The following is a 72,089-nucleotide window of genomic DNA, read 5'->3' as shown; positions in this document are numbered from 1 at the left end:
ATCCCAGGCACCTTCTTCGACTGCCTAAAAAACAAACTCGTTAACTCTCGCAATGTTTCACACAAAAACGCTTCGGTTTCATCTCCTTCTCTCTGCTACCTTACATAGATCTATCGTTAAATCAGAAACCAAAGAAAAAAAACAAGCATCGATCATCAATCAATACCAAATAACAATAACCTCGATTTGAAATTTCACCAACGATTTTACCGACCAAACAAAGTCCGGCAGCAAAGACAATGAGAAAGTGTACCGATTTGAAGCTTTGGCCTATCCAGATTCCGACGATCCTTCAAGAAGATCCTTATGTGATTCACGGTAAACGCTGACACTCCCTTGCGATTCGCCTTTCTTTTAGCTTGAATCTTCTTCTGATTTCGGTGTTTGATGATGGCTCAGGTCGTGGGTGCTCACCGAGGGTTTCAGTCCGACTACCTCAGAGTTTCGGCGAGAAACTCTGAATAGTTTTTTGTGATTTGGACTTTGAGGAATTCAGGTAATGATTTTCGGCAGAGTAACAGTAGGGGGTCCTTTTTTCAGTGGATTTCACTCCCTTCTTATAGAGAGGTGGTACGAGGTTCATGTGATGGTGTGAGTTGGCGGATCCAGCAAATCATTCCGTTAGCATGCAATCTTTTCTTTAGATTTTGGTGGGGACCAAATATTCCTGATTTTTTTAAGAGCAACCCTGTTTTCGTCTGTAGTGAGTGAGCGTTTTTCTGGGAGTCATGTGGTCCCATAAATCTGGTGTTATCCCAAGGAGTTCTTACTGCGGTAAAAAGGTGAATTGATCCTTTGTAGGACTTTGAGCACCATTGTGAAATTTAGACTTAATTAATGTATACATGTAATCCTTCTGGTTCTCCTTCTGGTGTAATAGTTGTTGTAGCCTTGTTTTCTCCGTTAAGCCTTGTTTTGCAACTATGGATTATGGTTCTCATGGTCTGATGGATGAAGCTTTTTATGCAGGTCTTAGGTCATGGCTTAGGTGGTTAGTAACTTGATTGTACTGATTGATGTTTCAGGATGTGTGGACCTTTTGAGTACTTTTGATCAAGGCTTTAAGTGAAGTTCAACTCGTGTCCAGATTATTGCATTATCCGTGGCCTTACAACTTTCGTGCAATGAGTTTTTTTCTTGGCAAGTCTACAGAGATTGCAGCACCAGGCTTATGTCACATATGCCATTATGCTGGTATGCATATTTGGACTGAGGTTTTGCAACATGAAGCTTGCCTTGACATGGTTCCTGCTTCCATTCGCCATTGTGCCTTTGTTAGTTCACATCAGTTGGTATGGCCTGCTTTGACTCGTTTTCACTTCGAAGAGTTGTGCCTGCTATAACCATCTTCCTGCTTGAACATCACCTTGGCATTGATGACATTGCATCCAATTGAGGGTGACAAAGCTCTTTGATCCAAAAACCTGTGCCGATGCGTCTGGTTTTGGCTTTGTTTCGTCAACCATTGTAGCACTCACTGTAAGCTTTCTCACTACCAATTCTTGTTTTATTAGGTAAAGGAGCACGGATAACACACTTCTGTGTTGGTTCTAGCATTTCTCAATATGGTTCGTGTGATGTGATCTTTTGATTGTGCAGGTTTGTGTCTGCTGGACAAAGCAAAGTACGGCATGATGGCTGAATTGATGTGGCTCGTGTATTCGAAGCACAACTCTGTTGTTGCAGGAAAATCAGTTTTGAATACCATGACATTGTAATAACCATGTACATTTTTTAAGCTTTGTCTTCAACTGTAGGTTCAGTCTAGGTGTATGCTTCGCTCCATTCATGATGATTTTAGTGTTCTTGGCTTTTGTTTCACTTATGTGATAGGCTTTTGGATCGTGCAGGTTACGGTATGCTTGCAAATTCTTGGAATTACATGAAGTAGAGAGTGCAATGAGTTGTATTGCTTGGCTGCCATGCTATTCCAATGCTTGAATAATTTCTCTTCTAATGCCAACATGTCCTTAGATCATAGGCTAGGACTTTTGTAAACCATAAAGTTTATCAATACAATTGTAAATTTATGCCTTTATCAATAGAACTTGCGAATCTATTCCAATTTTCACATTCAATTCTTGATCCATCACTTTATGAAGGGGCTGAACATGTTTCAAACACAATTGGTCTGGATAACTCCATTTAATCCATTTCTGTTCAATTCTTTCCAAATAAGCCAATGTATATAAGCAAACATGGAATTAGTTTCTGCACAACCGGACCATAGCAGGTTTGATGTACCAAATAACATTGCCTCATATACGTCCAACAAGCATTGCCTTGCATATGTTTGATTGAACCCAGCCCTGGCAAGCCATCGAGTAAACCGACATCCATAAACATCCCGCACCAGCAAGGCGAGATTTGTTATGAGCATATAACAGCATCCATGAAAACCTAACCCACTTCATCAAAACAACCATGACCTTACATTCACTTCTTCATTTTTTGTCTTCTTCTTTGCACCTAAAACTTGATCCTGATGAAACCTCTCCATTCACGACCCAAAATGACGATTATAAATGACAATCCATGAACTCACCTTAAGTCACTCACCACTTGCTTGTTGACCTTGATTTACTAAGGTGAAAAAGATGCAAATTTAATGCAAGAATTGTTCTACACAAGACGTAGTGTTATTATGGTCCATCTGATATACAAACGAGTCTAGCTTATAACAAACCAAGTTCATGGCTAAGCTTACGGATTCATCGACATGATGCTTGCATGACAAGACTCACCCATGACCTTGATCCAAACTAGTATTCCAACTTAGATAGTATCCTTTCATTATGTCCTTTTCCTCGTATTCGTGTAATAAACCATACTTTCAGACGAAAGTGAAATCATGAAATGCATGTTTCCAGGTAGTACAGAAATGATACAATAGTGATATGAAACTAAGGTGAGGTATTCTTGTGATGAAGTGTATGTCATGCTATGCATATGATGCAAAATAAAAATGAAACAAATTCCATGAAAATTTAAATATGCTCGGACAAAATTGGGGTATGACACATAGGAAAGGGAGGAATGAGCTTGGTCCGAAGAATTGTGTTGCTTTGGAACCTTACACCTCTTGGGTAAAGAGGAGAGCTCTTGAGTATCGCATGTCGTACGAATATCCGAGACCTACCCCTGTGGTTATGGTTGGGCCTTTAACCCTCCCTAATCAGGAGTGGAGGATTTGAAAGACGAAGACCGGTCGCGTGCATGGGTTCGTGAGCATGAGGAACTTCTTCAGCAACTTAAAGATAAGGATGCAATGATAGAGTTTATAGAGCATCAGGTTATTGATGAGTCCGATGATGTGGTTACTTTTCTTCTTCCTCACTCATCCAGGTTTTGGAAGAGGAAATATGATCAGCTTGCCAAGGAGAAGGCCGATATAAAAGCAGCTTATGAGAGAGAGGTGAAGAGGCTTCGTGCGACATATCTTCCGATCTCGAAGGCTTTGGATGATTTCTTTTAGGGCTCCATAGGATGTTTATTCTCCTTTCCTCTTGTATTGTATTTGGTTACCAAAACTGTACTACTTCTTTGGTGTAAGAAAGTTTCCAAATATTATTGTTATAAGTATTCCATATATGTCTTAAAAGTTCAATATTTTTCAAATATTTGCAAATAGATCTCTATAAAGTTCCTCTGATAAAAACCAAATCATGTGCACAAGCATTGCATGCATCATATGCATAAGCAGGTTTTGTTCCGAGTTCTTAATCAGTGGTCTAACTCTTTGCTCTTCATTTATTTTGAAGACAAGCTGACGCACCGGTATAACACCAGAGCAAATCATCCGAATATAATGGAACATATCGAGCAAGAGAATCGAGACCTGAAGGAAGAGATTGATAGACTGACTGCCATGATGGAGTCAGTTCTGGCCACGCAAAGTCAAGCTTCGCCAACTCCTGCAACTCCTCCCGCGAGGACGGTCATCTCTGAGTTAGCTACTTCAACGGTGCCTGCTGCTACCGCCCACTTCGCTCCAACCATGCCAGTTGGGTTCCCTTGGGGAATTCCATCCAATTCATACCCCAATTTTGTCCCTACCCCGATACAATTTTCATCTTATCCATGGCCACACTGCACATGCATGCTTTCATAATTTCATCATCATAATTTCGTTGAACTTTCATAACCAAATACGTATTACATGGACTCAAGGCATGGTGTTTACACCCCAGAAAAACTGGGATTATCCGGTTAAAGATCAAGAAAAGAAATAAGGGAAAAATCAATTCTTGTACTGTGTAATCGATTACCCTAATCATGGTAATCGGTTACACAGACAAGAAATTAATTTCCAGGCAATTTTTGTACTGTGTAATCGATTACCCTAATCATGGTAATAGGTTACACAGACAAGAAATTGATTTCCAGGCAATTTTTGTACTGTGTAATCGATTACCCTAATCATGGTAATCGGTTACACAGACAAGAAATTGATTTCCAGGCCATTTTTGGACTGTGTAATCGATTACCCTAATCATGGTAATCGGTTACACAGACAAGAAATTGATTCCCAAGCCATTTTGGATGGTGTAATCGATTACCCCAATCATGGTAATCGATTACACCTGCGTGGACAGTAGTAGTAGCTCTGTTTTTTACACATAGTACTTTTTGGGTCACCCCCTTTTTCCACCTAATTTCCCTATAAATAGAGGTATTATTTCCCCTTACTTTTCATGCTTCCTAGCCCCAAAAAGTTTTGTCCAGGTACCATATACTCTCCTCTCCAAACCTAGGTCAAAACAAAAAATCTTTCTCACTTAGAAAAGTCACCCCACCAACTTTTTTTGTCCTCTTTCATATTTATTTTTCAAAGCTTCTCACTCTCTAACACTCATAACTTAGCTCCTTCACTAGACTTCCACCATAAACACTTTCATTCTAAACCCCTTGCTTCATATCCAAGTTCAACACCATTTCAACCTACCCTTTTCCAACATTCTTTGGATAATGATTTTAGCTTAAACTTTGTTAACTTTTTGGTTTTGTTTTTGTGTTGAAAATGGTTGTTTATTCTTGGTTGATCTTTTGAGAGGTTTTAGACTCAAGCTTGTAAAAAATGGTTAACTTTGGTTTACACCTTTTTTTTGGGATTTCTTGCTCTTGCTACTCTTATCCACCATCTTTAATCAAACTTAGTATTTTGTTTCATTGGCTATTTATTGTTGACTTGTTTTCACATTTATTTGGTTGATGAGATCTATTAGATCATGGCCATGGTTGTTTAGAGTTGATAAAACCTTCAATGTTTCAAACCTATTAATGATTGATCAATAGATCCTTCATGATACTTTGAGGCATTGATAGGTTGCCTCTATTTCAACCATGTTTGGGTCATTTGATACATAGATGAAACCATTTTCTTTATATTAACTTGTTATTCTATTTGCTTATTGTTATTCTACTAACCTCTAATTACTAACTCCTAACATTTATATTATTACACTTTACTTCCTTGCCATTTATTTTATTGTTCACTTTATTTCAAGTACTTTATGTTTATGTTTATTGTTATCTAACCATATCATTTACATTGTGCTAATCTATTTACTCTCTTACTATCTTGCTAAATAAAAGAGGAGTAAAAAAACAAAAATAAAGAGAACAAATCATAATATTGATAGATGGACTTAGGGTTGCATAACTTTCTTTGTTACAAATCTATTGTTAGTTGATTTTTCAATCATCTTCAACACTTTGCATCAATGATAAGATATCCCTTAATGTGTCACATTTTGAGTCTTTTTGACCTATGAAAAATAGTCCTCAAGATGTTCATTTTGTACACATTACTAACCATTAATTATACTTCACTAACTTTTGTTATTGTGATTTTTGTTACCATTAACTTGTGGTTTATTTTATGTCATTTACATCCATTAACCATTATCATTGTGATATTGTCATTCTTTATCTTGTGATTTACTTTTATGTCATTACCTTGTAATTTACGTTCAAGTACTCATTATCATCATCATTGTACAAACTCATCATGCATGTTTATTTACTTGTTATTTATTTTATTGTCATCATACATTAAAAATAACAAAAACATGATAAAATGGTAAGACCAAAAATATTCACTCCACTCTTAATCAACTTGGACTTAGAGAATTTCATCTTAGGACCTTTGCTTGGAAACCTTCCTTTACTCTTTGTGATACTTTGTAAACACTTGGATTTTCACCCGTAGCTTACATGCACGTTGTAAGAATGGCATCATGGCACCACCTTAGGGGGACATGTTTGTAAGACCATTATCCTTTGTTTAGCTTAGGTCATTTTAGCACACAAAAGCCTTTCTCTTGGGCTACCTTACAATGAGACTCTTTAATTTCTTGTTGGTTACTTTGCATTCACGTTGCATAAGCCAAATTTCATAGGCAATCTCATTTCGAGACCATCTTCATAATTCAATTCATATGCACATATAAATACAAACCTCGGTCAATATCGAGTGCGCCTTTTCCAAATCAGTTCAAAATACTTAATCACAATAAAATATTGTTTCATTTGGAAATAAAAATGGAGATGGCTTTGAGTTTTCAATTCCTCTCCTCGATTATTTGAATACACGAACTCTTATACTCGATTAATCGAACAACCGTCATTTCTAATCCACCTAAGCGCAAATAAGCCAAATTCTATGGGAGATGACTTTGAGTCTTCAATTTTTCTCCTCGTTTATTTAGGTACAAATTCTCTTACTTGCTTAGCCAAATAGTTATCATTCCTCTACAAACCTCCAAACCCCGATTAAATCAAAATATTGTTATAGTAAGCTAAATGAAAAAGGAGCTGACTTTGAGTTTTCAACTTCACTCCTTAATTGGGCGAATACGAGTTCTCTTACTCGGTCAGTCGAACAATTGTCATTTCTCCGCAAACATACAACTTAATCAAATCACTTTCATAACAAATTATACGAAAAGGAAGATGGTCTTGAGCCTTCGATTCCTCTCCTCAAATGCTCGGGTATGAGTTGTTTTACTCATTCATTCAAGTACTTGTCGTTTATTATAAAATATGTTAGCCATCTACAACTTTATTTTCATAAAAAATGCAGATGAAACAGAAAGTGGTCTAGAGTCTTCTATTCCCTTTCCCTATTATTAGGATACGAGTTGTCTTACTCGATTATCTAGTAATCGTCATCCAACCAAAAATATCTTAACCAATCAAAACATCCAGTATATTAATCTAACTTATCACCCTCGTGTGACCAAAACTATTTTCAGAAAGAACATCATTCAATCCTTTCTAATGTGCACAACAAACTAGTGCTTAAGCCTCCGCCGAGAGTAGACAAGCCAACGTTTAGCCTTTAGGATGCGATCTAAACAGATATTCATTAAAAAATACCAACCAACTGTAGTTCCCCGAACTACGAATGCTCTGACTTCCTTATTACACCATAAGGATACGTAGGCAGGAGATTGTTGTATCTTCGCGAGCACACTAATAAAAAACCTCCCCTTTCCCTTTCTGAGGTTCTCATCCATTTCTATTTTTAATAATTTCATAACCTAAAGATAAAAAGCAAACATAAATTAACACTCAAATCGCAAATTAGAACTAAAAGGTTTCCGTTGAGTACAACGGACGTGAGGGGTGCTAATACCTTCCCCTTACGTAATTCACTCCCGAACCCGGATATGGTTGCGACGACCATTATTCCATTTCCTAAATTTTTTATCGATATTTCCCTATTCCTTCATTAGGATAAATAAAGTTCGGTGGCGACTGTGTTCGAACGTAAATTCTTTCTGCGACCATCGCGAGGAATCGTATTTTTCGAGATGCGACACATACCAGAGGGCTTCGCTCCCACTCTTGCTTCTATGCCGACATCTAGCCCGGTCCTGTCTGTGCCACCTCCCGTCGTGCATACTCTCTCGCGAGTAGAAGACACCATTTATCATTCCGAGCCATCTGAGGGCCCGGACGTATATGAGAAAATGGATGAAATGAAAGATCAATTCCTTGAGCTGCGCAAGGAACTAAAGACTTTGAGAGGTAACGACCTCTTTGGTAAGAGTGTTGTTGAGTTGTGCTTGGTGCCCAATGTTAAAATCCCAATCAAATTCAAAGTGCCTGACTTCGAGAAGTACAAGGGAAATACATGTCCATTCAGCCATCTTGTGATGTATACTCGCAAGATGTCAACCCAAACCGACAATGATCAACTGTTGATTCACTACTTTTAGGATAGCCTGACAGGTGCTGCGCTCCGGTGCTATGTGGGGCTGGAGAGTGCAAGCATCCACACCTTCAACGATCTAGGCGAGGCCTTTGTAAAGCAGTACAAACATAATATAGATATGGATCCAGACAGGGACCAATTGAGGGCAATGTCCCAAAAAGACAAGGAGACCTTCAAGGAATACGCTCAGTGTAACACCCTTCTAAAATACCCCAAATTTAAATTAAAAACAACAAAATATAAATCAGAGTAGATATGCAATTAAGGGTGTCACACTTGACACATCACACCATTCACCAAAATAGTTTGTCATGCTCATTTATTAATCAAAATAAAATATTGCACAACTCGCAGCGGATATGCAAACCATGTAACACATTACATGTAAAATTATTTAACAACCAAATGAAAACAAGGTAAAACATCCCGTCCCGATGTTACATATACCAGAGCATGACCCACTAAGGAACTACACTAGACTTCAAGCACTAGCTTCTACTCAATCACTGCTCGTTACCTGAAACATAGTTGTAAGGGTGAGTTCCTCAATCGATATAACAAGCATTATAAAATATCATGTAATGCTAAGTAAATTAACACATTTCATCACCCTAATCATATCACACATTCAGCAACGGCCACATCAAATCATAATCATAATCATACTCACTCCAACACAAAACACACGTATAATATTGGAATACATCCATTCATATTATACGCCATACATACATTATGCAATGAGACTCCATGCATGCGGTACCGACTATTCGTGAACACGTAGTTCAACCTCACCGATCAAACCCAGATACGGCTACCAAGCTCACTAGTCCCACTCATTTGAGACCTAGTGACTCACTCACTAATTCCTCACCATGGGAATTAGCTACCACCATAAAGGCCATGCTATGCACGCTAAATCACCTAGCATGCAAACATCAACAACAATCCACAACAACTAAATCACTAATTCCTCACCATGGGAATTAGCTACCACCATAAAGGTCATGCTATACACGCTAAATCACCTAGCATGCAAACATCAACAACAATCCAAGATAGACATATGCTCACACTCTAAGCCATAAACAGTCCATTCACAATTGCATACATAACAGATACATTCACAGCATTATGCATACCATCATACATCATCAGCGTATTTATCACAGAATCATATCATATCATGCCAAATAATAAATCACAGTATTAGCACACTCTACTAATACCTATACTGCTCAAAACAACGAGAAATGATCCCTATTATATCATACATCAGCTAATTTACATCACTCAGCTGAAACGACTGCCCATACGCGTATGCCTCATGCCCATACGCGTATGGCCCATTTCCTAGCCAACCCATACGCGTATTGCCTGTCTCATACGCGTATCCTACGCGTACCACCTCTCCCATACGCGTACTAACAGAGACAAAACTACGTTAGAATCATCATCTTCTTCATCCATACGCGTATGGCCTCACCCCATACGCGTACCACTCACAGGCTACGCGTAATACACGCGTATGGCGCGTATCAGCGCCAATCTCCTCCCCTCCAAGCCATCTCATACGCGTATGGCCTAGTGTCATACGCGTATGACCAGAACCAAAATTTCAGATCTGCGATGGGTTTTTCTCTGCTACGAGATTTCTCAATCCCAACCTTCCACAGTCCAATTTTTACACAACATTCGTTCATATTATCTAATACAGATCATACCCATTCAATTTCATAATTTCTAACCTCATTACATCTAATTCCTACGAATTTTCTTCAATTATAACCCATATCTCATTCATCCATAAGTTCACCATTTTCAGCATGCATCATCCTAATTAGAGTCGATTCAATGGTTTATTACTACCCATTACATGTTAACCCATAATACCCATTAAACGACGATAAACCCCCCTTACCTGAGTTAATCCGGCAAATCCTTCTTTGACCTTCAACAATCGTGAATTCTCCTCTTGAGCCCTAGCCTCTTCTTCTCCCTTTCTCAGTTTCTTCTCTGTGTTCACGTGTAAAACCTTTTTACCAAATGGGACTCTTTACTGATTCCAACTTTTTATTCCAATAATAATAATCCAATAATATTCCAATTATTTAATTAAATTAATAAATATACTAATAATAATATATATGAAGGGTTTATCTTTTATTTTGAAGAATAATACCCTCTCATTCATATTATCATCATAATATACTATTAAACTTAAATTAAATAATTATCATATTTTATCGGGGTGTTACAACTCTCCCCCACTAAAAGAGTTTTCGTCCTCGAAAACATACCTCAAGTGAAAAACTCCGGATAAGACTCCTTCATCTGACTCTCAAGTTCCCAAGTCACATTGCCACCCGCTGGTCCTCCCCAAACTACCTTTACCAAGGCAATCTCTTTACCCCGCAACTGCTTCAACTCTCGATCCTCGATCCTCATAGGTGATGTTTCAACAGTCAGGTTATCTCTCACCTGTACATCATCTACTTGGACCACATGCGACGGATCAGGAATGTACCTCCTCAACTGAGACACATGAAAAACCTCATGCAAATTCGCAAGTGACGGCGGTAAAGCGATACGATAGGCTACCTCCCATATCCTCTCCAAAATCTAATAAGGACCAATAAATCGAGGTGTCAACTTCTTCGACTTCAAAGCTCGACCAACCCCAGTTATCGGAGTAACACGAAGAAACACATGATCTCCCTCTTGAAACTCAAGTGACTTCCTCCTCTTGTCGTGATAACTCTTCTGACGACTCTGAGCAATCCTCATCTTCTCCTGAATCATCTTAATCTTTTCCGTAGTTTGTTGAACAATCTCCGGTCCAACCACAGCACTCTCACCGGACTCATACCAACATAAAGGTGTCCGACATCTCCTACCATACAAAGCTTCAAACGGTGCCATACCAATGCTCGAATGAAAACTATTGTTGTAGGTAAACTCAATCAAAGGTAAATAACAATCCCAAGCACCTCCCTTTTCCAAAACACAAGCCCTCAAAAGATCCTCCAGTGACTGAATCGTCCTCTCAGTCTGACCATCAGTCTGCGGATGATATGCAGAACTCAATCTCAGCTTAGTTCCCAAAGCCCTCTGCAAACCTTCCCAGAACTTCGATGTAAATCTAGGATCTCTGTCCGAAACAATACTCAACGGAATACCATGCAAACTTACAATTTTCTCAATATACAACTCAGCTAATCTCTCTAACGGATAATCCATTCTGATCGGAATGAAATGAGCCAATTTTGTCAATCTGTCAACAATCACCCAAATAGCTTCAAAATTCTTAATTGTCCTCGGTAAACCAGAAACAAAATCCATACTGATACTATCCCACTTCCACTCTGGAATAGCCAACGGTTGCATTAGCCCAGACGGCTTCTGATGCTCAATCTTTGACTTCTGACAAGTCAAACAAGAATAAACAAAACTCGCAATTTCTCTTTTCATTCCCGGCCACCAAAATAACTTTTTCAAATCATGATACATCTTCGTAGCCCCAGGATGAATACTCAGGCCACTACGATGTCCTTCCTCAAGAATACTCTTCTTAAGTTCGGTAACATCCGGAATACACACCCGATTACCAAATTTCAAAACACCATTCTCATCAACTCTGAATTCACCACCTTGACCTTGATTCACTAGAGTCAACTTATCAACCAAAAGCACATCGGATTTCTGACCCTCTCTAATCTCATCCAGAATACCACTGGTTAACTTCAACATTCCCAATTTAACACTATTGTGAGTACTCTCACACACCAAACTCAAGTCTCTAAACTGCTCAATTAAATCCAATTCCTTAACCATTAACATAGACATATGCAATGATTTCCGACTCAATGCATCAGCCACTACGTTTGCTTTACCCGGATGGTAATTCAAACCAAAGTCATAATCCTTCAGAAACTCTAACCATCTCCTCTGTCTCATATTCAGCTCTTTCTGATCAAACAAATACTTTAAACTTTTATGGTCACTGAAAACCTCAAATCTTGACCCGTACAAGTAATGCCTCCATAACTTCAGAACAAATACCACAGCTGCCAACTCTAAATCGTGTGTCGGATAGTTCCTCTCATGAACCTTCAGTTGTCTCGAAGCATAAGCTACAACCTGCTTATTCTGCATCAAAACACCACCCAAACCCAACAATGAAGCATCATAGTAAACCTCAAATAGTTCCGACGGACTTGGTAATATCAGAATAGGAGCAGTAGTTAACCTTCTCTTTAACTCTTGGAAACCTTCTTCACATTTTGAGTCCCAAACAAACGCTTGCCCCTTTCTAGTCAACATCGTCAACGGTAACGCCAACTTAGAAAATCCCTCAATGAATTTTCTATAATAACCAGCAAGTCCAAGAAAACTCCTTATCTCAGAAACTGACTTCGGAGCTTCCCACTTAGATACCGCTTCTATCTTAGAAGGATCAACAGCAATACCACCTCTTGAAACCACATGACCAAGAAAACTAACCTCTTCTAACCAAAATTCACACTTGGACAGTTTAGCAAATAACTTCTTTTCTCGTAGAACTCCTAAAACCACTCTCAAATGTTCAGCATGCTCTTCTTCAGATTTCGAATACACCAAAATATCGTCAATAAACACCACAACAAACTTGTCTAGGTACGGATGGAAAATCCTATTCATATACTCCATAAATACCCCAGGCGCATTAGTCACACCAAAAGGCATTACAGAATACTCATAATGTCCATACCTTGTTCTGAAAGCAGTCTTCTGAATATCCTCAGTTTTCACACGTATCTGATGATACCCCGATCTCAAATCTATTTTGCTGAACACACTCGCACCAACCAACTGATCCATTAAATCATCAATCCTCGGCAAAGGATATCGATTCTTGATCGTCACTTTATTCAGTTGCCTGTAGTCCACACACAACCTCATAGTACCTTCTTTCTTCTTAACCAATAACACTGGTGCGCCCCACGGTGACACACTCGGACGAATAAATTTCTTATCCAACAGATCTTCCAGCTGACTCTTCAATTCAGTTAACTCAACAGCCGACATACGGTACGGAGCCATCGATATTGGTCTAGTACCAGGTACCAAATCAATCGAGAACTCAACTTCACGCTCTGGCGGTAATTCATTCACTTCTTCAGGAAACACATCAGGAAAATCACACACCACGGCTAGATCGCAAATCACCAGTTTATCTTTAGCCTCCAAAGTCGCTAACAGCATAAACAACTCTGCCCCATCTGCTACTGCCTCATTCACCTGCCTTGCTGATAGAAACAAACTCTTTCCTTCCTCAATCTCAGGAAAGATCACACTCTTATCAAAACAGTTGATATAAACTCGGTTAAACACCAACCAGTTCATACCCAGGATAACATCAATCTGCACTAGTGGAAGACACACGAGGTCCATCCCAAAGTCTCTACCAAAAATACTCAAAGGGCAATTTAAACAAACTGAAGTAGTAGTCACTGAACCCTTCGCAGGAGTATCAATCACCATACTCCCATGCATCTCAGATATCTCTAATTTAAGTTTCACCGCACAATCCAAAGATATAAAGGAATGAGTCGCACCTGTGTCAATAATAGCTACAAGAGGAAAGCCATTAATATAACACGTACCTCAGATCAAACGATCATCTGCAGAAGTCTCAGAACCCGATAAAGCAAAGACCTTGCCTCCCGACTGGTTCTCTTTCTTAGGCTTAGGACACTGTGGACTGATATGACCCACCTCTCCACAGTTGAAACAAGTCATAGTCTTCAACCGGCACTCTGCAGCCAGGTGACCACCTTTTCCACACTTGAAACACTTCTTCTCAGTACTGGTACACTCATGGATACGATGTCCAGCCTGACCACATCTGTAACACTTAGCAGGGGCACTGGAGTCTCCCCCACTAGGTCTCTTCATCCCACTCTGTCTCTGGAAACCTTTGCCAGCTGTATACGGTTTCCCACGATCATTCTGATTCTTGCCTTTCCTATCAACCCTCTGCTGATAGCTCTCCGCTCTGGCCTTGGTATCCTGTTCAAAAATCCTGCAACAGTCAACCAAGTCAGAAAACACTCTAATCCGCTGATACCCAATAGCCTGCTTGATCTCGGGACGTAACCCGTTCTCAAACTTCACATATTTTGAAAATTCCCCAGTAGCCTCATTATAGGGAGTGTAATACTTCGACAGCTCTGTGAACTTAGCAGCATACTCAGTAACAGACCGGTTGCCCTACTTCAATTCTAAGAACTCTATCTCTTTCTTTCCTCTGACATCCTCTGGAAAGTACTTCCTCAGGAATCCCTCTCTGAACACCGCCCACGTGATCTCAGCACTCCCAGCAGCTTCCAACTCAGTGCGGGCAGCAACCCACCAATCATCTGCTTCCTCTGACAGCATATGCGTACCGAACCTGACCTTCTGGTTATCGGCACACTCAGTCACTCGGAAGATCCTCTCGATCTCCTTCAACCACTTCTGAGCACCATCTGGATCGTATGCTCCCTTGAACATTGGAGGATTGTTCCTCTGGAACTCACTCAGTTGACGAGCAGCTCCTAATACCACAACATTCGGATTCCCTCCAAGTACTCCAGCTAGCATACCCAGAGCTTCAGCAATCGCAGCATCGTCTCTACCTCTTCCAGCCATCTCTATTTTGAGTTAATCCAACAAGCTAAAATAATAAGTACTGATAGGGTTACACAACACCTATCACATACAGGGAAACAGAATAATTACGACTCGACTCGACCGACTATGCTCTGATACCACTAATGTAACACCCTTCTAAAATACCCCAAATTTAAATTAAAAACAACAAAATATAAATCAGAGTAGATATGCAATTAAGGGTGTCACACTTGACACTTCACACCATTCACCAAAATAGTTTGTCATGCTCATTTATTAATCAAAATAAAATATTGCACAATTCGCAGCGGATATGCAAACCATGTAACACATTACATGTAAAATTATTCAACAACCAAATGAAAACAAGGTAAAACATCCCGTCCCGATGTTACATATACCAGAGCATGACCCACTAAGGAACTACACTAGACTTCAAGCACTAGCTTCTACTCAATCACTGCTCGTTACCTGAAACATAGTTGTAAGGGTGAGTTCCTCAATCGATATAACAAGCATTATAAAATATCATGTAATGCTAAGTAAATTAACACATTTCATCACCCTAATCATATCACACATTCAGCAACGGCCACATCAAATCATAATCATAATCATACTCACTCCAACACAAAACACACGTATAATATTGGAATACATCCATTCATATTATACGCCATACATACATTATACAATGAGACTCCATGCATGCGGTACCGACTATTCGTGAACACGTAGTTCAACCTCACCGATCAAACCCAGATACGGCTACCAAGCTCACTAGTCTCACTCATTTGAGACCTAGTGACTCACTCACTAATTCCTCACCATGGGAATTAGCTACCACCATAAAGGCCATGCTATGCACGCTAAATCACCTAGCATGCAAACATCAACAACAATCCACAACAACTCACTCACTAATTCCTCACCATGGGAATTAGCTACCACCATAAAGGCCATGCTATACACGCTAAATCACCTAGCATGCAAACATCAACAACAATCCAAGATAGACATATGCTCACACTCTAAGCCATAAACAGTCCATTCACAATTGCATACATAACAGATACATTCACAGCATTATGCATACCATCATACATCATCAGCGTATTTATCACAGAATCATATCATATCATGCCAAATAATAAATCACAGTATTAGCACACTCTACTAATACCTATACTGCTCAAAACAACGGGTAATGATCCCTATTATATCATACATCAGCTAATTTACATCACTCAGCTGAAACGACTGCCCATACGCGTATGCCTCATGCCCATAGGCGTATGGCCCATTTCCTAGCCAACCCATACGCGTATTGCCTGTCTCATACGCGTATCCTACGCGTACCACCTCTCCCATACGTGTACTAACAGAGACAAAACTACGTTAGAATCATCATCTTCTTCATCCATACGCGTATGGCCTCACCCCATACGCGTACCACTCACAGGCTACGCGTAATACACGCGTATGGCGCGTATCAGCGCCAATCTCCTCCCCTCCAAGCCATCTCATACGCGTATGGCCTAGTGTCATACGCGTATGACCAGAACCAAAATTTCAGATCTGCGATGGGTTTTTCTCTGCTACGAGATTTCTCAATCCCAACCTTCCACGGTCCAATTTTTACACAACATTCGTTCATATTATCTAATACAGATCATACCCATTCAATTTCATAATTTCTAACCTCATTACATCTAATTCCTACGAATTTTCTTCAATTATAACCCATATCTCATTCATCCATAAGTTCACCATTTTCAGCATGCATCATCCTAATTAGAGTCGATTCAATGGTTTATTACTACCCATTACATGTTAACCCATAATACCCATTAAACGACGATAAACCCCCCTTACCTGAGTTAATCCGGCAAATCCTTCTTTGACCTTCAACAATCGTGAATTCTCCTCTTGAGCCCTAGCCTCTTCTTCTCCCTTTCTCAGTTTCTTCTCTGTGTTCACGTGTAAAACCTTTTTACCAAATGGGACTCTTTACTGATTCCAATTTTTTATTCCAATAATAATAATCCAATAATATTCCAATTATTTAATTAAATTAATAAATATACTAATAATAATATATATGAAGGGTTTATCTTTTATTTTGAAGAATAATACCCTCTCATTCATATTATCATCATAATATACTATTAAACTAAATTAAATAATTATCATATTTTATCGGGGTGTTACACTCAGAGGTGGCGAGAACTGGAAGCTTAGATAGTGCCACCCTTGGAGGAGAAGGAGATGACAAAGATCTTCTTGAAGACTTTGAGCTCTTTCTATTATGAGGGCATGATCGCTAGTGCTCCCTCAGACTTCACCGAAATGGTGAATATGGGGATGAGGCTAGATGAAGGGGTCCATGAAGGACGCTTATCTCGTGATGATGGTTCCTCAGCAAATAAGTATGGAGGATTTTCTAGGAAGAAGGAAGGGGAGACTCATCTTGTATCCTCCCATGTTAAAAGAAAGCCCTCTATGAGGAGAAGAGAGGTTCGACCCACTATCAACCAACACCAGGTGGCTCATATAGCACCTACTTTCAGAGAAGTTCAACAACAACCACAACAACAACATCGTCAACAACAACAGGCTTACCAGCCTCGCAACAATAACAACACCAGCACCAGCAACTACGAGAGGAAGAGGGTGACTTTTGACCTGATTCCGATGATGTATGTTGAACTGTATCCTTCCTTGATTGATAAGAAGCTAATAACTCCTCGTGATCCTCCTGCTGTGCCAGCCAATCCCCAATGGTGGTAAAAGCCCGAACTTCACTGTGTGTATCATTCCGGTGCACCCGGACATGACGTGGAGAATTGTTTTCCTTTGAAGACCAAGGTGCAAGACCTTGTGAGGAGTGGGATACTGTTCTTTGAGGACGTAGGCCCTAATGTGAAGAAGAACCCATTGCCCGAGCATGGGAAAGCAGCTGTTAATATGGTTCAAGGGTGCCCTGGCAAATATAAAGTCCTTTATGTGAATGACATAAGGCAATCCTTGGTAGAGATGCATATGCTATTGTATGAACACAGCCATTATGAGCATGATCATGATAGGTGCCAGGTGTGCACTATCAATGAAAGAGGATGTCGTCAAGTGAGAAAGGACATCCAAGAGATGCTAGATCAAGGGATGATTGAGATACTTCAAAATCGCAATGAGGATGAAGTTGATGTTATCACTCATGTGTTTAAAATTCCTGAGCCTATTGTTATCAAGTATGATGGCAGCAAGAAGAAAGTATCGCCAGCTCTTGTGATTAAGCCAGCGGGTCCGGTCCCGTATGTATCAGAAAAAGCGGTTCCCTACCGTTACAATGCAATCATGCTAGAAGATGGAAAGGAGGTGTCGTTGCCCTCAACCTCTATTGTGAGCATTTCTGACGTCAGTGGAGTGACCCGTAGTGGTCGTGTTTTCTCGGCTCAGCCGAAATCCCACGAAGGTGTTGTGAAGAAAGATGTTGTCAGTCTTGCTAGTCCCGTGGGGACTTCTTCTTCAAATAATTATGTTCCTGTTGTGAAGGGTGTTTACCGTGTTGTTGTGAAAACCAATAATGCTCCTATCCTGGTTGGCCAGTCTGGCATTTTGAAAGAGGATGGTGATAAGATGCTGAGGCTCATCAAGAGGAGTGAGTATAATGTTGTGGATCAGTTGCTACAAACTCCATCAAAGATATCTGTCTTATCTTTGTTGATGAATTCAGAGCCACACCGCGAAGCGTTGCAGAGGGTGTTGGATGTGGCATACGTGGATCACGATGTCACGATTGAGCAGTTTGATAGCATTGTTGCAAATATAACAGCCTGTAACAATTTGAGCTTTTGTGATGCTGATCTTCCCGAGGAGGGAAAATACCACAATTTGGCTTTACATATATCTATGAATTGTAAAGATGATGCCATGTCCAATGTGTTTGTGGACACAGGGTCATCACTTAATGTATTGCCAAAGTCCACTCTTGCCAAACTTTCATATCAGGGGCCTCCCATGAGGCAGAGTGGAGTGGTAGTGAAGGCGTTTGATGGATCGCGTAAAACTGTGATTTGCGAATTAGAACTCTCAATCAAGATTGGACCTAGTGATTTCCAGATCATTTTCCAGGTCATGGATATTCATCCGTCATACAACTGTTTGCTCGGTAGACCATGGATTCACGAGGCAGGCGCCGTGACATCCACCCTAGACCAAAAGTTGAAGTTCGTGAAGAACAAGAAGTTGGTGGTGATAGGGGGAGAGAATGCTCTCTTGGTCAACCATTTATCTTCCTTCTCCTACATTGATGCTGAGGATGAGGTTGGAACGCTGTTCCAAGCCTTGTTTATTGCTGAGCCTTCGAGGAAAGGACTTTCTTCATTTGTCTCCTATAATGATGCGAAGTTGGGCATTGAACATGGTGCAACTACTGGTTTGGGGAAAATGATCAAGTTGGAATATAACAAATCCCGAGCTGGCATAGGGTACTCTTCTGGTGTTTCCAATGATCTTGGGTTGTTCCAGAGTGGAGGTTTCATCCACACCATTGAAGATCAGGAGGTTACTGCCATCGTGGAGGATGATGAATAGGAAGATCTTGACAACTTTGTCATACCTGGAGGAATCTGCAATAATTGGGTCGCTGTTGATGTTCCAACAGTTATCCATAAGTCAACGTAATGCGTTCATTTTGTTTAAAACCCTTCTCCCATGCCAAAAGGAGAAGTGAAGACATTGTTGGCATAATTGATTAATACAATGGTATTCATTCAATAATCGCATGTTAAATGTTTGTTTTTCAAATTATTTTTCATTTTGCTTTTCGCATGAAATTGGTGATCACGATAAAACTCTAAAAAGAAAATAAAATCAGTCTTTTAATTTGCATAATGATTTGCCTTGTTTGAATTCTGAAATCTCTTTTATACTCAAAATCATTATGCAGGTTAATCAAACCCATTGAACATAATGATCCAACACCATCTCCCAACTTTGAGTTCCCTGTATTTGAGTGACGCATTGTGCGAAAAACCGGCGGGAAAACGCAAAAAACAGAGCCGCCACCGTGCGTTATTTATCCCAAAGGAGGGAAAGGAAACGCTCGAAGTAAACCTGGAAAGGAATGGTCTCGCGACCAGAGATGGATGGGTACGGGAGTCGGTTATGCGAAGGGAAGGTATTAGCACCCCTACGCATCCGTCGTACTCGACGGGATCCACGCTCAGAAAGAAAGGATAAGGTTGCTAGAAACTGCTCAACAAACTGCACACACACTGGAAACAAACACAAATGAAAGACGGAAGAAGGTAACTCGACAGGATATCGCATTCTGGTCCTACGTAGTTTGTCACACAAACATTAGAGTCGACGTAGTTCGGGGACTGGGGAAACGTGCTCGCTAGGATGTCGCATCCTATGCATACGTATCTTCTCTAACCAGAGGAAGAATCAGAGCACTCGTAGCTCGGCTAACGCACGCCAAACAAAACACAAATAGGAAACCGACTGCCAATCGTTGGACTTACGTCAGACTCCAGACAAGCAAACACACACAGGAAACCGACTGCCAATCGTTGGACTTATGTCAGACTCCTACACAACACAAAGGGGTTGAAAAAGCAAAAGGGTGCCCAGAGAGGTCAGCTCATCTCCTGCCTACGTACCTCATCTAGTATGAGGATCAGGGCGACGTAGTTCCCCTTAATAGGGAAAAATTTCTAACCTAACCAGAGACAAAGGGAGACACAAACTACTAGGGAGACTACGACTCGAGCCTAGAAGTTGTCATGCATACGATCCCTATGTTGAGGTTTCTATCCTAACTTGCACAGGAAGCAAGCTAGCCTAAACAGCACATCATCAAACACAAGCACAATTAGCACACACTATATGCAAGCAATTGGCTCACACAAGGCTAGGCTTTAGTCAAGGGGTCATGTCAACCTCGACAAACAAGCCAATTGGAATGGGGTGTGGTTAGCTCTTAACCCTAACATTGAGAGTTAGGGTGAAGCAGATGAAATGAGAATGAGGGTAAGACCTCATAGCTCTTATCCCTGGCCTGGGAGAGCTTCAGATAAATGAAAGTGTGGGAGTCCAGAATGTGGGACTCTTCTCCACATGACTGACACAACAAGGATCTTGGGTTTTTGATTCAAAGTGCATCAACACAATGGTGTGAGCAGGATGAATGACTCAACTGAATAGCAGGGGATGGATTGCACATCCCTTGTATCTGCCAATGCCTCTTCACTTAGGAGGTCTTTGTATGTACAAGGCACAAAGATAAACAAACACAAACATTGCCTCTTAAGGAGGGCTTCAGACAGGTGCCTGCCCACATAACAGGACAGGTCTTCCAGACTACATGAAGTCAGAGGTCATTACCTAGGTAGTAAACAAACCACAAGCCAAGCTAAGCAACTCAAGCAATGAGTTAAAGCTACTAAAGTACCTGTATAAACAGTCAACCAATCAGTACACAATTCAAACAAACAGACAACAGTAAATGTCAGACAGGTAGACAAGGCCAATCAAACAACAATGAGCAAGCCATAAACACAAGTGAACCCTCATCAAGTCCTACAAAACACACAAATGTTAGTCCACAACAACCAACAATCAAGCTCAAAGGAAGGAGCATCATCAACCATAGAGATGTATTCTTGAACCTGAAATCACAATTCAAATGATAAGTCCAAACCACTAGGTCAAATCCTAGGGTCAAAAGTGGGTCAAACATCCAAAACAGAACTTGATACTTAACATGAATCATCTTTATTCAATCAAGAACAAGTCTCAAAAAGGCTCACATCAAAATCATTAAGCATATTCATTTTATGGGCAAGACATGGCAAGGCATGCAAAAGCTAGTCACATTGAGACATCAAGAAGAAAAATGCACATCAAATCAAAGATGACTCAAATAATCTTGGCAAAATTCATGAGTAATCCCAACATCTAACATGATCATCACACAAAAAATTGTAAACAGAAGAGATCAATTGGTCTATCAATGGAAATGATCAAATAGGACATCCAATTGTGTGACATGCATTGTCACACCCTATTAACATGAACATAAAACAGGGATGGAACATGAGAAAAATGTCAAACCAAAGCCAAAATGTCCATCAACATGTCTAGAATCTACACACAAAATTTCAGGTTCATTGGATAAGAAACAAGCATTTCACAAAGGGATAAGCAAAGCGAGGTCACAAGTAGACATATGATCCAATCATCATAGAACAAAATATTTTTCAGCCAAGCACAACTTTCCAACTTATACTCATAAAAAACTAGACAACATGAGGAGCATTGTGCAAAAAATTGGAGTGAAATTGATGCATTTTTCTATTTTATATGATTTTTCTAAGTTCATGAAAATAATTGAAATCAAAAATGAACAAGCATTGGAAAATATGGAGGGAAACATGAAAATAGCAAGGCAATTTGAAAAAGAGCATCAGCCAAGGATCGAACTCGGTCCAATTTTGAAAACGCGCGCCAGGCCACATGAAACGCACCGTTTCATTAATACAGGTGGCTAGTCAGCGCTGATGTGGTCAAGTCAAACAAACGTGAGCCTGTGGAAATGCAAAGTAAGCACGCATGTGGACCAATCAGGACGAAGCCCTAGTACAGCATGGACAGAACCAGAAAGCGTTGCTATACAGCAAAAGCGTGGCCTAAGCATGAACATCATCTTCTTCCTCACGAAGAAGATGAACAGTGCATGATGTTCAACAATTTTTCCAGCAAAATCTCCAGAAATCCAAACTAAATACACCAATGTGTAGATCTTTCAATGGAGATTGAAGATCACCTAAAAACTAAGCATGAATCAACATACACAAATAGAATCGAAGGAAATAAGATTGAACATCAAACTTTCAAACATGCATAACTTCATCAATACAGCACCATTTCAATCAATCTTTGTATCAGAATCATCACCAAGCCAAGATCTACACAAATATCCTAATGAATTTCAAAATTAGAGAGATCGAATCATAACCTCTTGAAGAGCAGCAAGCTGAAATCGTGTTATCCAAGGCTTGTGATGATTCCAAACTCCTCTACAATGCTTGTGGAGATTATTACTGGTGAGATTGAAGCTCAATTGCACGTGAATTCAGTAGATTTTGAAAATTCCATGGATGCTTCAAGCTTTGAATCTGGTCCAAACTGGCACGATTTGCTCTAATTCCACGTTCAATCTTGCTCAACAATGCTTCCTCATCATGAATCCAGTACTATAAATGGCTCTTGTGTGAAGAATTGCAAAATATTTTTGAGAGAAAAATTTGGATGATTTTCAAGATTCAGATCTGAAATGAATGTTAATCCTGAAAACAGTTGAGATTATCCTTATATACCTCATGCTAATGATGTTGAAAACTTGTTTAAGCCTAATGCAATTGAGATTAGCAACTTATGAGGTGTATGTGCAAAATGGTATTTTCACCTCATGCACTTCATGCATGCGTGAACAGTGCCTAATTCTGGCCCAAATCCACTTAATCAATGTCCATGCAAGCTTTGGAAATGGTTTTTTATGCCCATGATCATCCAAAATGATTTTATGAAATTTCCTTCACAAAACTTCATGAGTAAGCCAAGGATCATGCAAATGAAATTCATGCCATGTAATGGTACATTTGGAAAGTGCATGTTATGATGAACAAAATGCAAAAAGAACCACTCATTTTGGAGCTTTGGTTCAAAAGTTATGCCCATTTGAATTTTTGAACACACTTTGCCATGATTGGATCATATCTCCTCAACCACACATCATAAATCCATGATCTTGGACTTTTTGGAAATGGGAGAGAAATATCTTCAACTTTCATGTTGGACAAAATTTCGTTTGAAGCTTTCTTGATGATGTAAGATTGAGTTGAAGTTGGTACAAAACCTTTCCATTTTTGGAAAGTTCAAATTACAGGTCACTTGCTATTTTGGGAAAGTCTTGACCTGACTTCAAATTCTTCAGTGTGAGTGTTTGAAATGTCAAATGAGACTTGTTTGAACATGAATGAAGCATCTCTAACCACTTCCCATCTCCAAATCCACAGTTGACTTTGCAGTTGACTTTTGTTGACTTTTATGGGCCTCAGATGAATTGCACATGCACTGATGAGTTCTGAGCCTCCAACACTTGGCCAAATTGTATCAAAATGATCCTTGAGTTATGTAAGCTAAATGGAACCACCCTAGGGCTTTGATCTCATGGAGAATGCTCTTGTTGCCTTGAACAGTTGAATCTCCTGACCAGTCTTGCCTGATGAGATGCAATGGACTATGCAATATGAATGCAATGTTAATGACCTAAAAGTGAAATGAATGTACAAATGGGAGGTGCAAATTTGAGGTGCTACAGCTGCCCCTATTCAATCAACTGGGGACCTGAACGGGTGAGAGCGACGGATGTCAGACATTCAAGGTAAACAGGGATTGAATACCAAAGAACCGTAGAAATTTGCACTCTGCGGGAGATGATACAAAGAAAAGCCAGGCCATTTACCGATGGCGACTTAACTGGGAACTGGATATTTGATATTTACCGATATCAACTTCAGCGAGACCATTTACCGATGGCTGCTGAGGAACAACATTCAAAAGAAGCAGGACCATTTACCGATGGTGGCTTCAGCTGGGAAATTGATATTAAAGGGAAGCAAGACCATTTACCGATGGTGGCTTCAAAGCAACTTGATATTTACCGATATCAACTTCAGCAAGACCATTTACCGATGGATGCTGGGAAACAGATGTTACAGAAAGCGAGGCCATTTACCGATGGCGGCTACACGGGGCATTCAATATTTACCGATATCGAAGCAAGACGAGGCCATTTACCGATGGCATCTCCAACTGGGGAGGAAAAAGATATTTGCAACTGGAACCAGACAAGACGTTTATAGACGACTCTACTGGGATCTTTGATTTTTATCAAAGGAAGGATACATGACCAGACATTTACCGATGACTGGGAAAGGACACAAGATACAACTATACGTCAACGGACGAAATAGGAAAAACTCAGCGTTTATCGACACCAACGGAGAGGTGACTAGGCATCAACGGATGACCTGGAAAGGATACAACTAGACGTCAACGGACGAATAGGAAAAACTCAACGTTTATCGACACCAACGGAGAGGTGACCAGACATCCACGGATGACTGGGAAAGGATACAACTAGACGTCAACGGACGAATAGGAAAAAATCAACGCTTATCGACACCAACGGAGAGGTGACCAGACATCCACTAGGGAAGGAAAAGATGTTACGAACATCGAAAGATGATGTTTACCGACATCAAAAAGGAACAACCAGACATTTACCGATGACTGGGGTGAGACTCGATGTTTACCGACACCGAAACAATGGTGTTTACTGACACCAAGGAAAGAACACACACGAGTGCTGACATGACACTTACCGGTATCACAAAGATGACATCTGCATATGTCGGGCAAGGTTAAACACTTGCCGGGGATCTCACTGGGGAGAATCAAGCTTTCCTTTCACGGACGGGTGAGGAAATAAACCTCTCTGGGGAATTATCAATCCTGAATGCTGTCAGGAGCGACTATAGCAAATATGCCGTACAGATATTGAACAATGATCCGCCTCTGCCGGGGATATGGTCTGATTAGGTTTAACACATGAATGCATATGTTTGAATTTTTCTATGGCGTAATGCTCCATATTGGATGGAAATGCTACACGATTTGAGGATGCAATGATTACTACATGCAAGATGCAAAATGATGAAAACTCCTGCTGGGGAGCAAAAAGTCGCTCTGTTGAGCGCACAACTCTGATTAGATTCTCCAATTTTGTGGGGAGACACACTGCTGGGAGTGCTTTGCTGATCTGATACTCTAGGACGACAGGGGAACCAACTCAACTGGGGAGTCTAGTCTCTGGCTAGGGAACGCACCAACCTCTTACTCATGCTGGAGACTAGCACTGCTGCTGGAGAAAGGATAAATCCCACCGGGGACAACCTTCACTGAATCCAATCCACTCGGGGACTCCGCTAAGGAAACAACCAATGGTGACTTTACTAGGGACAGCTGCCAATCCACGGGTAGGATAAACTCTACTGGGGATAATTTTCACCGAACCCGATCCACTTGGGGACTCGCTGGGGAAAACTATCAACTCTGCTGAGGAAATCTGCTAGGGGAACACATTCACAACCCTGATGGGGAAAGGCATTCACGACCCTGCTGAGGATTACAGTACTTCATACCCGACTGCTGAGGAATAAACTACTCACTGACTCCTCCACTAGGGATACAACAACCTTCCGACTCGGTGGGGATTAACAATCTTCAGACTAGCTGGGGATAAACCCACTTTTAGGCCTGCTACCCAACTGCTGGGGAAGAACAGCTATAATAGCTTTCAGACTTGCTTGGGGAAACATCCTCAATCCTGCTGAGGAATTTCTGATCTTGAATATGCTGAGGAGACAAGTCTCAAACTTGCTTCATCTGCTGGGGAAACATCCCCGTCCTCTCACACTACTAGACAGTGTTGACACGTCTCTGAACAAACCATGGCTTATCTGCTTCAGCCAGGAACCAAAGATGATAACCTGCAATTAACAAGACATACATGCCCCAGGGCTTTGCATGGACAAGATACACTCAAGTGTACTCAACATTCAAAATGATTTTCAAATGTTTTATCTTTCTGCACGTTATTGTCTAGCCTTCAGGTTTTTATATGTAATGTTTATCAAAAATTCGAACGTTTTTTGCAAACAAACAGTAAAATAAAAACAAGAGAGCAATTTATCTGAATAACGACTTTTTATTGATTGAAAATGGGCCTAAAAAGGCGAATACATCGGGAAGCAATTCCTAGAAAGAGGTAATTGCGCACAAAAGGAAAATAAACTATCCTAATGGCAACGTGAACACGGCATCCACTATTTCCCAATTCTGCTATGACTCACAGATCCTCAATTTTTTCCAATTCCTTGCTTTCTGAGAAGAATGACTGGATCGATCACATCTTTCGAGATGGTAGACGATGAAGCGCGATGCAGTACAGATAACTCAGACCGTAGTCTTCGCTTTAATCCCTCTTTTGCCTGGATCGCCCTTCCGGGTTTTCAATCCACCGGGATACCCATTTTTGCCTAAGCCGCCCTTGCGGGTTTTCGACTTACCGGGTGTACAAATTCTTTTCATTTTTATCCCTAACTTTTGCCCGAACCTTTTCTTTTTTCTGGTTCGCCGGGATGCCCTTTTTTTCCTGAACTCTTTTGTTCTTTTTGTCCAGCGGGTCAATTTATGCGAAGTATTTTTTGACTACATCTGAGTTAACAGGGGACGGAAAATCTTCACCATCCATAGTTGTAAGCATCAAGGCTCCACCGGAGAAAACCTTCTTAACAACATATGGACCTTCATAATTAGGAGTCCATTTGCCCCTGTTATCTGTACCGGGAGGAAGGATCCTCTTCAAAACTAAATCACCAGTCTGATAGCTTCGAGGACGCACTTTCTGATCAAAGGCTCTCTTCATCCTTCTCTGATACAACTGCCCATGGCACACAGCTGCTAACCGTCTTTCTTCGATAAGGCTCAACTCATTAAACCTTGTTCGAATCCACTCAGCTTCGTCTAGCTTGACATCCAGCAAGACTCTCAGAGAAGGAATCTCCACTTCTACAGGTAGGACTGCTTCCATACCATACACAAGGGAGTACGGGGTTGCCCCGGTCGACGTACGCACTGAGGTACGGTACCCATGCAAAGCGAAAGGCAGCATCTCATGCCAATCCTTGTACGTCACGACCATCTTCTGCACAATCTTCTTAATATTCTTGTTTGCCGCCTCTACAGCACCATTCATCTTTGGTCTATAAGGAGAAGAATTGTGATGTTCAATCTTGAAATCTCTGCAAAGTTCCTTCATCATCTTGTTATTGAGATTCGAACCATTATCAGTAATGATTCTCTCGGGAACCCCATAACGACAGATGATTTCCTTCTTGATGAACCGGGCAACCACTTGTTTGGTAACATTAGCATAGGAAGCTGCTTCCACCCACTTGGTGAAGTAATCGATCGCAACCAGGATGAAGTGATGTCCATTAGAAGCAGTGGGCTCAATCTTCCCAATCATATCAATGCCCCACATTGCGAACGGCCAAGGCGAATTCATGACATTCAGAGGGCTTGGTGGTACATGCACCTTATCAGCATAAATCTGACATTTATGGCATTTCCGAGCGTATTTGAAACAATCGGATTCCATAGTCATCCAGTAATAACCGGCTCTCATCAATTTCTTGGACATTGCATGACCACCAGCATGGGTACCAAAAGATCCTTCATGCACTTCTTGCATCAACATGTTTGCTTCGTGTCTATCCACGCATCTGAGAAGAACCATGTCAAAGTTCCTCTTGTACAACACATCATCCTGATTCAAATAAAAGCTTCCAGCTAGCCTTCTCAGGGTTTTCTTGTCATTCTTCGACGCTCCTTCAGGATACTCCTGGCTCTTGAGGAAGTTCTTGATGTCATAATACCACGGCTTCTCATCCACAACAGACTCGGCTGCAAACACATACGCAGGCCTCTCGAGTCGATTCACCGCAACATGTGGCACATGATTCCACCAATGAACTTTGATCATAGAAGACAAAGTAGCCAAGGCATCAGCCATCTGATTTTCATCTCAGGGGACATGATACAACTTCACTTTCTTGAAGAAAGTCAGGATCCTTCTGGTGTAATCTCGATAAGGAATCAAATGCGGCTGATTGGTATTCCAATCTCCATTGACTTGATTAATCACTAGAGCGGAATCTCCATATATGTCCAGAGTTTTGATCCTTAGATCGATGGCCTCTTCTATCCCCATGATACAAGCCTCATACTCAGCCTCGTTGTTGGTCACGTCAAAAGTCAGTCTGGCAGAAAAAGGTATATGAGCACCTTTAGGATTGATAAGCACTGCCCCAACACCGTTACCATTCACATTCACAGCCCCATCAAACATCAATGTCCACTTGTCATCAGGATCCGGCCCTTCCTCGACAAGAGGCTCTTCACAATCTTTCATCTTCAGATACATGATGTCTTCATCAAGGAATTCAAACATCATCGGCTGATAATCATCGATTGGTTGCTCGGCAAGGTAATCTGACAGAATACTACCTTTGATGGCCTTCTGCGACGTATACTGGATGTCATATTCTGTTAAAATCATCTGCCAACGGGCAACACGTCCGGTGAGAGCCGGCTTCTCAAAGATGTACTTCACTGGATCCATCTTAGAAATCAATAAGGTAGTATGGTTCAACATATACTGCCTCAGTCGGCGAGCAGCCCGGGCCAAAGAACAGCAAGTTTTCTCAAGCTGTGAATATTTTATTTCACAGTCGGTAAACTTTTTGCTAAGGTAGTATATGGCATGCTCTTTTCGACCAGACTCGCCATGCTGTCCCAATACACACCCCATCGAATTCTCAGTCACTGACAGGTACATTATCAGAGGCCTCCCAGGCACTGGAGGTATGAGGATTGGAGGTTTCTACAAATACTCTTTTATCTTGTCAAAAGCCTTCTGACAATCATCATTCCACCTGATTGCTTGATTTTTCCTTAGCAATTTGAATATCGGTTCACACGTGGCAGTTAGGTGAGATACAAACCGTGCAATGTAGTTCAATCTACCTAAAAACCCACGAACCTGCTTTTCCGTTTTCGGTTCAGGCATTTCTTGAATAGCTTTTACTTTCGCTGGATCAACCTCAATCCCTTTCTCACTGACAATGAAGCCCAACAGCTTCCCGGATCTCACTCTAAACGTACACTTGTTCGGATTCAGCCTCAGTTTGAATTTTCTCAACCGGTCAAACAACTTCTGCAAGTTGACCAGGTGCTCCTCTTCTGTCTGCGACTTCGCAATCATATCATCCACGTACACTTCAATCTCTTTGTGCATCATGTCATGAAAGAGAGTCGTCATAGCCCTCTGATAGGTAGCACCGACATTCTTCAGCCCAAATGGCATCACCTTATAACAGAACGTGCCCCAAGGTGTAATGAATATCGTCTTTTTCATGTCCTCTGCCGCCATCTTAATCTGATTATAACCAGAGAATCCATCCATGAAAGAGAAAACCGAGGATTGAGCAGTATTATCAACCAATACATCAATGTGAGGTAATGGGAAGTCATCTTTCGGACTGGCTCTGTTTAGATCTCGGTAATCGACACACATCCTAACTTTACCGTCCTTCTTCGGCACGGGAACGATGTTGGCCACCCACGGGGGATAAGTAGTAACTGACAGGAAACCCGCATCCAATTGCTTCTGAACCTCTTCCTTGATCTTAACAGCCATATCAGGACTAGTTCTCCGAAGCTTCTGCTTGACTGAAGGACAATCTTCTCTGAGAGGTAGCCTATGCACCACACAATCGGTATCCAACTCAGGCATATCTTGATACGACCAGGCGAATATCTCCACATACTCTCTCAGCATCTCAATCAGCCTTCTCTTGACATCTTCTTTCAAAGCAGCCCCGATCTTGATCTCTCTTCTGGCGTCCTCAGTACCAAGGTTAATAATCTCCAACTCCTCCTGATGAGGTTGGATGACCCTTTCCTCCTGCTTCAACAATCTGACCAATTCTTTAGGGAGTTCACAATCTTCCTCACTCTCCTCTTCAGCTTGGTAGATGGGATTATTGAAATCATACTGAGCCATAACAAAACTGTTCATAGTGGAGTCTGTAAGATCACTTCTGCATGTTTAATGCTTTATTTTAGAAAAAAGTTCAAGAAAGTCACAAAAACAAAAATATTGCCATTTTTATTTTTTTTGAAAAATGAAAATAAAAACCGAAAGACAGGGATCACAAACTTGTTTGCAAAGCGTCCTTTATTAATGATATCATTGAAAAACATGATGAGGCTCTACAATGAACCACTACGCCTTGGGCAGGACGTAGGGTTTTGTGCAAAATGAAAAACAAAAGAAAATTACTCTGTTTGAAGAGTAACTTGGACCACATCTTCAGCCGTCCAATTGTTGATTAACTCCCCTGGAGCGCACGGTCGAACCCAGTTGTTCAAATCACAATCATTGTCACAGTCTTCACTACCGGCCGCAAAGACGTCACCGTGATTCATCAGCCCAGCGCTGGTAAAGGTACTCGGCCCTTTCTGCTCACCCTGCTCTGCCTGCAGAGGTTGATAGCCAATACCAAATTTGTCTTCTTTAACGGGCAGGTCAACTATCTTGCCCCAGCCTTCTGCATTTCCCGAGCTGACAACCTCCAGAGCCTGCTTGTATGACGCAATTGAGGCACTTGGCTTCTTCTGCTCAGCAAAAGCCACCCTCTCAAGAGCAACGATCTCAAATGCTTGGCACAGAGTTTCATGGATCTCACCATCCACCTCCACATACTTGAAAGAGGATAGGTGACTCACCAGAATATCTTCCTCACCACACACAGTCATAATCTGACCGTTCCAGACATACTTCAGTTTCTGATGGAGAGTTGACAAAATTGCCCCAGCCGCGTGTATCCAAGGACGCCCCAATAAACAACTATATGCTGGTTGAATGTCCATCACATAGAAGATAATATCAAAAACCTCCGGGCCAATCTTCACCGGCAACGTGACTTCACCAAAAACAGATCGTTTGGATCCGTCAAATGCACGAACAATCAGATCACTCGGAGTGAGGACAACCCCTTCAACATCAATCTTAGTCAGAATCTTCTTGGGCAACACATTCAACGAAGATCCTGTATCTACCAGCACATGAGACAACACTGCACCTTTACACTCCATGGTGATATGCAGGGCTTTGTTATGGTTGTGACCTTCAGGCGTCAGATCCAAATCTGTGAACCCCAAACCATGCCTGGTACTCACATTCGCAATAACGCCTTCCAACTGGTTGACAGAGATCTCCAGAGGCACGTAAGCCAAATTTAACATCTTCAGCAAGGCATTACGATGTGCCTCAGAGCATAACAGTAATGAGAGGATAGAAATCTTGGACGGAGTCTGATTCAGCTGATCTACAATCTTGTAGTCACTCTTCTTAATTATCTTCATAAACTCCTCCACGTCTTTCTCAAACGAGCCCTCAGGCACCTCCTTCTGCACAGGTTCTTCATCAACCACAGCCTGCTTACCTTTTGCTTTGGCGAGAGCCTCAGTGTTGTTGTCTCTCAAAGGTTGCGGTGCAAACAGACGACCGCTTCTGGTAAACCCTCCAGGTCCCCCTACATTGTCCACAACTGGACCAACAGTCACTGGAGTTCTACTGGGCACACCAATTGTCACCGGAGTCTGATTAGCTGGCCTGATCTGACTTTTAGCCCTTCGGTTATTGCGGTAAGTATTGGCATACTTCCACGGCACAGTCCTACTTTTCTCAACAACCCTTCTGCCCAAAGTAATAGTAGTGGGAGCACTAACAATTACTGGAGCAGAAATAGTAACTGGGGTACCAACAGTTGCAGGTGCATTGACAGTTCTCTGGCCACGTCCCTCGGATGGTTTGAAATAAATGGTGACAGTTGACACCACCCCACGATCTTTCTCGGCCCGACTAAACTGCAGACAGCCCTCGTCAATCAGATTCTAGATACCAACCCTCAACTGGTCACACCCGTTCTCTGAACCTTTACAGTCTACACAGCCCTCAGCACAGCCCGGGAACACTCCCCCATTCAACAGACGTTCCTTCCCAACCAACAGCGCGGTCTGAACATCGTCAACGTCACCTATCAAATCCAAGGACTCTCCTTCTTCCACATTGTTCACTCTATGCGCACCATGCTGAGGCATAGGGTTGTTCACAACATTAGGCACAGGAGCAAAATTGATTGTTTTGGCGTCAATTAAGTCCTGGACCTTATGATGAAAAGCCCGACAGTTTTCAATATGGTGCACCTGAATGGAAGTCGCAACGAACGTTGGCATCATACCCAGGTGGTATTTTTGTCAACGGAGCCATAGTACGCAACTCAACGAACCCCAATCTAAGCAATTCGGGCAGCAATTCAGCGTAGGTCATCGGCAACGGGTCGAAACGTCGATCCGGCATTCTCTGTCTCGGCTGATACGGACGTTGCTGTTGTTGTTGTTGTGGTGGTGGTTGTTGAACTCTTTGTTGTTGCTGTTGTTGACGTTGAGGTGCTGGAATAGTCACAACAGCAACCTGGCGATATTGCCCTCTGTTTACATTTCTTCTGTGTTGCACGACATTAGTTTCACCCTCTCTCCTGCGAGGTGCCCTAGCAAATGGCTTCTTCGAAGATGAGGACCCAACATCCTGGATTTTTCCAGCTTTAATCAGGCTCTCTGTCCTCTCTCCACAAATCACGACGTCAAAAAAACTACCGAATGCGCAACTTCCCATCTGGTCCATGAATACTCCTTGTAAAGTCCCGATAAACATATCGGTCAACTCCCTTTCCAGCATAGGAGGTTGTACTCTTGCGGCTAACTCACGCCATCTCTGGGCGTACTCCTTGAAACTCTCCCCTGACTTCTGACATAGACTCTGCAACTGAGTTCGACTCAAGGCCATGTCCATATTATGTTTGTATTGCCTCAAAAAGGCTTCACCCAAATCCCTCCAACTTCGGATAGATTCTCTTTTCAGCTCCATGTACCAATCCAAGGAAGCTCCAGACAAGCTATCCTGGAAGAAGTACATCCACATTTTCTCATCGTCCGTATAGGCGGAGATTTTCCGGTAGTAAGCCTGCACATGGGTGCGAGGACAAGAAGTACCGTTGTATTTATCAAAAGAAGGCGCTTTGAACTTGTAGGGAATTCTCAACCCTTCCACCAACCCCATATTTGTTACATCGAAACCCAAAGAGTTCTGACACTCCATGGCTCTAATCTTTTCAGCAAGGGCATCAACTTTCCGATCCCTCTCTTCAACTCTTACAACCTCGTCATCTTCACTGAGGAGAGTAAACATGTCTTCCTGCCTGTCAACCAGCGGAGCAGGATGGCGAACGGGAGCCCGGGTCACCCTGGCATTAACAGTCTCTGCAGCAAGAGGTTGTCTGTTGATTCTAATACCCCTCAACTCTTCACCCATAGCGTAGTCATTGACGGGAGCAGCAGCAACAACATTGTCATTAACCGGGACACCCACTGGCGAAGCACGGTTGGACGGCGGAATCACGACTTCTTGTCTCTGGGCTAAGGCACGCAGCTCCTCTTGCCCTTGAACGACCCCTTGCATCATTGTCATGAATTGGGCCATGTTAGCCCTCATCTCAGCCAACTCTGCTTGAACTTGGTCCATGTTCCTCTGTTGATTCAATCTGGTTGCGTAGCGGTGCGGACGTCGATCAACAATCCTGCCTAAAACAGGAACCAGAGTGAGAAGTCTCGATCAAGAACACCTGTAATGCAAAATGATATGTGTATGATGCTTATGATGCGTATGATGCACATGATATGTTCATTTCTCAGGCATTCAAGAGCCTAATTCATCTTTCAAGAAATGGCATCCTGCAACACGGACAACAAAGAAGCAATCTACACAGGATAATGAGCACAAGGTGAACATCAACAGTCTCATCTATAAACATGAGCAACAAGGATCATACAACAATATCCAAGCAAAGATCCAAATGAACAGAGTACCACAATGAATCCCATCCAACAAGCCTGGAGGTGATTCTCAACATAAACAACAGATACAAGCTAGGAAAGATGTCCTCTAGGAATGAGAGTCTTCAGGTACTGACACTGGTCTATCAACAGGTCACATTCTGAACATTCTGGCAGAGGAGTGATCTTCTCCTTCAGTTGTCTTCTGAGCTCTACAACTTCTCCTCCAAGTTGGCTCTCTGATGCATGTCTCAAGTCTACTTCCTTCTTCAACTGGATGTCTTTGTCCCTGAGCTGCTTTTCCAGGTCTCTTATCTTCTTCTGGTAACTAGCTTCAGCTCTCTGCAACCTCAAGCATTCCCGGTGTTCTTCATTCAACAAGGTCTCCATCTCCTCATAGGACCTCTTCTTGCTCTTTAATCTATCAGCATCTTCACCTTGCATACCCCTGAGTTGGTGAACTAGATTCAACTTGTCAGCTTTGGCTCTGTAGAGCTCCATCTGGGTATCTTGTTCCTTTTCTTTCAACCGACGATTCTCCATCAAAGCTTGCTTGTACTGCTCAGCAGGCACATTCTCAGCAAGGACCAAAGGTGGTTGCTCTTGCAATGGCTTCATCCTATCATAGGGAAACAACAAAGTCTCCACTCTCTTCTTGACCCAATCAATGTAATGAGGCATAGCAATGGCAAACTTCTTTTCTAGAACAGCTCCATCCTTGACACCAATGGTCTTCCAAGCTCTTCCTACTTGCTCCAATCTAGCAGGGTCACTCCGCTTCTCAAAATACACACTCTCAGCTATCTCAGCATCAAGTGGTCTTCCATTCATCACAAACCCCAACTGGCGGAGAGAAAGAACTGGGTTGTAATTGATGCAACCCTTAGTCCCTACGAGTGGCACATTACGAAACTCTCCACAACTCATGATGACACTACGCACATCCATCCGGTAAGATTGCCACCTGATATCATAAGATGTAAGAGACATAATCCTCTGAGTCCACTTATGAGTGCTTTAAGTATCCACAAAAGGTCCACTGACTGGTAGGAGAGACAAGAACCATCTGAGCAATAAAGGGAGACAACATCGGATAGCTCCACCCTTACCATGCCTGCTGTGTATAACATAGTAAGTGTCAGCTAACAAAGTAGGAATTGGGTTTCCTCCAAGAAAAATACTGACTGCAGCAAAGTCCACAAAGTTAGGCATACTCGAGAACAACACCACTCCATAGATCAAGATGGCCAACTGAGCATGAAAAGCTTCCCAATTTCCCTTCTTTGCTTCTTCTTTAGCCATCCTCACCAGGAATTTCAAAGGTAAACCCACAACATCCCCACTGGACTTCCAATTGTCACTCACTTCTTTGACACTCAGATGAAGAGCTCTGGCAACGCCTCTGAAATCAACCTCCTTTGGAACGTCCAAGAAAGGAACCTGATATCTGATCGGGACATTCATCAGGATAGAATACTCCTCAAGAGTGGGAGCTAGCTGATAGTCTTGGAAAGTGAAACAACGGAGCTCCGGGTCGTAGAACTGTAGAAGAGTCTGCAACGGCACTGGATCTACCACCATCTTCAACAGTGTCAACAAGTCCCCATACTGATCAGCAAACACCTTTTGATTACCGTCGGTCACAAAGTTGCTCAACTCTATCAAAGATGTCAATGGCTCACGGTGAAAACTGTAGGTGCAAGTCTTCCTCTTCAACTCTGGAACGGTTGCCATCTCTTACAGTGAATAGACCCCTGAATGAACCTGAGAAATGCATGAGGAGATTAGCTTTTTTCTTTCTTTTCTTTTTTTTCAATTTTTTTTTTGCATTATTTTTTTTTTGAAAATAAACATGCTATGATGCAAATGACGCAATGACTGGCTGGCTGTGTATCATGGAGCACAGGATCAAAGCTTCGGCTTGAATTCGGAACCACAAAGTCATCTGAGACCCAAAATCATCTGAGACCCAATCTGCAGAGCCAAGTCACCAACAGGACCAAGAGTCACCAACAAGTCACCAACGGTACCTGTAAAATGATTCATTCCCTCCCCACTCACGGGTATCATCTAGGCCAGGGTAAGGTTAAGAGAAATGCAGGATAAATAACCCTTTCATAGAATATCATCATGTACACACCAGAAGTATGTAACGATAATACCCCATCAGAGTCTGAACTGCTCGTGATATCATGTTCCGCTAAATGGCGCAATACCACCCGCTTCCCATGAATCACTCTATTCCTATGTGTCCTAGATTTCACTCATATCCTGGGTATTGGGCCTTTTACCTCATGTAACTCCCACCACAACAGAGAGACAAATGAAAAGATGATGAATGCAAACATAAATGCAAATATAAATAAATAAATGCAATAAATGAAACAATAAAGCAACCAAACCCTATCCTAGAGAGTGCTAGGAGTGACTCTCTTAGGGAAGATGGACCAGCAAGAGGTCAACTTCTCTGTATTCCCCAGCAGAGTCGCCAGCTGTCGCATTGCGCGAAAAACCGGCGGGAAAACGAAACAATAGAGCCGTCACTGTGCGTTATTTATCCCAAAGGAGGGAAAGGAAACGCTCGAAGTAAACCTGGAAAGGAATGGTCTCGCGACCAGAGATGGATGGGTACGGGAGTCGGTTATGTGAAGGGAAGGTATTAGTACCCCTACGCATCCGTCGTACTCGACGGGATCCACGCTCAGAAAAAAAGGATAAGGTTGCTAGAAACTGCTCAACAAACTGCACACACACTGGAAACAAACATAGATGAATGACGAAAGAAGGTAACTCGACAGGATGTCGCATCCTGGTCCTACGTAGTTTGTCACACAAACATCAGAGTCGACGTAGTTCGGGGACTGGGGAAACGTGCTCGCTAGGATGTCGCATCCTATGCATACGTATCTTCTCTAAACAGAGGAAGAATCAGAGCACTCGTAGCTCGGCTAACGCACGCCAAACAAAACACAAACAGGAAACCGACTGCCAATCGCTGGACTTACGTCAGACTCCAGACAAGCAAACACACACAGGAAACCGACTCCCAATCGTTGGACTTATGTCAGACTCCAACACAACACAAAGGGGTTGAAAAAGCAAAAGGGTGCCCGGAGAGATCAGCTCATCTCCTGCCTACGTACCTCATCTGGTATGAGGATCAGGGCGACGTAGTTCCCCTTAACAGGGAAAAATTTCTAACCTAACCAGAGACAAAGGGAGACACAAACTACTAGGGAGACTACGACTCGAGCCTAGAAGTTGTCATGCATACGATCCCTATGTTGAGGTTTCTATCCTAACTTGCACAGGAAGCAAGCTAGCCTAAACAGCACATCATCAAACACAAGCACAATTAGCACACACTATATGCAAACAATTGGCTCACACAAGGCTAGGCTTTAGTCAAGGGGTCATGTCAACCTCGACAAACAAGCCAACTGGAATGGGGTGTGGTTAGCTCTTAACCCTAACATTGAGAGTTAGGGTGAAGCAGATGAAATGAGAATGAGGGTAAGACCTCATAGCTCTTATCCCTGACCTGGGAGAGCTTCAGATAAATGAAAGTGTGGGAGTCCAGAATGTGGGACTCTTCTCCACATGACTGACACAACAAGGATCTTGGGTTTTTGATTCAAAGTGCATCAACACAATGGTGTGAGCAGGATGAATGACTCAACTGAATAGAAGAGGATGGATTGCACATCCCTTGTATCTGCCAATGCCTCTTCACTTAGGAGGTCTTTGTATGTACAAGGCACAAAGATAAACAAACACAAACATTGCCTCTTAAGGAGGGCTTCAGACAGGTGCCTGCCCACATAACTGGACAGGTCTTCCAGACTACATGAAGTCAGAGGTCATTACCTAGGTGGTAAGCAAACCACAAGCCAAGCTAAGCAACTCAAGCAATGAGTTAAAGCTACTAAAGTACCTGTATAAACAGTCAACCAATCAATACACAATTCAAACAAATAGACAACAGTCAATGTCAGACAGGTAGGCAAGGCCAATCAAACAACAATGAGCAAGCCATAAACACAAGTGAACCCTCATCAAGTCCTACAAAACACACAAATGTTATTCCACAACAACCAATAATCAAGCTCAAAGGAAGGAGCATCATCAACCATAGAGATGTATTCTTGAACCTGAAATCACAATTCAAATGATAAGTCCAAACCACTAGGTCAAAGCCTAGGGTCAAAAGTGGGTCAAACATCCAAAACAGAACTTGATACTTAACATGAATCATCTTTATTCAATCAAGAACAAGTCTCAAAAAGGCTCACATCAAAATCATTAAGCATATTCGTTTTATGGGCAAGACATGGTAAGGCATGCAAAAGCTAGTCACATTGAGACATCAAGAAGAAAAATGCACATCAAATCAAAGATGACTCAAATAATCTTGGCAAAATTCATGAGTAATCCCAACATCTAACATGATCAACACACAAAAAATTGTAAACAGAAGAGATCAATTGGTCTATCAATGGAAATGATCAAATAGGACATCCAATTGTGTGACATGCATTGTCACACCCTATTAACATGAACATAAAACAGGGATGGAACATGATAAAAATGTCAAACCAAAGCCAAAATGTCCATCAACATGTCTAGAATATACACACAAAATTTCAGGTTCATTGGATAAGAAACAAGCATTTCACAAAGGGATAAGCAAAGCGAGGTCACAAGTAGACATATGATCCAATCATCATAGAACAAAATATTTTTCAGCCAAGCACAACTTTCCAACTTATACTCATAAAAAACTAGACAACATGAGGAGCATTGTGCAAAATATTGAAGTGAAATTGATGCATTTTTCTATTTTATATGATTTTTCTAAGTTCATGAAAATAATTGAAATCAAAAATGAACAAGCATTGGAAAATATGGAGGGAAACATGGAAATAGCAAGGCAATTTGAAAAAGAGCATCAGTCAAGGATCGAACTCGGTCCAATTTTGAAAACGCGCGCCAGGCCACATGAAACGCACCGTTTCATTAATACAGGTGGCCAATCAGCGATGATGTGGTCAAGTCAAACAAACGTGAGCCTATGGAAATGCAAAGTAAGCACGCATGTGGACCAATCAGGACGAAGCCCTAGTACAGCATGGACAGAACCAGAAAGCGTTGTTATACAGCAAAAGCGTGGCCTAAGCATGAACATCATCTTCTTCCTCACGAAGAAGATAAACAGTGCATGGTGTTCAACAATTTTTCCAGCAAAATCTCCAGAAATCCAAACTAAATACACCAATGTGTAGATCTTTCAATGGAGATTGAAGATCACCTAAAAACTAAGCATGAATCAACATACACAAATAGAATCGAAGGAAATAAGATTGAACATCAAACTTTCAAACATGCATAACTTCATCAATACAGCACCATTTCAATCAATCTTTGTATCAGAATCATCACCAAGCCAAGATCTACACAAATATCCTAATGAATTTCAAAATTAGAGAGATCGAATCATAACCTCTTGAAGAGCAGCAAGCTGAAATCGTGCTATCCAAGGCTTGTGATGATTCCAAACTCCTCTACAATGCTTGTGGAGATGATTACGGGTGAGATTGAAGCTCAATTGCACGTGAATTCAGTAGATTTTGAAAATTCCATGGATGCTTCAAGCTTTGAATCTGGTCCAAACTGGCACGATTTGCTCTAATTCCACGTTCAATCTTGCTCAACAATGCTTCCTCATCATGAATCCAGTACTATAAATGGCTCTTGTGTGAAGAATTGCAAAATATTTTTGAGAGAAAAATTTGGATGATTTTCAAGATTCAGATCTGAAATGAATGTTAATCCTGAAAACAGTTGAGATTATCCTTATATATCTCATGCTAATGATGCTGAAAACTTGTTTAAGCCTAATGCAATTGAGATTAGCAACTTATGAGGTGTATGTGCAAAATGGTATTTTCACCTCATGCACTTCATGCATGCGTGAACTGTAACACCCCGATAAAATAAGATAATTATTTAATTTAAGTTAATATTATATTTATTAATTTAATTAAATAATTTAGAATATTATTGGATTTTATTATTGGAATATATAAGTTGGAATAAGAAAAAGAGTTTCATTTGGTAAAGAGGGTTTTCACGTGAAAACAGAGAAGCGGCAGAGAAGTGGAGAAAGGGCAAAGAGGAAGAGCAAGAGAACGAAGGTTGGAGAAGAGAAAAGCTTGAAGCTAAAGGATTGCCGGATTAACTCAGGTAAGGGGGGTTTATCGTCGTTTAATGGGTATTATGGGTTAACATGTAATGGGTAGTGATAAGCCGTTGATTTGACCCTAATTGGATTATGAATGTTGAAAAATTGTGATGAATAGATGATGTGAAAACTGTAATTGAATCTGTATTTGGGTTAGTTGTGATTTTCCGAACGTATAGCTTTTTACGGAGTCGAAATCGGAGGTCCGAAAGTCCTCCAACGGTGGAAAATGCGGAGAATTCTGCGTCCGTTTCGCTGTTAGCACAGGGACAGCTTTCTGTCTTGCGTTAACCGGTTAACCCAGGGCGTTAACCGGTTAACACTGTTTTGAATTATGGAAAAAATTGCTGTCTGTCTTGCGTTAACCGGTTAACACTGTTGAGTTTTGCCAGAAAGCGTGTTCTGTCCTGCGTTAACCGGTTAACCCAGGGCGTTAACCGGTTAACACTGTTGAAAAGTGGGAAAATTGGTATTTAAATGTTGTGTACATATTTGATGGTTGGCCTATATCGGTGTGTGATATAGTAGGGATCATTTCCCGTTGTTTTGAGTAGTATAGATATTAGTAGAGGGTGCTAATACTGTGATTGACTTATTTGGCATGACATGATATGATTATGTGATAAATATGCTGATGATGTGTGAAAATATGCATAATGTTGTGAATGTATATATTATGTATGTAATTGTGGATGGACTGTTTTATGGCTTAGAGTGTGAGCATATGTCCATTGTGGATCGTTGTTGATGGTTGTATGCTAGGTGATTTAGCATGCATAGTGTGGCCTTTATGGTGGTAGCTAATTCCCATGGTGAGGAATTAGTGAGTTAGTCATTGTGGACTGTTGTTGATGTTTGCATGCTAGGTGATTTAGCGTGCATAGCATAGCCCTTGGGGTGGTAGCTAATTCCCATGGTGAGGAATTAGTGAGTGAGTCACTAGGTCTCAAATGAGTGGGACTAGTGAGCTTGGTAGCCGTACCTGGATTTGGTCGGTGAGGTTGAACTATGTATTCACGAATAGTCGGTACCGCATGCATGGAGTCTCATTGTATAATGTATGTATGGCGTATAATATGAATGGATGTGTTCCAATATTATACGTGTGTTTTGTGGTTGTGTTGAGTATGAGTATGAGTATGAGTATGATTATGAGTTTATGTTGCCGTTGCTGAATGTGTGATATGATTAGGGTGATGAAATGTGTTAATTTACTTAACATTACATGATATTTTATAATGCTTATTATATCGATTGAGGAACTCACCCTTACAACTATTTTTCAGGTAACGAGCAGTGATTGAGTAGGAGCTAGTACTTGGAGTCTAGTGTAGTTCCTTAGTGGGTCATGCTCTGGTAGATGTAACATCGGGAAGGGATGTTTTAATTGTTTTATTGTTGGTTGTTGAACCAGTTTACATGTAATGTGTTACATGTTTTGCATGATTGATTTGATTTCTATCCGCTGCGAATTATGCAATGTTTATTTTGATTAAATAAAGAGCATGACAGTTATTTTGGTGAATGGTGTGAAGTGATTGTGTGACACCTTTAATTGCATATCTACTCTGATATATATTTGTTGTTTTAATTAAATATTTGGGGTATTTTAGAAGGGTGTTACATTAGTGGTATCAGAGCATAGTCGGTCGAGTCGAGTCGTAATTATTCTGTTTCCCCTGTACGTGATAGGTGTTGTGTAACCCTATCAGTACTTATTGTTTTATCTTGTTGGGTTCTCAGAATAGAGATGGCTGGAAGAGGTAGAGACGATGCTGCGATTGCTGAGGCTCTGGGTATGCTAGCTGGAGTACTTGGAGGGAATCCGAATGTTGTGGGAATGGGAGCTGCTCGTCAACTGAGTGAGTTCCAGAAGAACAATCCTCCAATGTTCAAGGGAGCATACGATCCAGATGGTGCTCAGAAGTGGTTGAAGGAAATCGAGAGGATCTTCCGAGTGACTGAGTGTGCCGATAACCAGAAGGTCAGGTTCGGTACGCATATGCTGTCAGAGGAAGCAGATGATTGGTGGGTTGCTACCCGCTCTGAGTTGGAAGCTGCTAGGGATGCTGAGATCACTTGGGCTGTGTTCAGAGAGAGATTCCTGAGGAAGTACTTTCCAGAAGATGTCAGAGGAAAGAAAGAGATAGAGTTCTTAGAATTGAAGCAGGGTAACAGGTCTGTTACTGAGCATGCTGCTAAGTTCACAGAGCTGTCGAAATATTACACTCCCTATGATGAGGCTACTGGGGAATTTTCGAAATGTGTGAAGTTTGAGAACGGGTTACGTCCCGAGATCAAGCAGGCTATTGGGTATCAGCGGATCAGAGTGTTCTCTGACTTGGTTGACTGTTGCAGGATTTTCGAACAGGATACCAAGGCCAGAGCGGAGAGCTATCAGCAGAGGGTTGATAGGAAAGGCAAGAATCAGAATGATCGTGGAAAACCGTATGCAGCTGGCAAAGGTTTCCAGAGGCAGAGTGGAATGAAGAGGCCTAGTGGGGGAGACTCCAGTGCTCCTGCTAAGTGTTACAGGTGTGGTCAGGCTGGACATCGTATCCATGAGTGTACCAGTATTGAGAAGAAGTGTTTCAAGTGTGGAAAAGGTGGTCACTTGGCTGCAGAGTGCCGGTTGAAGACTGTGACTTGTTTCAACTGTGGAGAGGTGGGTCATATCAGTCCACAGTGTCCTAAGCTGAAGAGAGAGAACCAGTCGGAGGCAAGGTCTTTGCTTTATCGGGTTCTGAGACTTATGCAGATGATCGTTTGATCCGAGGTACGTGTTATATTAATGGCTTTCCTCTTGTAGCTATTATTGACACCGGTGCGACTCATTCCTTTATATCTTTGGATTGTGCTGTGAAACTTAAATTAGAGATATCTGAGATGCATGGAAGTATGGTGATTGATACTCCTGCGAAGGGTTCAGTGACTACTACTTCAGTTTGTTTGAATTGTCCTTTGAGTATTTTTGGTAGAGACTTTGGGATGGACCTTGTGTGTCTTCCACTAGTGCAGATTGATGTTATCCTGGGTATGAACTGGTTGGTGTTTAACCGAGTTTATATCAACTGTTTTGATAAGACTGTGATCTTTCCTGAGATTGAGGAAGGAAAGAGTTTGTTTCTATCAGCAAGGCAGGTGAATGAGGCAGTAGCAGATGGGGCAGAGTTGTTTATGCTGTTAGCGACTTTGGAGGCTAAAGATAAACTGGTGATTTGCGATCTAGCCGTGGTGTGTGATTTTCCTGATGTGTTTCCTGAAGAAGTGAATGAATTACCGCCAGAGCGTGAAGTTGAGTTCTCGATTGATTTGGTACCTGGTACTAGGCCGATATCGATGGCTCCGTACCGTATGTCTGCTGTTGAGTTAACTGAATTGAAGAGTCAGCTGGAAGATCTGTTGGATAAGAAATTTATTCGTCCGAGTGTGTCACCGTGGGGTGCACCAGTGTTATTGGTTAAGAAGAAAGAAGGTACTATGAAGTTGTGTGTGGACTACAGGCAACTGAATAAAGTGACGATCAAGAATCGGTATCTTTTGCCGAGGATTGATGATTTGATGGATCAGTTGGTTGGTGCGAGTGTGTTCAGCAAAATAGATTTGAGATCGGGGTATCATCAGATACGTGTGAAAACTGAGGATATTCAGAAGACTGCTTTCAGAACAAGGTATGGACACTATGAGTATTTTGTAATGCCTTTTGGTGTGACTAATGCGCCTGGAGTATTTATGGAGTATATGAATAGGATTTTCCATCCGTACCTAGACAAGTTTGTTGTGGTATTTATTGACGATATTTTGGTGTATTCGAAATCTGAAGAAGAGCATGCTGAACATTTGAGAGTGGTTTTAGGAGTTCTACGAGAAAAGAAGTTATTTGCTAAACTCTCTAAGTGTGAATTTTGGTTAGAAGAAGTTAGTTTTCTTGGTCATGTGATTTCAAGAGGTGGTGTTGCTGTTGATCCTTCTAAGATAGAAGCGGTATCTAAGTGGGAAGCTCCTAAGTATGTTGCTGAGATTCGAAGTTTCCTTTGTTTGGCAGGTTATTATAGGAAATTCATTGAGGGATTTTTTAAGTTGGCGTTACCGTTGACGATGTTGACTAGAAAGGGGCAAGCGTTTGTTTGGGACTCAAAATGTGAAGAAGGTTTCCAAGAGTTAAAGAGAAGGTTAACTACTGCTCCTATTCTGATATTACCAAGGCCGTCAGAACCATTTGAGGTTTACTGTGATGCTTCATTGTTGGGTTTGGGTGGTGTGTTGATGTAGAATAAGCAGGTTGTAGCTTATGCTTCGAGACAACTGAAGGTTCATGAGAGGAACTATCCGACACACGATTTAGAGTTGGCAGCTGTGGTGTTTGTTCTGAAGTTATGGAGGCATTACTTGTACGGGTCAAGATTTGAGGTTTTCAGTGACCATAAAAGTTTAAAGTATTTATTTAATCAGAAAGAGCTGAATATGAGACAGAGGAGATGGTTAGAGTTTCTGAAGGATTATGACTTTGGTTTGAATTACCTTCCGGGTAAAGCAAACGTAGTGGCTGATGCATTGAGTCGGAAATCATTGCATATGTCTATGTTAATGGTTAAGGAATTGGATTTAATTGAGCAGTTTAGAGACTTGAGTTTGGTGTGTGAGAGTACTCACAATAGTGTTAAATTGGGAATGTTGAAGTTAACGAGTGGTATTCTGGATGAGATTAGAGAGGGTCAGAAATCCGATGTGCTTTTGGTTGATAAGTTGACTCTAGTGAATCAGGTCAAGGTGGTGAATTCAGAGTTGATGAGAATGGTGTTTTGAAATTTGGTAATCGGGTGTGTATTCCGAATGTTACCGAACTTAAGAAGAGTATTCTTGAGGAAGGACATCGTAGTGGCCTGAGTATTCATCCTGGAGCTACGAAGATGTATCATGATTTGAAAAATTTATTTTGGTGGCCGGGAATGAAAAGAGAAATTGCGAGTTTTGTTTATTCTTGTTTGACTTGTCAGAAGTCAAAGATTGAGCATCAGAAGCCGTCTGGGCTAATGCAACCGTTGGCTATTCCAGAGTGGAAGTGGGATAGTATCAATATGGATTTTGTTTCGGGTTTACCGAGGACGATTAAGAATTTTGAAGCTATTTGGGTGATTGTTGACAGATTGACAAAATCGGCTCATTTCATTCCGATCAGAATGGATTATCCGTTAGAGAGATTTGCTGAATTGTATATTGAGAAAATTGTAAGTTTGCATGGTATTCCGTCGAGTATTGTTTCGGACAGAGATCCTAGATTTACATCGAAGTTCTGGGAAGGTTTGCAGAGGGCTATGGGAACTAAGCTGAGATTGAGTTCTGCATATCATCCGCAGACTGATGGTCAGACTGAGAGGACGATTCAGTCACTAGAGGATCTTTTGAGGGCTTGTGTTTTGGAAAAGGGAGGTGCTTGGGATTGTTATTTACCTTTGATTGAGTTTACCTACAACAATAGTTTTCATTTGAGCATTGGTATGGCACCGTTTGAAGCTTTGTATGGTAGGAGATATCGGACACCTTTATGTTGGTATGAGTCCGGTGAGAGTGCTGTGGTTGGACCGGAGATTGTTCAACAAACTACGGAAAAGATTAAGATGATTCAGGAGAAGATGAGAATTGCTCAGAGTCGTCAGAAGAGTTATCACGACAAGAGGAGGAAGTCACTTGAGTTTCAAGAGGGAGATCATGTGTTTCTTCACGTTACTCCGATAACTGGGGTTGGTCGAGCTTTGAAGTCGAAGAAGTTGACACCTCGATTTATTGGTCCTTATTAGATTTTGGAGAGGATAGGGGAGGTAGCCTATCGTATCGCTTTACCGCCGTCACTTGCGAATTTGCATGAGGTTTTTCATGTGTCTCAGTTGAGGAGGTACATTCCTGATCCGTCGCATGTGGTCCAAGTAGATGATGTACAGGTGAGAGATAACCTGACTGTTGAAACATCACCTATGAGGATCGAGGATCGAGAATTGAAGCAGTTGCGGGGTAAAGAGATTGTTTTGGTAAAGGTAGCTTGGGGAGGACCAGCAGGTGGCAATGTGACTTGGGAACTTGAGAGTCAGATGAAGGAGTCTTATCCCGAGTTATTCGCTTGAGGTATGTTTTCGAGGACGAAAACTCTTTTAGTGGGGGAGAGTTGTAACACCCCGATAAAACAAGATAATTATTTAATTTAAGTTAATATTATATTTATTAATTTAATTAAATAATTTAGAATATTATTGGATTTTATTATTGGAATATATAAGTTGGAATAAGAAAAAGAGTTTCATTTGGTAAAGAGGGTTTTCACGTGAAAACAGAGAAGCGGCAGAGAAGTGGAGAAAGGGCAAAGAGGAAGAGAAAGAGAACGAAGGTTGGAGAAGAGAAAAGCTTGAAGCTAAAGGATTGCCGGATTAACTCAGGTAAGGGGGGTTTATCGCCGTTTAATGGGTATTATGGGTTAACATGTAATGGGTAGTGATAAGCCGTTGATTTGACCCTAATTGGATTATGAATGTTGAAAAATTGTGATGAATAGATGATGTGAAAACTATAATTGAATCTGTATTTGGGTTAGTTGTGATTTTCCGAACGTATAGCTTTTTACGGAGTCGGAATCGGAGGTCCGAAAGTCCTCCAACGGTGGAAAATGCGGAGAATTCTGCGTCCGTTTCGCTGTTAGCGCAGGGACAGCTTTCTGTCTTGCGTTAACCGGTTAACCCAGGGCGTTAACCGGTTAACACTGTTTTGAATTATGGAAAAAATTGTTGTCTGTCTTGCGTTAACCGGTTAACCCAGGGCGTTAACCGGTTAACACTGTTGAGTTTTGCCAGAAAGCGTGTTCTGTCCTGCGTTAACCGGTTAACCCAGGGCGTTAACCGGTTAACACTGTTGAGTTTTGCCAGAAAGCGTGTTCTGTCCTGCGTTAACCGGTTAACCCAGGGCGTTAACCGGTTAACACTGTTGAAAAGTGGGAAAATTGGTATTTAAATGTTGTGTACATTGTAGCGGTGTATTCGTCGCTATATGATCTATCGATTAAATCATAAGCTAAGAGATACATTGAAAAATTTCGAGTCGCCACCGCACTTTTATTTATCCAAAGGACTGGCTAAAAAGCGAACAAAAGCCTAAGAAGTTTTACACATAGAAAACTAATAAAAAGATCAGAGATTCTGGGTAAGGGGTAAATTACGCAATGGGAAGGTGTTAGGCACCCACTACGTCCTAGGTACTCCTAGGGAGCCCTTTTCACACTTGTTATGCAAAAATTATTATTTGTTATGACAAAAAGATTGTGCAAACATGATTGGGATGGTGAGAAAAGAATATACAATTTTTATTATTATTGGGTTATTGGGTTCGAACGGATGAACCCGTTGCCTACGTACCTTCCATCAAAGGTAAGGATCAGAACGCCGTAGTTCAGCTAAAAGATTTCCAAAAGTGGGTTAGGTTCAATTTTAAACACAAACCCTAGGTCTTACGTTATCCACGGGAGAAAACTCAACCTTATACAAACAACAACGTCCACCATGTGAGAACAGCTTCAACTGGCCAGAGAGGGGTTAACCCTATAATAGGCGAGGAAGACTTACAATTCAATCACTAAAGACAGAAGGTGAGATTAACATCAACCACTAAGATAAATCAAACCTATAGCTCATGTATGAAAAGATTAATGGACAAAGCCAAAACAAGTGAATGAGTGGAGTTACTGATTATGATTATGAAAATGGAGTCAAAGTATGATTAAGGTTAATTCAAATAAGTATTATGAAATGGAGTTTTGAAAAAAAAAAAGTCAAGGACTTGAGTCCAGGTTTTTAGTTAGAAAAACATGAAAATGTTTGCACAACACTTATGTCAAGTTTGAAAGATAAAGTGTGAAAAGGTTTAGGACATAATGAATGATGAATGGATGAGGATGGAAAATAAAACTTCTTAGAGGGTTCACTTCTTGAAATCATATAGCAGATGATTCAAGTGTGTCCTTTGGAATGCAATAGATAATAACAAACAAGCAAAGCAAGCAAAAGCGGATATCGGATGCCAATCACTGGTCTTATACCAATCTCCTAAAACAAAACGGGATATCAGAAGCCACTCGATGGACTTACACCAATCTCCATAGGCAAAGAAATAAAATCGGATACCGGATACCAATAGATGGATTTACACCAGTCTCCTAAAACAGAACAGGATATCAGATGCCACTCAATGGACTTACACTAATCTCCTCAAAAGAAAACAAGTATGAACTATGGAAGTCAACTGCCAATCTATCTGGACTTAGGTTAACTCCACAGTATGCTCACAGGAAATCCAATGCCACATCACAGGGGCTTACAATGGATCCTCACATACAAGAACAAAAGAAACAATATGATCACAGGAATGCAAATGCCAACTTACAGGGACTTATAATTGCAACCTCTCACACAAACAGATGAACAAACTATGATCACAGGAAAGCAGATGCCAACTTACAGGGACTTATAACTGCAACCTCACATACAAATCAAACAGATCAAATTATGATCACAGGAAAGCAGATGCCAACTTACAGGGACTTATAACTGCAACCTCACATACAAATCAAACAGATCAAATTATGATCACAGGACAACAGATGCCAACTTACAGGGACTTATAACTGCAACCTCACATACAAATCAAACAGATCAAATTATGATCACAGGAAAGCAGATGCCAACTTACAGGGACTTATAACTGCAACCTCACATACAAATCAAACAGATCAAATTATGATCACAGGACAACAGATGCCAACTTGCCGGGACTTATAACTGTATCCTCACATACAAAACAGATAAACAGAAGATATGAGTGACCAATGAGGTCTTACACTCTATCCTTCCATATCATAGGAGCAAATGCCAAGGCAATGGACTTACAATTGTCCTCCATGGGCAAACAACAATAATAAAAGCCACACAAACAAATGATATGATCATGCACTAATGGCAATTGATGATGATGATAAATGCATAGCATATAAGCAAGCAAGTGCATATGAAGCAATCAATCAATCAGTGAATAGCAAACAACACACTCTATAGCCAAACAATGGAGGCTCACACAAGAGGGTTTGACTTTAACAGTCCACTGTAATAGGTAAGTGTCGCTCTTAACCTGGCCATTGAGGGGCTCAGGTGAAGCAGATGAATAGGGAGATGAGGGGTGTGCCTCATTGCTTCTATCTCAAATCAGAGAGAGCATCAAAGAAAGTGTGGGAGTTCAGAAAGTAGGAACTCTCTCCACATTATTGACTCGATTAGATCTTGGGTATTTATCTCATTGCTTCAACCAAGTGATGGGAGCAAAGAGAGGACACACTGAATAGTGGGGGATAGATTGCTTATCCCTACCTTCCACCAATTGCCTTACTTGAAGGACTTTTCCTGCTTAGGACAAATATAAACAAACACAGGCATTGCCTCTTAAGGAGGACTTCAGACAGTTTGCCCGGTCAAATAACAGACCGGGTCTCCAGACTACATGAAGAAGAAGTAATTATACCTCAAAGAAAATGCTATAAAGCAAAGCAAGCAATCAAGTTCAAAGAACTTAGGCAACTAAAGCACCTGAAAAAGTCAAACTCATTAGTAAACAAGTCAACAGTCAAAATCAAAGGAAATAAACCAAATAGTCAACCACAGAGGGACCAATTGTGCAAGGCACAAAGACTCAAGCATATGAGTCACCTACAAAACAAATGTTAGCACAATATAAACAATTCAAATCAAGCACATTAGAATGATCCTCAAGGCATTGATGCTTAACCTGAAGCAGATGAACTCAACATAAGCTTAGAAGACCACTAGGACTAGCCTAGGGTCAAAGATGAAAGAAAAAGTCAAGGCAGCAAGCAATATTCAATCAAAGTCAAGCTCAATCATGTAGGAAAGTAAACACAATTGGATTCAAACTTATATCATGCATCAAAGTCATTTCATATGCAAAAGAATGCAAAGCATAGCAAAGGAGGCATACAAAAGTCAACAGCAAAGACTTCATTCAAAAGTCAACTCAAACAATCCCAAAAATCATGAGATAAATCACACTCAATCCTAACATCTAACATGGTATACATGTAAAATTTCAAGGTATTTGGATGAGAGGAGGGCAGTCAATGAAATTCATGAATTCAAATCAAATTCAAGCAAGCATGGTGAAAGTCAACAAGCATGGGTCAACTTCAAAAAATCATATCAATTTGAAAACAGAAGAGAAATGAATGAGATTTACACCAATGCAAAGCTTGAGATGTCTAGTTATCACATATGAAATTTCATGGTCATACAATAAGATATGAGAATTTCATAAAGGATTTGGCAAGGTATAGCACAAAAAGTCAACAAATGACCAAGCATGGAAGAAAATTCTCAATCAAATGGAAAACAGCAAGATTAATTCCAAGAAAATTCATACATCAATTAGACATACAAGGGATCATTCATGCAAAATTTCAAGTGATTTGGATAAGGGGAAGCATGTGAACAAAAATCATACATTTGCATATCATTGGTGTGACACAAATTGTCACACCCTAATTCAAAAATTCATATCTATCAAACCACAAATGAGAAATTCACAAACTTTATATGGAAATGAAGATCAATGTGTCTAGTTTTACCACAAAAAAAATTCAAAGGCAATGGATGCAATATGACAATTTCACAAAGAGAATGGTACAGGGTATTGTTTTGGCATACATGTCAAGAAAATAATTACCAATTAAAATCCAGCCAATGAAAAATTATTTAAAATTCACCATAAAATTCTAGACACATTCATGAGTATGAGGAAAAAATTTCACAATTTTTGGAGTTAAAATGAATAAAAAATGAATTATGGAAACTTGATGAATAATTGAATGAAGTATGAACAAACAACATGAACTATTGGTCAAACCAAGGTCAGCGCATGGCATTCTAGTAATTTCTGCCAACTTAAATGAAACGACACAGCATTGGCAAACAAAATGAAATGTTCTCATTGGCTGGAACCAATGGAACAGTAGCACGACCAATAGCACTTCATGCTTATGAGTTCTCATGCACTTAAGATTTGTAAATCAACAACATGGCAATCTCATGGTATCTCCAACACTCATCAATCAACCATCAACATGAACAATATGTATTCAGCATCCAGGAACAAACACGGCCATGCAACATCACTATCATACAACACTAACTAACATAATCAATGGAGAATTCTAGGCAATGTTCAATGTTTAAAACAACAGCAGCAGGGTTCTACCACAGCAATGGTCATGGTATCAAGTTCATCATCAATTGAAATCAAACACACATGGCAACCACAAATGTAACACAACCATGATGCTCATATAACAAACAGCAGACGACATACAGGATTTATCATGGCAAGTTTCAGCAGCACGGTTCATGAGGTTTCAAACAGCCATGGTTCATGCCGACAACATCTAAACCAGCTTTTATCAGACAATCACAACAGCAAGGCAATTAAGAGTACTCTTCATGCAAACACATCATGAGCAACAAACCAAGACAAGCAAGGGAATTTCTGGACAGGGTTCCCTAAACTGCAGTAAGGTTTAATCAGCATGGCAGCACATGTTTTGGCAATGTTCTAGCAAGCAGTCAAAAGCATTAATCAATTAATCATGGCAGGGAAAGTACTGTCATCATGCAGCATCCAACAGCACAAACTAATACAGCAGGGCATAGCATAGTATCATGTGTTCATCAACCAATCAAAATCAAACAACAGCAACAGGGTTTGAATTTCATGTTCATCAAAATCAACATCAATTCACAGCATGGCTGGCAGCATAACAGTAACGACATGTTCATGCAAATACAACAGTGTTCATGATTATCATGCATTCAGAATTTTCACAAAAATCCCAAAGACCAAAACAAAATATGTACCAATGTTCAGCATGGCAAATGAAGTGAGAAATCATGCAACATCCACACACCCATACATCAAACACAAATCATGCAAGTTGCTGACCAAGTTCATAAAGTTTAAGAAACAGCAGGGCATATGCAGCAAGGCAACATCAGTGGTAGGGTTTTAGGAATAGGGCAATTGCAGCTAATACCAACAAATAGGCAGCAAGGTTTAGCATGGTATCAAGGTAGGTTCATGAAATAACATGCAACATTGAACAACCAAACATAAGCAGAACCAACAATGATCATGACCTATGAAACACCATTAACATGTGCATTAGCTAGCAACACACATAATCATGAGTTCATGTACTGGGCAGAGTTATGATTGTGTAACAGCAGCAGGCATTAACAGCATGGCAGCACATTCATGTTCATTATCATCATGTAATCATCATCATAAAACATTTAAGTAAACAGCATGGTATTCTATCATGGCAATCCTCATGGTAGCTAAACAATCATCACTATACATCGTTAACAACAAACCAACCAAAATCCTGAGAAAAAAACTGGACAGGGCATGAGTTTGGGCAGCAGTATCATTGAGGTTTTGGCAATGCTCTAGCAAGCACTTAACAAGCATACAACACAGTCATATGGATTTTCCAAACATGTTTCTAAAGTTTTCAAATACTGCAGCAGGGTAATAGCAACATGGTATAGCAGGACATTGGTACAGGAGCATCAATCAATACCAACCAAAACATGAAATTCAAATTTCTGGAAATTAAAACATGTAAAGCTCATGAACAGCAGGGTTCTATGGTTTTGGAAACAACAACATCATGGAATTTCAAGCAAATTTTATGGTTGATCAAAAACAGCACAGTATACATCCAGTTCATGTTTCATCATCATCAAAACAACACACAATGACAATAGCATTAGCACTTATGTAGCATCATGACACTAACACACACAACCTATTTCATGAGGATTTCTTGGCAAACTAAAAAAAGCAAAACAGCAGCATTCATCATCATGTTCAAGAATCAACTATGAACAAAAATCTCAGAAACAACAGTCAAGCATACAAATAGCAACATCAAACATCACATAATATAGATATGGTATCCTTTTCCTCTAATTCATCATGATCACACCAAATCGATGGAAAATGCTATTGGACATAAAAAAGGAAAACCAGATTTCTCTCCATATAATTGATCACTTAGCATGATTTAAGTTGTAACATGTTCAGCATACATCTATCTACCCTAAGCATATCATGGCATGGAAAAAAAAAAAGTGATTAGAGGGTTTACTTGGTTTTGAAGAACTTATGATGCAGTGCTGTTTTGGTGACTATGAGTGCAAGCAGTTGGAAATCGTGCTTGGTAGTGAAGGATGATGAGAAGCCTTCAGCTCAAGAGTGCTTGGAAGCTTCCAAATCTCATCTTGCCATGACTGGTCCTTCAAAGAGCAGAGTTAGAAAATGACAATCCAGTTGTGATTTGGTGGTTGGAACAAGCTCAATGTTGGTGATAGATGATGGAACAACCAAAGGTAGCTTGAGGGTTTGGAGGATTTGACAGAATTTTGATATCTGGCCAAAATGCAAGAAGAGAGAATATCTGTTTTTCTGTGTGGTAGGCTGCAAAAACTAGGGTTGGAAACAGAAAATGAAGGCTTAAATATCATCTGTTAATCATCATTTAATCATGTGGTAAATTGGTTTTGTGTGTAATGATCATTTTGCAAATTGCTAATTGTGGAACAAGTGAAAATGGTGGGTGTGTTTGTCTGCACAAATGGGCTGGAAAGGCTGCTAGCAGGCCAAACACAATGCTGCTTGTGGTTGTACAGAAAATGCTGTACTATATTTGCTTTTGTGAAGCCAATTGCCAATTTTGTCAATTTTGCAATTTGATTCAAAATGATGGGAAAATGGTGGTATGATGATGGTTTTAGGCTTGGAGCAAGTTTCAAATATGGTTTAAAACATTTCCCAATTGGCAAAATGATGAAAAAGTCCATAAATCAAAAAGTCAAAGTTTGGTCAAACTTTGAATTTAAATGAAAAGGTCCAAAAATGCCATTTTGAATGGTAGGGTTTTAGGTCATGAAATTTATATTTTTGGAAAGAGGATGAAAAATGTGATGTGTAGGAAAAAACCCCACCAAATTTGGCCTTATGGTTTGAGAGTTATGGCTTGTTGAAGTTCAAAAATTGGTGAAAATGATTTGATCATATCTTGACAACCACACATGGGATTTTGATGTTCTTGGACTTTTTGAAAATGGGAAGACAAGATCTTCAACTTTCATGTTGGGCAAAAATTCATTTGGAGCTTGTATCATGAAGTAAGTTTAAGATCAAGAAGTTTCCATTTTTGGCAGTTGAAATTACAGGTCCACTTGCTATTTCTGGAAAATTTTCTGATTGACTTGATTTTCTTCCATGATGAGGTTGAACATGATAGATGAGGCTTATACAAGCATGAATGAACTCCTTCAAATCAATTCTATCCATCAAATCTCTGATTAAATCAACTGTTGACCAAGTTTGACTGTCTGTTGACTTTTCTAGGGTTTTGGACTGATTGAACTTCTTCTGATGATTTCCAAACCCTAATTCCTTGAGAATTTGACCTCAAATGATGTCTCAAGTTGTATGAACCTTTGATTATTGATCATGATGCCCAAATTCCACAAGAATGGCCATCATCCATTGCTTTGACTGATCAATGACTGACTTTGACCTAATTGCTGATGATTGCTTCAACTGCAAGCAAAAAGATTAGACTGACAATATTTTTGTACTTTTTGAATGATAAACATATGAAAGCAAAGATATACAAATGCAAAGTATGCTTGGTGATCAAGAAACAAAACCACAAGGCAATCTATCCACTAGGAGGGAAGCAAAGGCATGCAATGATCCTTGAGGTTATGATATGAATGATATGGGCCATGAGGGATCTTAGGGCCCAAAATTGGGGTCTTACAGATGCCCCTATTTAAGGTCATTCTAGCCGGAGAAGTGAAGTTTAGAAATCTTCATCTCGACGCGGTAGAATGGACTTAAATAACAGTAATGAGACAAATTTTGGTCCCTAAGAGACCTCATGATGCATATGTATGTATGCAAAAGACACAAACTCTGTGGGGAATATAATTCACACAGGAGAAAAGACGATCCATCAGAGTAGTACACTCACCAGGAACAGAGACTCTAACAAGACTCTATGGGGATAATAAAAGAAAAAGAAATGTGTGAACAATACACGACTCCAAACTGGGGAAAAAACAAAACTGACACAACGTGATCAAAACACGACTCTGATTAGAAAAACGGAAAACAGACTGGAGAACTCACTGGGGAGTGAAGGACTCACACTGGGAAAAAGAATTCCAAATGGGAAATAAATCCATTGGAGAGACACAAGCTGACTCCTGGGGAGAAGCAACAAAAAGTTCCACTGGGGGAAAGCAACAAAAAGAATGAGATGTTACCAGGCATACGGGTAACAGACTCAAGAAAATCTGACTCCACAGGGGGACCGAGGTCATAATAGGGAGCAGAAAGGAGGGAACACCAAGGATACCGGTTACTGGGTATATAATAGGTGACCGACCAAAGCGTGAATTGGATTTCACTTCCAAAACACTCATCATCCTGAAAAAAAAAGCTATAAAAGCAGACCTGTTTATAGGATGGACATTCAATTCCACAAGGAAAATGAATCTTACTCTGAGGGGAAAACAATCAAAAGATTGACTCAAGAGTGAACGAGATATAATATCCATTACCGTCAGAACGTGGATAGAATACTCAGATGAGATATATTATTCATTACCGGCAGACCGTGAATAATATATACTCGAAAGGGAAAATTATCCTGAACCGGTTACTGGGTTGTTTATAGGATAAAATCCGAAAACGTGAATTGGTTTTCACTTCCAAAACACTCATCATCCGAAAGGAGGGCTTGAAAAAGCAAAACAACTTACAGGATGGGCATTCGAATCCACAACGGGAAAACGAATCTTACTCAACTGGGGACACAAACCCAAAGAGTGCATGAGATATAATATCCATTACCGGCAGACCGTGGATAAGAAACTCGCATGAGATATATTATCTATTACCGTCAGAACGTAGATAATAAACTCGCATGGTAAGAAACACCAGAGATACCGGTTACTGGGCATATAATAGGTGATCTACCGAAAACGTGAATTGGATTTCACTTCCAAAACACTCATCATCCAAAACACAAACTGGTTAAAGGATGGCTATTCGATTCTACAAAGAATACGAATCTTACTCAGTTGGGGAAAATCAACAAAGGATTCCAACTATAGAGCGCATGAGATATATTATTCATTACCGGCAGACCGTGAATAATACACTCGAAAGGAAAAGACACCAGAGATACCGGTTACTGGGTATATAATAGGTGACTAACCAAAACAGAGAGACGATCGATACCAAGCATGCGGGTAAACGAAAGACAACTCAAAGGGATAAATTGCAAGCATCCGGCAATTATCCAACAACAAGAAAATATTCGACTCCGCACAGGGAAATAACGAATCTTACTCGACTGGGGAAACACAAAAGGCTTCGACTGAAGAGTGCATGAGACATATTATTCATTACCGGCAGACCGTGAATAATATACTCGCATGGAAAATTATCCACAACCGGTTACTGGGTTAAAAAAGGATAAATCAACCGAACAGAAAGGCATCGGGATACCAAATTAGGTATATAATGATAACCAATCAAAGGGAGCAACAGACATTACCGACAAAAGGGTAAATGAAAGGCGAACTGCTGAGGATAAGTTGCAAGCATCCGGCAATTATCGACAGGGACTAGCTGGGGAGGCATTGATAAAGAATCAATGATCCAGGGAACAAATCACGAGCATACGGTGAAAAGACCCATTGGGGATAAAATTGCTAGCATACGGCAATTATCCACAAAAGACTTGCTGAGGATATAAGTGCTAATCTGAGCAACTTATACAAGCAAAGGAAAATCAACATCAAAGACTAGATGAAGATAACCACAAAATTTAGGGTTTACATCTACCGAATACAGGGTAGAAGACCAACAACTCCACGTGGGGATAGAACGAATCACAAATCCGCACGGGAAACCAAAATAGGGTTTATAACAAACCACAAACTGCTGAAGAGCAGGAAAATAGGATTTACAACTACCAATAGGGTAGAAAACCAAAAAAAACTCTGGCTGGAGAATAAAAGGTGTATGACCACAAATTCTGTCAAGAAAGCCAGGAAAGATAGGACTTACAACTACCGGTTACTGGGTAGAGGCCCAAAAACATTCCGCTGGGGAACAACCCACTGGGAAGCACAAGATATCTGACAAATAGCCGATTCGGGAATGATCCGAAAAGACAGACTGAATAAAGACACGTCCTAATGAGGATATAACTCAAATAGGAACTTCCATCCCAATATATGTGTTGGGAGGAAACGGAAGAAACCGTCATCCACGAGGATAATCTCAGTGGGGAACTGCAGAAGAAAAGACAACATATTTTCTGCTTATGGGAGTTGACTCTATATGGAGAGATTTTAAACACCCTACATCTGCTTGGGGAGATCTGTAAAGAAGATCTGTATCACCATAGCAGGAGACACGACAAACAAAAGATATATGGCAAGAAATGCAACATGAATATCTGAATGTTTTATGAATATGCATGAATATGCGTGATTTATGTTTGATGAATGCTGACAAAACAGACAATTCTAACACAAATAGGTTCGGGAATCAAACGTCCGGTATTATACTTCCAGGGGAAAAACCAGCTGGAAAACCAATCTGCGGAGATCCATATGCTGTAAAGCAAAGATCTGCAGGTACTGCTGAAGAAGCAGAGAATCAGAGATATCAGGGAACAACCCAATCAAGGTACAGAAAGCCACAACGGGCGAAACAGCCACCAAGACGCATCTGTAGGGGAACAAGAAAAAACCCAAAGCACATGCGGGGGATCTCAGTGTCAACTGAGAAACAAAAAGTGCTTAAGCATGAACTGCTGTAGAAGCAACTCCACATAACTCCACTGGGGGAACAACCCACCGAGGGAGAATGATATCATCCAAATAGAATCTGATTGCATAAGCAACTCTATTGGGGAAAACTGTCGGCTACTCTCTTGGGAACAAACCACTGAGGGAGGACAGATCAAACAGATAGATTCTGCAATGAACCACTCCACTTGGGGAGAATATACACAGCAAACTGATCACAACAAGTAGATTCTGCAATGCAAGCCACTCTACTGGGGATCACAAACAGTCAGGAAATTAATCCACTCACTGGAGGCTAGAGCCATCATCCGACCATATCGGGGGTTGAAGGAGTATTCAACAGGCGAAACTGCCACAACAAATAATCTGCAGACTAAGCTGAGGAAAAGATGGTTGCAATACCTTGGGATATCAACCCAAATCAAAACTGCTCAGGAAAATAAATCCTGCTCTGCTGAAGAGAAAAACTCTGATGGAGAGATAGCAACAATTCCACAGACGACTTCGCCGGGGAAAGGGTAGAGTACCGGGTATCAAACCACTGACTTACCGAGTCTTCAAAAGAAAACAAACGTGCTGAGGAAACAGACAAATCCTGCTGGCACACTGCATGGGGGAAAAGCGGTAACGCCTCCACTTGCAACCCTGGTGGGGATGTTAATAACAGCTCTACTCGCGACTCCGAGGGGAGTATCAATCAATCAGTTATACTCATGACTGTGCTGAGGAGACAAATACAGTCTGGGGGATACAACCCACTGGAGAAAGTGACGGGGCACCAAGATGACAAACCATCAACCGCCGAAACTTCTATAAGAAAACACCCATGCTAGGGAAAAACTGCTGCTGGAGAGAACGAAGTCTTCAACAACAAATCACTCTGTATGTGACTGTACTGGGGAACAACCCCAACAACAACTCTGTTTGAGGAACAACCTCAACAAAGATCTGAAGAAAGAAGATACTACCAAACCAGGAATATGAACAAATGTCTTACCTGTTGGGAATCATGCCACCCTCGGGAGAGCACTGAGATATTCTTGAGTATCCTTTCAATCTTGTGAATGTTCACTTTGTTTAAAACAACAATTTTGAAAAATTTGATTTGTTTAAAACAATGACATTTTATCAATTTAAAACATGCAAAACATTTGTTGAATTGAAACAAATAAGAGTGCAAACAAATTGGATAAAAAGCTCAAATTGATTTGATAGAATGGTAGTCTGCAAATGGCAAGACTCCATAGATCTGTACAATTTTGAAATCAGTGATATATATTGGAAGAGGGCTACATTGAACATAATGATCCTTTCTCTACCAATTTGAATTTCGATGTATCCGAGGCTTCAGTTGACGACGAATCGAGAATCTTCTGACGAAATGACGACTGATGAACCAGAAAGTCTTGTCAGGATGCAGTTACTTGCCAAATCCCTAACTTTTGCCTAGATTGCCCCAGAGTGAGGTACTCAATCTAGCGGGATGCAAATATATCTCTTTTTTCAAGTCTCTAATTTTTGCCTGGATTACCCTTGCGGGTTCTCCACCGAGACGCTCATTTTTGCCTAAGCCGCCCTTTCGGGTTTTCAACTTAGCGAGCAATTCTGTTTTTTCATTCTCTTTTTTTTTTCATTTGCATATACTTTTTTTTTTTTTTTAGGCAAAGTATCTCTTAACTGCATCTGAATTCACAGGACGAGTGAAATCCTCCCCATCCATTGTTGTAAGCATCAAAGCACCGCCTGAAAAGGCTCTCTTAACAACATATGGACCCTCGTAGTTTGGAGTCCACTTGCCCCTGGAATCGGGCGCGAAAGACAAAACTTTCTTGAGCACAAGGTCACCTTCTCGGAACACACGAGGCTTGACCTTCTTGTCAAATGCTTTCTTCATTCTCTGCTGATATAACTGACCATGGCACATGGCAGTTAATCGCTTCTCTTCAATCAAATTCAGTTGGTCATAACGACTCTGAATCCATTCAGCGTCAGTCAACTTGGCTTCCATCAAGACTCGCATTGATGGGATCTCCACCTCTACTGGGAGAACGGCTTCCATGCCATAAACAAGAGAGAAAGGGGTTGCCCCTGTTGAAGTGCGTACAGACGTACGATATCCATGCAAAGCAAATGGCAGCATCTCATGCCAATCTTTGTACGTGACAGTCATCTTCTGGATAATTCTCTTGATATTCTTGTTAGCAGCTTCAACAGCCCCATTCATCTTAGGTCTGTAAGGAGAGGAATTATGGTGTGCAATCTTGAATTCAGCGCACAACTCATCCATCATCTTGTTATTCAGATTGGATCCATTATCAGTAATGATCCTCTCTGGCACACCATAACGGCAAATCAGCTGGTTCTTGATAAACTTCACAACCACCTGTCTGGTTACATTCGCGTACGAAGCGGCTTCAACCCACTTGGTGAAGTAATCAATTGCTACGAGAATAAACCGATGTCCGTTGGACGCTTTCGGCTCAATCATACCGATCATGTCAATTCCCCACATGGAGAAAGGCCATGGTGATGAAATCACATTCAGGAGTGTCGGAGGAATATGAATCTTATCCGCATAAATTTGACACTTGTGACATTTCTTCACATACTTGCAACAGTCAGACTCCATTGTCAGCCAATAGTAGCCTGCTCTCAACATTTTCTTAGCCATGGCATGTCCATTGGAATGAGTACCAAATGAACCCTCATGGACCTCAGTCATCAATAGGTTTGCTTCGTGTCTATCCACGCATCTGAGCAAAACCATATCAAAATTTCTCTTGTACAGCACTTCTCCACTGAGGTAGAAACTGCCTGACAACCTTCTCAAAGTTTTCCTATCTTTGTTTGATGCCCCAGGCGGGTAGACCTGGTTCTGGAGGAAATTCTTGATATCAAAATACCAAGGTTTATCATCTTTCACGTCTTCAATTGCAAATATGTGAGCTGGTCTGTCCAAGCGCATCACAGTAATATTGGGAACGTCATTCCACCATCTGACGACGATCATGGAAGCAAGCGTAGCAAGGGCATCTGCCATCCGATTATCCTCTCGAGGAATATGATAAAATTCAACTTCTGTAAAGAAAGTTGAAATTCTCCTTGCGTAATCTCTGTATGGGATGAGACTTGGTTGATTTGTCTCCCATTCACCTTTGATCTGATTGACAACCAAAGCTGAATCACCATAGACATCAAGATATTTGATTCTCAAATCAATGCATTCCTCAAGTCCCATAATACAGGCTTCATACTCCGCCATATTATTCGTGCATTTGAAGGTTAGCCTTGCTGTAAATGGAATGTGCGATCCCTGGGGGTTAACAATTACTGCCCCAATTCCATTTCCATATTGATTAACAGCGCCATCAAACACCATCGTCCATCTGGAACCAGGTTCTGGACCTTCATCAAGTGTAGGCTCATCACAATCTTTCATTTTCAAATACAGAATTTCCTCGTCAGGGAAGTCATACTGAACAGACTGATGATCTTCAATCGGCTGGTGCGCTAAATGGTCAGCCAAGATACTACCTTTGATAGCTTTCTGAGCTCGATACTCGATATCATACTCAGACAATAACATCTGCCAACGGGCAATCCTCCCAGTTAAAGCAGGCTTCTCGAAGATATACTTAATTGGATCCATTCTGGATATCAACCAAGTTGTATGATTTATCATGTACTGGTGCAAACGCTTAGCTGCCCAAGCTAAAGCACAGCACGTCTTCTCAAGCATAGAGTACCGAGACTCACAATCAGTAAACTTCTTACTGAGGTAGTAGATAGCAAACTCCTTCTTCCCTGATTCATCTTGTTGACCGAGTACACAACCCATCGAGTCTTCAAGAACTGTCAAGTACATAATCAGAGGTCTTCCTTCCACTGGCGGGGGGACAAAATCGGAGGTTCGGACAGATAATCCTTGATACTGTCGAAAGCTTTCTGGCAATCTTCGGTCCAATCATGAGACTGATCTTTCCGGAGGAGCTTGAATATCGGCGCACATGTGGCAGTCATGTGGGATATAAATCTGGAAATGTAGTTCAAGCGGCCAAGAAAACCTCGGACTTGCTTCTCAGTCTTGGGTGCGGGCATCTCTTGTATTGCTTTGACCTTTGCAGGATCAACCTCAATACCTCTTTCACTTACCACAAAACCCAACAACTTGCCGGAACGGACTCCAAAAGTACATTTGTTCGGATTCAGACGAAGTTTGAACTTCCTCAAACGCTGAAAAAGCTTCAACAAATGCTCAATATGCTCAACTTCCGTTCGGGACTTAGCAATCATATCATCAACATAGACTTCTATCTCCTTGTGCATCATATCATGAAACAAGGTAGTCATAGCTCGTTGATACGTGGCTCCGGCGTTCTTCAAACCGAAGGGCATCACTCGATAACAGAATGTTCCCCAAGGTGTGATGAATGTTGTCTTCTCCATATCCTCTGGTGCCATCTTGATTTGATTATATCCGGAAAATCCGTCCATAAAAAGAAAAGACTTTGAATTTAGCTGTATTGTCTACCAACATGTCAATGTGTGGTAGAGGAAAATCATCTTTCGGGCTAGCTTTATTCAAATCTCTATAATCAACGCACATACGGACTTTTCCGTCCTTCTTAGGAACAGGCACAATATTGGCCACCCATTGAGGATATGTCGAAGTCACCAGAAACCCCGCATCAATTTGCTTCTGAACTTCCTCTTTGATCTTCACTGCCATATCTGGATGAGTTCTTCTGAGCTTCTGCTTCACAGGCACGCACTCAGGCTTCAAAGGCAGGAAATGTTGCACAACATCTGTATCTAAACCCGGCATGTCTTCATAGGACCAAGCAAAGATATCTGAATACTCTCGTAGCAAGCTGATCAAATCTTCCTTAACAGACCCTTCAAGAAGTGCCCCAATCTTCACCAGGCGCTCACAATCTTCAGATCCCAAGTTGACTGTTTCCAAGTCTTCGAGATGCGGCTGAATGATCTTCTCTTCGTGCTCAAGGAGACGGGTGATCTCATCAGGAATCTCTTCAACGTCATCTTCTTCTGCCTCAAATACAGGGAATTCAAAATTGGGAGATGGCGTTGGATCATTATGTTCAATGGGTTTTAGGATCAACCTGCATAATGATTTTGGGTTAAGAAAAAACTTCAACATTTAAACAAGCAAATCATTATGCAGATGAAAAATGTTGCTTTTACAGCTTTTATTTTTGTTTTTATGGTTTTTTTGTGATCACTGATTTCATAAAGAAAAGCAAAAAGTGAAAACAAAGGAAAAACAAATGTTTTGACAATGCAAAAATTGAATGAAAATATCATTGTATATATGCTTTGCCAACAATGTCATCACTTCTCCTTTTGGCATGGGAGAAGGGTTTTAAACAAAATGAACAATTACTCTGATCTATGGATAACTGTAGGAACATCCACAGCGACCCAATTGTGGCAGACACCACCAGGAATAACAAAATTGTTCAAGTCTTCTGCATCTTCTTCTTCAATGATAGCAGCAGCTTCCTCTTCTGCAGGTTGATCAGCATGGATGAATCCTCCACTCGTGAACAGACCTTGCTCATTGCATGCCCCAGAACCAAAGCCAATGCCAGCCCGGGAACGGTTATCTTCAAGTTCAAGCACTTTCCCTAATCCAGCGACTGCACCACATTCAATGGCCAGCTTAGCATCACGGTAGGAAGTGAATGAAGGAGACTTCTTCTCGATTGGTTTATCAATAGATAAAGCTTGGAACTGAGTCCCAACTTCATCCTCTGCATCAATGTACGAGAAGGAAGACAGATTACTGACCAGGAGAGCCTTTTCTCCCCCTACTACAACCAATTTCTTGTTTTTCACAAACTTCAACTTTTGGTGTAGGGTGGATGTCACGGCACCAGCCTCGTGAATCCATGGTCTGCCTAAGAGACAGCTGTATGATGGGTGAATATCCATTACTTGAAAAGTGACCTGGAAATCACTTGGTCCAATTTTGATTGGGAGATCAACTTCCCCAATCACGGTCTTACGCGACCCATCAAAAGCTTTCACAACAACCCCACTCTGCCTCATAGGAGGACCTTGATATGACAATCGAGAGAGTGTGGATTTTGGCAATACATTAAGGGACGATCCAGTGTCCACCAGCACATTGGACATTGCATCAGATTTGCAGTTCATAGAGATATGTAAAGCCATGTTGTGGTCTCTTCCCTCCTCAGGGAGATCAGCGTCACAAAAGCTCAAAGTGTTGCAAGCAGTAATGTTTGCAACAATGCTATCAAATTGTTCCAGGGTGACGTCGTGATCGACATATGCCAGGTCCAAGACTTTCTGAAGAGATTCCCTATGAGGCTCTGAATTCAGCAATAGAGAAAGAATGGAGATCTTGGAGGGCGTGTGTAGAAGCTGGTCTACAATGTTGTACTCACTCTTTCTGATGAGCCTCAGCATCTCATCAGATTCTTCATCAACAATGCCACTCGGGCCATCTGAAGAAACAGGAGTCTTTTGTACGGACGAGGAGGGTTTGGCAACATCAAGTGCCGGATTCTGAACATTCACAGCAGTCCCCACAGGGCGCTCAACAGATTCAGAAGAAACAGTAGGAGCTTTGGCAGGCGCAGAAAACACACGACCGCTTCGGGTCAACCCACTAACATCAGCAATAGTGGTCACAGAAGTGGAAGGCAAAGGTACTTCAGCCCCATCCTGGACAGCAACAGGATTGTATCTGAAAGGTACGGCTTTATCAGAAGAATACGGCACAGGGCCAGCTGGCTTGATAATCAGAGAAGGTGATGTCTTAGGCTTGTTGCTATTATACCGAATAACAACGGGCTCTGGAAGCTTGAACACCGGGGAGATGACACTCACCTCGGGTTCAACTGTGTCAACATTGCGATTCTGGAGAATCTCAATGGTACCTTCATCTAACATCTTCTGAAGCTCTCGGCGAACCTGATCACAACCCAAGCGGTTAACAGAACAGACACGGCACTTGTCGTGGTTATGCTCCAAATAGCTGTGCTGACACAGCATCTTATGTAAATCAACCAACGACTGCCGGATATGGCTGACATATTTAACCTTGTACTTCCCAAGGTCCTCCTGGATCATGTTCACAGATTTCCCATGCGAAGGCAATGGGTTCCTGGTGACATTCGGATTGGAATCTTCAAAACTCAGAATTCCGCTTCTCATAAGGTCTTGAACCTTATTCTTCAGCGGGAAACAGTTCTCAACGTTGTGGCCTGGAGCACCGGAATGGTAGACACAATGCTGGTCTGGTTTGTACCACCATTGCGGATTGGCAGGAATAGCAGGAGGATCCCTGGGAGAAACCAACTTCCTCTCCAACAAGGAGGGATAAAGCTCAGCATATGACATCGGAATCGGGTCGAAACTGACCTTTTTCCTATCATAGTTCACATTTGCTTGATTGGTTGTACTTCCACGAGGCTGGTAAGCCTGTTGCTGTGGACGCTGCTGTTGCTGTTGATATTGCGGTTGTGGATATTGCTGCTGATGCTGATACTGCTGAGCATTATCCTTGAATACAGGTGCTACACTAGCCACCTGATGCTGATGTTTGGAATGATGTGCAGGCTTCCTCTGAACAGAGGGTCTTCGATGTTTGGGCTGAGACTGCACAGCATGCGCTTCACCTTCTTTCCTCTTAAACGCTCCATACCGTTTAGAGGAAGAACCATCATCTTTAGACAACCGTCCTTCGCGGACGCCTTCTTCAAGACGCATCCCCATATTCACCATCTCGGTGAAATCAGAGGGAGCGCTGGCCACCATTCTCTCATAATAAAATGACCCAAGAGTTTTCAGAAAGATCTTGGTCATCTCTTTCTCTTCTAATGGTGGAGTGATTTGAGCTGCCAGCTCACGCCATCTCTGGGCGTACTCCTTGAACGACTCCTTGTCCTTTTGTGACATAGACCTGAGTTGATCTCTGTCAGGCGCCATGTCAACATTGTATTTGTATTGCTTGACGAAAGCTTCGCCAAGATCGTTGAAAGAGCGGATGTTGACGCTGTCCAAGCTCATGTACCAACGGAGGGCAGCACCAGACAAACTGTCTTGAAAGTAGTGGATCAAGAGTTGATCGTTGTCTGTCTGCGTGGACATCTTTCTGGCATACATGACCAAGTGTGCCAAAGGACAAGTGTTCCCTTTATACTTTTCAAAGTCTGGGACCTTGAACTTAACTGGTATCTTGACACCGGGAACCAAGCAAAGTTCGGCTGCTGATTTGCCGAAGAGATCTTTGCCTCTAAGAGTTCTCAATTCCTTTCTCAGCTCGAGGAATTGATCGTTCATCGCATCCATTTTCTCGTGTACATCTGAGCCCTCAGACGCTTCAGAATGATAAATGGTGTCGTCTACCCTCGGCATGGTATGCACGACAGGAGGAACAGGAATAGGGACCGGGCTAGATGCCGGCATTTGAGCAAAGGTAGGAGCTGGCAGATCAGGCATGAAGCCAGGAGGCATCCCCCAAGGAAAACCGGGAGGCATGGCATTTGGCTGCTGGGCACTGACAGGCACCGACGAAGTAGCTACTTCAGATATAACCGTCCGCTGAACGGGAGTTGCTGGCTGAGGAGCAGGCTGATTCTGGGCAGCAAGGAGTTGCTCCATCAATGCGCCAAGTCTGGCGACTTCATCCCTCAAACTCTGGTTCTCTTGTTCCAACTGCTCCATAATTCTCGCAGAGTTGACCCTTGTATAATACCGGTGAGTCAGCTTGTCTTCAAAATAAATGAAGAGCAGATGGTTAGAACCAGAAGACCAGAAAAAGGTACCTGTTTATGCAGGAATGATGCATGAAATGCTTGTGCAAATGCTTTGATTTTCAAGGAACCCTTAGGGTGTTGCTTGCAATATTTTGAATTTTTAAACATTTTGATTGCTCATGGAAAATATTTCATTCAAAATACTAAGACAAAGAAGTACAGCATTCTTTTAAATATTACAAAGAGAAAAGGTAAATAACATCCTATGGATCCCTATTAGCTCGGGATGCTGGAAGACGAGAAGTGCACAACTTCTTGATCTCTCTCTCATAGGCGGCCTCCATATCAGCTTTCTCCTTTGCCAGTTGATCATACTTCCTTTTCCAGAATTTGGAAGACTGAGGAAGCAGAGAAGTCCAAGTGTCGTTCGGATCATCGATCACTCGGTGCTCGAGAAATTCAATCATATCATCTTTTTCCTTGAGCTGCTGCAGCAATTCCTCTCTCTCGCGGATCCAGGCACGCGAAAGGTCTTCTTCTCTCAACTCCTCTACACGTTGGGTAGGGAGGGTTGAAGGCCCAGCCACATCCAACAGTGTAGGTCTTGGATGATCATACGGCATCAGGTAGGTAGCAGCCCTCTGTCTGACCCAAGAGGTGTATGGCTCCAAAGCAATGCAATTCTTCGGACCCAATTCATTCCTACTCTTTATGCGAATATTGCGCCAAGCGCGGACAAATCTGGCTTTCAGGCCTTGGGGATCTTTACCCTCCTGAAAGAACACACCTTCTAACAGAATGTTATGGGGTTTATCCTTTAGGGGGAACCCAAGCTGACGACGTGCAAGCGTAGGGTTGTAGGTAATCCCACCACATGTACCAAGAAGAGGCACATTAGGGAATTCACCACAAGAATTGATGATCTGAACGGTATCATACACGCGATCATACCAGGTGATATCATCATTGGTGAGAGACATGAGTCTCTGAGACCACCGTAGACATCCCTTGTTCTCCTTGAAAGCAACTGTCTGCGGCAAGTGCGAAATAAACCACTTGTACAGCAGGGGTAAACAGCAGACAATGACTCCTCCATTCTTCATATTCCTCAGATGCATGGAGACATATGCATCACCCAACAAGGTCGGAACCGGATTAAGGACTGAAAAGATCCTAATAGCGTTCATGTCGACGAACTTGTCGAAGTTGGGAAACAGCACCAATCCATAGATAAGCAATACGAATAGAGCCTCAAAGGCATCCTCACTCATGGCCTTCCCATAAAAGGTAGCTTGGGCAATGAGGAACTCGGAAGGAAAACCTTGAATTCCGCCTTTGATAGTCAGATTAGCCCTAATCAGATCTTCATCTATGTGCAACAGACTGGAAATCTCTCGAGCAGATAGGATACTCTCTAAGCCACTGAACGGCACTTGATCCAGAATCGGAATCCCAATAAGGTGAGAGTATTCTTCCAAAGTTGGCAACAACTGGAAGTCCGGAAATAAGAAGCAATGATAGAGCGGATCATAGAACTGAGCAAGAGTGCTCATCAATCCCTCATCCACCTGAGTAGTCAACAGCGGCAGAAGCTTCCCATAGCGAGCCTTGAAACCCAAGGGATCTAATACATACGATGTCAGATTCCTTAACTCTTTTACATCGGGCTGCTTGAAGCTGTACTTCTTTGTATGCCTTTTTGGTCTTTCCATGTCTGAAAATTTTGCAAATAACCCTTTAAGTTCCTTGAAAATTTCCTTTTTTTGATGACATGAATGCGGATGAATGCGTGAATGCATGAATGCAACAAACACACTCAAGGATCAAACAAAGCACACCAAGCAAAGGTCGTGGGAAAGCTCTATGTATCCCTAATATCAATCATCCATTTTGGTGGATTTAGGTTTTCACCTTATCGACACCCAAGTTCCATTGATATTAACGGTACATGAACCGGTTCAAACATTCTTAATATCAACCAGCCGCTTTGATGGATTTAGGTTTTACACCTGATCCGGGATCCATTGATATTAACAATGTTTGAACGACTCAACCACGAATCACGGGTTTGTTGAGAGTCACGAGCATGGAGTCTCGGTTAAGAACCACCCAAAGGGAGTGTACTAGGGTTTAAACCTGCCAGACATGTTCTATCAGAGGTTCCCATAATCATCGTTCCATCTTTCGAATATTTTCGGAGGAACGAATACTCGTATTCCAAGAATATTCTCAAGAGAAACTCTTATGAGTGTAGTATCGCGTAACAATCGTATCAGAACTGACATCTGAACGACCTCCGCACTACGGTCCTAAAAATAGGCCAAGATGGGTTTGGTAAACTAAGGTCCTTGGCTTCTGCGGAACATGATTGAAAGAATAATGCCTAACCACAAATAACTTGTGTGACATTATTAGTTCAACATGACCTCCACCAAGTGAATGGGCTCGCAAGTCAACTGGCTAAGGACTACTCCACACCAGTCGACAAGACTATGCCATTCTCCTATCCTAGAGAGCACTCGAGTTCGGGTACAGAACTCATCTCACAGATCACCAAAGCACACAAGCAAATGTATATCAAGCAATTCACACATTACAATCAATACAGTTATCCCAAATTGTACAAAAATATGTCAAATGACAAATAATAATATAGCACAACAAGGGTGAAAAGTAGGCAATACCACCAAGGATTCTGGTGAGATTTCCCCAGCAGAGTCGCCACTTTTCTGTAGCGGTGTATTCGTCGCTATATGATCTATCGATTAAATCATAAGCTAAGAGATACATTGAAAAATTTCGAGTCGCCACCGCACTTTTATTTATCCAAAGGACTGGCTAAAAAGCGAACAAAAGCCTAAGAAGTTTTACACATAGAAAACTAATAAAAAGATCAGAGATTCTGGGTAAGGGGTAAATTACGCAATGGGAAGGTGTTAGGCACCCACTACGTCCTAGGTACTCCTAGGGAGCCCTTTTCACACTTGTTATGCAAAAATTATTATTTGTTATGACAAAAAGATTGTGCAAACATGATTGGGATGGTGAGAAAAGAATATACAATTTTTATATTATTGGGTTATTGGGTTCGAACGGATGAACCCGTTGCCTACGTACCTTCCATCAAAGGTAAGGATCAGAACGCCGTAGTTCGGCTAAAAGATTTCCAAAAGTGGGTTAGGTTCAATTTTAAACACAAACCCTAGGTCTTACGTTATCCACGGGAGAAAACTCAACCTTATACAAACAACAACGTCCACCATGTGAGAACAGCTTCAACTGGCCAGAGAGGGGTTAACCCTATAATAGGCGAGGAAGACTTACAATTCAATCACTAAAGACAGAAGGTGAGATTAACATCAACCACTAAGATAAATCAAACCTATAGCTCATGTATGAAAAGATTAATGGACAAAGCCAAAACAAGTGAATGAGTGGAGTTACTGATTATGATTATGAAAATGGAGTCAAAGTATGATTAAGGTTAATTCAAATAAGTATTATGAAATGGAGTTTTGAAAAAAAAAAAGTCAAGGACTTGAGTCCAGGTTTTTAGTTAGAAAAACATGAAAATGTTTGCACAACACTTATGTCAAGTTTGAAAGATAAAGTGTGAAAAGGTTTAGGACATAATGAATGATGAATGGATGAGGATGGAAAATAAAACTTCTTAGAGGGTTCACTTCTTGAAATCATATAGCAGATGATTCAAGTGTGTCCTTTGGAATGCAATAGATAATAACAAACAAGCAAAGCAAGCAAAAGCGGATATCGGATGCCAATCACTGGTCTTATACCAATCTCCTAAAACAAAACGGGATATCAGAAGCCACTCGATGGACTTACACCAATCTCCATAGGCAAAGAAATAAAATCGGATACCGGATACCAATAGATGGATTTACACCAGTCTCCTAAAACAGAACAGGATATCAGATGCCACTCAATGGACTTACACTAATCTCCTCAAAAGAAAACAAGTATGAACTATGGAAGTCAACTGCCAATCTATCTGGACTTAGGTTAACTCCACAGTATGCTCACAGGAAATCCAATGCCACATCACAGGGGCTTACAATGGATCCTCACATACAAGAACAAAAGAAACAATATGATCACAGGAATGCAAATGCCAACTTACAGGGACTTATAATTGCAACCTCTCACACAAACAGATGAACAAACTATGATCACAGGAAAGCAGATGCCAACTTACAGGGACTTATAACTGCAACCTCACATACAAATCAAACAGATCAAATTATGATCACAGGAAAGCAGATGCCAACTTACAGGGACTTATAACTGCAACCTCACATACAAATCAAACAGATCAAATTATGATCACAGGACAACAGATGCCAACTTACAGGGACTTATAACTGCAACCTCACATACAAATCAAACAGATCAAATTATGATCACAGGAAAGCAGATGCCAACTTACAGGGACTTATAACTGCAACCTCACATACAAATCAAACAGATCAAATTATGATCACAGGACAACAGATGCCAACTTGCCGGGACTTATAACTGTATCCTCACATACAAAACAGATAAACAGAAGATATGAG

At 41.3% G+C, this 72,089-nt stretch overlaps 1 long non-coding RNA gene across 4 annotated transcripts in view; it reads left to right on the top strand.

Annotated features, from left to right (window-relative positions):
- Positions 1 to 2,071, top strand: part of LOC127117432 (uncharacterized) — a 2,343-nt gene extending 272 nt beyond the window's left edge. The window contains exons 1-5 of one of the 4 annotated variants that reach the window (XR_007801976.1): positions 1 to 318; positions 400 to 782; positions 1,026 to 1,479; positions 1,600 to 1,714; positions 1,851 to 2,071. The exon at positions 1 to 318 is cut by the window's left edge and continues 272 nt beyond it. This is a non-coding gene — a long non-coding RNA (uncharacterized LOC127117432). Of the gene's footprint in view, positions 319 to 399; positions 1,480 to 1,599; positions 1,726 to 1,850 lie in introns of all 4 variants that reach the window. The other 3 variants (XR_007801975.1, XR_007801973.1, XR_007801974.1) reach the window with 3 other exon arrangements.
- Positions 2,072 to 72,089: the final 70,018 nt, after the last annotated feature.

The sequence above is a fragment of the Lathyrus oleraceus genome, chromosome 2, assembly GCF_024323335.1.
Source record: "Lathyrus oleraceus cultivar Zhongwan6 chromosome 2, CAAS_Psat_ZW6_1.0, whole genome shotgun sequence".
NCBI classification, from domain to species: domain Eukaryota; kingdom Viridiplantae; phylum Streptophyta; class Magnoliopsida; order Fabales; family Fabaceae; genus Lathyrus; species Lathyrus oleraceus.
This window is presented reverse-complemented; position numbering and strand designations above follow the sequence as displayed.